The 71,225-nt window shown below is 48.5% G+C and overlaps 1 protein-coding gene and 2 long non-coding RNA genes across 3 annotated transcripts; 2 read left to right on the top strand and 1 right to left on the bottom strand.

The window, feature by feature from the left end:
- Nucleotides 1-18,425: 18,425 nt before the first annotated feature.
- On the bottom strand, nt 18,426-24,531 carry LOC119149026. The gene is made up of 3 exons (XR_005104557.1): nt 24,326-24,531; nt 23,798-23,891; nt 18,426-18,547 (listed from the first exon to the last, which is right to left on the bottom strand). It is a non-coding gene; the product is annotated as an uncharacterized LOC119149026 (long non-coding RNA).
- An 818-nt stretch (nt 24,532-25,349) lies between these two features.
- HAND2 (heart and neural crest derivatives expressed 2) lies at nt 25,350-27,641 on the top strand. Its single transcript, XM_037389841.1, has 2 exons — nt 25,350-25,924; nt 26,944-27,641. Exons 1-2 carry the CDS (start codon nt 25,370-25,372, stop codon nt 27,040-27,042), a joined length of 654 nt encoding a protein of 217 aa, XP_037245738.1. The 5' UTR covers nt 25,350-25,369; the 3' UTR covers nt 27,043-27,641.
- A 6,262-nt stretch (nt 27,642-33,903) lies between these two features.
- LOC119149014 lies at nt 33,904-54,424 on the top strand. The gene is made up of 3 exons (XR_005104554.1): nt 33,904-34,291; nt 41,872-42,096; nt 53,825-54,424. It is a non-coding gene; the product is annotated as an uncharacterized LOC119149014 (long non-coding RNA).
- Nucleotides 54,425-71,225: the final 16,801 nt, after the last annotated feature.

The following is a 71,225-nucleotide window of genomic DNA, read 5'->3' as shown; positions in this document are numbered from 1 at the left end:
GAACTGGGAGATTACTTTTGCAAAAAGTGAGTTCATTGCCATCTCCGACAAACTGGAAGCTTCAGTATCTTTCTTTTAGACACAGAATCATATCTTGTACCCATATTTAAGTTAAACTTCTATTTTTCATTTCTTTTCCTGTGCCCATTACCCTATGTATGTTCTTGATATAAACATATACTCTGGTTCTTAATGAATCTCTCAGTGGATCCTGAAGCATATACAAAGGTCCCTCTCCAAACTTCCACAAAAGGCCCCTTCTGGGTATTACATGTATAAATTCATTCCTGGTCATCAAGAGGGATCCTGCAGTCAAACACTGGAGGAGGACATGTTACTTTTTACAGCAATCCTTTCTGTGCCACTTCCTACCAAGCTGACATGCCTTCATCCAGCTGGTCAGATGAACTGTCCAGATTTCAACAGAATTGCCTATTTGTTTCTGCAAACATTTTTCTGTCTTAAACAATTATTAACATAGATGAAGAATTCTTAAGTGGTACTGATATCCGTCAGAATGACAGGTTCAAAGACATTGAAGAACCTCAGTACATTTGACCTGTAATAGGAAAACAGTGGTTCCAGGAAAAATCGTCCCATCTCTTGCCAGTAGGACTGTTTGTCACAGATTTATTACGGCCCGTACCAAATTTACATTGCATTTCACAGATATATGAAGAAAGGCAGTTAATGTTCCAAGACTGTTCCAACTGGAGAGAAGTGGAGAAGTATCCTTTGTTGGGGAAGAAGAAAAGAAACTGACCCAGGCCCAAGGACTGTGTAATGAAAGACACAAAAGTGGCAACAGATTGAGCAATGGATTAGCAAATCCCAAACTAAGATTAATGGTGGAAAACAGACTAAGAAGAGATTCCTTTGAGGACATTAAGGACCTCAGCAACATCTATGGTAAACAAGAATAATTCAGACAGTGAGTAAAGCTCAGGAAAAGAAAATAACAAATGTTGATCTAGTTGATTTATGCTGGCATTGGATCTTCATCATTAGGTGCACAAGAGGTGAAGGAGAGAGGAGAGCAGTCAAGCTCATAACTAGCCTAGAAGAAGTAAGCATATGCATTTACATATGTCCTTGTGTACTCAGCTCTCAACACACACCTGGAATACTATCCATATATTTTGGATATTATGGAACACACGGGAGATCTGTATAGACACAAAATCATCACATTTCTAAAAGCTGGAGAAGGCTTTTTCCTCAGGCTTCATGAAAAAGGCAGTGCAGGTTCTCCAAGACCTTAAAGTATTTTGAAGGAAAGTCTTCCCCTCTACAATCTAAGTAGCATTCGTATCTCATTCAACGAAGGGATGGTAGGTCAGCTTGCCCAGGAATAGACTAATCCTGTATAGATCTAGATGCCTTTTTCTTCCTCCCTGGATGCTGTTGTTTTTCCAGCAGAAAGGTGCTGGTTGTTCTGGCACTACCAAGCTTTCAGATTGCTTTCTGCCTTGCTTTGCATGCTCCCCTCTTGAGGAACCAGTAGCCAGGGCAGCAGAAAAGCAGGGCAGGTCCCCAGCTTTCATCAAAGCAAAGGGAAACCAGCCTTGAATTTCCATGGGACCCTCTTTAAAAGGCTTGGTGCATGTTACCTTCTGGTTATCAGTGGCTGTTGGAGCAGGTTCACAATGCCTAAAAAATTGAGGTGAAAGGCTATGACGCTTTGTATTCTTTTGCTTTGGGCAAACAGAATCCTACTTCTACAAATCTAATCTAGAACATCTTTTACAGAAAAATATAAAAGTAAAGAAGTCTTATTACAAATGATGTTTCTTCCCACATTAAAATCAGCCTTCATATTAACAAATTAGTTTTTGCTTCACTGAAATTTTCCTTTTTAAACTGTTGTTTCCCACATCATTTATTGTGTTCTTTGATCTTGGGCTGTAACTTTAAATCTATGTGATCTTCCTTGGGCTGTTTAGATAAACATAGCCTAATAACTTCGCAGTTTCATCTTTAGTAACACAGATAACTATCACACATTCAGTTTGCTGTTCAGTTGTGAACAACCACAAGGCACTACTTTTAAAACTTCATAAAAGCCCTGCAAATAGCTGAAAGCACTTAAAGGAAAAAACTAGTGGCTGTCACTATGATTGTAAAAAAGGCCTATAAACTAATGTGAGGCATCTTTTATGTTTTATTATTTCAAAAACAGATATCAAAGAAAATAGCATTAATTCATAAGGTTTCAGCTATTAAATAATTCTGCATTTCTTGTGTGTTCAAATCTCAGATTTTATTAGTCAGACTTTTAGTGACAAGTTAGGTCCCTCCAGTATTTATATATATTCCTTCTAAAAACATTTTGACTTGTAAATCTCTTTATAGACAGGAACAGAAATCTGAGCAGAAGAACTAATATACAGCAAGGTAATTTTAAAATAATGAAGTATTAAGTAGACTTGAAAACTTTACTTTATAGAAACCAAGTCAGAGAGGTTATGAGTGAACTACTGAGTGAAGATGAAGCACCAGTAGACTTACTACTACAGACTTCTAAAGAGACAGGATTTCACACAGAGAGGAAATGTTGGTGGCCTTACTACCTAAGGTTTTCTGACATTAACGCACTTCATGAATGCCTAAGAATTCAAAAAGAAAGATGAATCAAACTTTAGGTGCTAAATTATAGGTTGGAATATTTTGCTCAATGTGGTTTCCACACGTTCAATGCCTTACACTAACAATTTATATTGAATAAGCTCTTCCATATATTTCAAAAACACTCCATGGCACACAGAAAAAACATTTATTATTTTATCAATTAGAATCTTTTGTTCTGAACTTTTTCAAAATAGCTGCTGTGAATGAATGGATTCAGTTAGTTCCAATTAAACACTATTAAGCTCATATTTTCCCTCATCATTAACCATTCTTCCTATTGCAAGTGACCAAAAATACAGTGTGAATAGTTAGAGATCATCTCTTCCAGTAATTCTTTCTTTTAATAGGGCCAAATATACTAATTCTGATATAGATTATCTCAGGTGACACCTTAGTTTGGGGAATATATCTACTGTGTAAAATTACAATATGCTTCTAGGGTGTGAGCGATGCCTACACTAACTAGACGTAGGCGTCTTCTCTGACAGCACTAGTGAAGACTCAGTGGTCTCTTTTATAATATCTGATCCTCCACAAAGTAACAACCAGCCAACCGAGCTGGGAATCACTCACTGCTTCCTTTCACAGTGAAGGAAATATTCTGCTGCAATAAATTATCTTGCTACTAGCAGCACGGCAGTATAAAATGTAAACATATATACAACACTTCCAACACTTTTGAGTTGCTCATTTTCTTATGTTGTAAGCTGTACATGAGCTGGTATGATGGAAATGGACACCTTTGTTTGCCTCAGTTCCAATCTTCATCCGACAAACAAAGATAATGGTGTTCCCTGGTACCCTCTAAGTAGTTACACTACAGGTTCTGAGTGAGAGTAAACTGGTCAGACCAGCAGCTGAGTAATTGGTAAATGCACAAAGCAGGTGGAAGACACAGGAAAAAATATCTCAAATTAGCTTAGCCTGGTCAATGTATTCAAGCTCAACCAGTAAAGCTTACCCGTGATCATTCAGAAATGAATGGGAGAAAGCATCATACAGACAGTCAGCACTACTGATAAACGTCAGTGAGTCCAGCAGAAGGCCACCAAGACTATTTCTTAAATAGAAACATGGGATGTTCTGGATATTGTGGAAAAAAAGATCATATGAAGACAGTTAAGCACCGGGACATGTGCAAAGAGGCTGTGCAGTCTCTGCTCTCGAGAGTTTTCAGGACCCAACTGGACAAAGCCCTGAGCATCCTGTTCTGGCCCCAAACTTCACTCAGCTTTGAGACAGAGACTGGGCTAGAGACCTCCCAAAGTTTCCTCAGCCTTGACTATTCAGTGATTGCAGATGACTCCAGGTAGTAACAGTCAGTGGCATCTCAGATTCACAGTGATTATGAAGAAATTTCAAGCTGGTTCAGACAATTTTGGAATTAAGAATATGGGCCATTCACTTCTGTGGAAAGCTCTGAGACAGATCAGCTGTTTCACAGATTTTCCATCTCATGCCAGCAGCTCACTTGTATGCACAGGAAGAGACTATAAAGCTCTGAAAAAAATTGGCCTCACAAGTATCTGTCTTTTTGTCTCTGTTGGCTTACTATGACTCATTGCTCTACAATTTGTTTACCTTTCACACCATGGCAGGACACTGAAGTTCCCATTTTTAAACTATAAACTGTAGGCTGGCTTTGTAGGAGTGTTGTTTGATTTTGGAGTGGAGAATAAGCAAGGGATAAGAGAAGACCCTTTAGCAATTTGTTTTTTAGTGTTGCTATCAATAAATATTTGGCTGTAAAAGTGCGTACCTTGTGATGAAAAAATCTCGGAGAAGGTAAAATTATTTGGATCTGTCAGTCTGTAGTGAAGTGGCTGTTTCTCGGTTCTTTTAGCCTCAGCTTTATGTTTGACATTGTTTCATGCTATTTCCATGTACAAGACTGTATCAAAACTATTGGTATTTTTTGCATATCAATGAGGGAAAAAATAAGCAAATCAAAATATTTATTTAGTTAATCAAATGTGGATTTTAAATTTTGCTCAGCCTTCACTGAGATCAAGGAATGCTGCTTGACCATCTTTCGAAGAAGCTCACTTAAAAAAGATATAGCAATGGAAATGTAACATAATAAACACGTATACGGACCCATCATTTTCCACTCACACACACGCGCATGCACACACACACTATCCATCATTTTATCATAATCTTGATTATTTCCCTGTGTCTTACTTAAGCCATGTTTGTGGTGATAAAAGGTGAAATCATTGTATGAGACACAGATAAGACCCTCAGTTATGGTTTGCACAACAAAAAAGCAGAGTTTTCAAAAAGCCCTTATTAAGTCAGAAATCTAGTCTAACCTGGGAGTCCATGGATCTTGGATGCCTGGCACACTTAGGATCTTCTGATAACTTCACTCTACCTGTGATTAGATGTGCAGAAAGACAACAGCTAAAACTACCCTCTTGTCTTTTAATTTTTCTATTGCACCTAAATCTGTACCTAGGGATTTTTACATACACATACTCACACCTACATGTAGAAATTAATTAAAGTATATATTTGAATAGACTCATTTGCTTCATGCACATTGAAATACCACTGCGATTATTTGACAGCTTTCAGCAAAGCCACATATATCTGGTGTCCACGTACCAATTAATATACTTATCATTCCTTCCAGTGTTACTGATTGTTCCTTGGGCTTAACCTTAGACAGTGACTTAGTTAAATGCTATATTGAATTTCACCATTTCTATTTGAACTACCTTTCTGGTAGTTCACTGAAGGGTTTATAGTTATCACGAGTGACCAGAGTACTTGGATGTGTGTACTTAGGTCAGTGTATAGGCCTATACATGTGGGATGGGGGTGAAATCTTTTAAAATAAAACAGCTGCAGAAGAAATGGTCAAGCCATTGAAGGCAATATGATAGCTGCTATTAAATCCCACTTTGAGAAGCTTCCTTTAGCTTTGATGATTTTTTTTCATCTCAAAAGTTGCTATCAATTTTTTACTGACCTCAGCTCAACCTCACAAAAACAACCTAACTTCTAGTCTGCTCACATTTTCTTGTGTGGGGACAAAAAAAGCAAAATAAAAATAGTGAATTGCATTGAAACTGAAAGTGATCAAAAGTCAGGACAGTTTTGGTTTTAAAAATTCCATTAATTTTGTTCCGCTCTTGCAAAGACAATATCCTGAGGTGGCTCACATCAGGATCTCTTTTTGTCTGAAGTTCAGGGAGGTATGACTAAGTAGTTTGAGACTTCGTCTTTAATTGTAACCAAATGCCCTCTTACAAGGGTTCGAGGATTACCGTAAAGGTGTTCTCAGCTTTTCAGGGGTTGTTGCTGTTCTTGGAATAAAAATAATTTACACAGTGCCTGCTCAATATAAAGTCTGAATGACCCATTATCTTTATTTATGTTAATAGCATCTTTATTAGGCATCCTTGTTATCATGAACTCATATATTTCATTCCTATTCAGATGGGAAATGAAGGCATAGATGGACTAATGCCACAGAGCAACATGAGCTCTGCATTGCCTGGAGTTGCGATGCCTACCTGATAGTAGAACCTGGTGGCATGAGTCAGGCACTGAGTATCTTTTCCTCAGTGCTTATGAGGCACTTTGCAATGAGGTCAGCAGAATCACTGTGCCGAGCAGCAAATTCCTTGTGGCCTCATGCTGAACACATCTTAAAATATTGTTCCTCCTCAAGACTTAAGTGTTTGGCCAGTTGTAAGCTCCCATATTTCAGCCTGGGAAATCTGTGCAGCGTATGTGCACTCCACTCCACACTTCAGGAAGCAACACGTCCTGCTGCACATGCAACATTTCATTGCTCTGCATATTTACAGTAAATCTGACTTATAGAGCCTTTACTGTGCATGTTCCCAGTGACTGGGCAGCACATGGGCAGTAGGTCATTTAGACAATCCCCAGAAGTGTAAGCCTTACTGTGCAGGCATGCGGTGACTTTGTCACATGTGCACAATAAACATGATGCTCTCTAAAATTGTTGGCCTGACTATGAGGGTTCATGCAGGCTTGTGGTTACCGCCAGGCTGTGTACAACCTGCTCGTGGAGAAGCCTGGACAGAGCATCTGACCTGCCACAGCTCCCAGGCAGCTTGAAATCCTAACAAATGTATACATTTCTCAACAGCTGCCCAAACAATGCTTCTGGGCTGAAAAAGAGAATGTGTTCAGGAAATCCAGCTGTTTGGTAGCCTGAAGCCTACAAAGTGTAAGTTTATAGAGGTGTCCCTGAAGCTCATGGTCTTCTTTTGAGCGCTGGCACCTGCATCTTTTTCCTCACTCTCTGGGATAAGTGACCCTCTGCCTCCAACTGCATGGTCCAAACTGCACCTCAGGTAGTGAAGGAGCTTGTTTCTTTGCTAGCCTGGGTGACATTTCTGAAAAATACGTCATTTTATAAAGTCAGTGGAGGTATTGGCAACTGTTACATTCAAAGCAATATTTACAGCACTTATTCAGGGCTCTGAATAATGATTCCCAGGCTGATAAATACTGCCTTGAGGATTTAGGCACCTGCATTTTGGCTTGCCCAAAACGACACGCCTTGCCCAAAAGGACAGAGAATCTCTGGAGCGGAACTGAGGTCTCCCAAGCTACTAATTTTGTTGTCCCATCATGGATGCAACAGGTGACGCGTGATTTTCTAGCCAAGCCTATCAAAACAGGCAGAATGACAGGGACATTCTCAGGAACACTCTGTTTTCCAGCCTGCTCTTTTCTTTACAGATGCACACAGCCCTCAGCACCATGTGCAGCAGCATACAGCATAGAAGGATAGAAGGATGGGATAGCCAGTGACTTAGTGTCTTTCTCACTCTGTCTCCCATGCGCATTAAACTGTTTGATAGGAGTTTTTTTAATGCTATTTTTGTATCTAAATGTACATGTAGTAGGGGGTTATATATGAAGGAGAAAACAGGAAGAAAATTTCATATGTTGGAGCTGGTGGATCCACCTTTCTGATGACTGTTAGTAACTGTGGGATGTCACCCCACTCTTCTTAATAAACCCCAGGAAAACTCTATCTCCTCCATGAACTAACTTTCTCTTGGTGACAGAAATTAGCATCCCAGGTGAAGAATTGGACTTGCCAGGCAGACTGCCTGTTCTGAAGTTACAGCTGGTGTTTTTATCTGCAGTGTCCAGAGGCCGTTGAGCATCTGGATGAGACCTTGTGCCATTCCACAGAAAGCCAGCAAAGACTGTGCAGGACAGTAGAAGGTACTACTCCTTGGTGGGGAGACCTGCTACAGTCCTCTGCTGCCAGTCTGAAGCTCCTCACACACTCACATTTCCCTGCTCAACTGTGCAGTATTGTTCTACTTCATACGGAAGATAGCAAAGATGTGTGTAATAGAAGTGCACTGTCCACCAAGATGAGGCAGCCACAAGAAATGTTAGATGCTGTTATACACTGTTACAGTGATATGAAAGTGTCAAGGAAAAGACAGGACAATTGTTAGCACATCTTCATGTTTTATTTTATTTCATTTCATTTCATTTTACTTTTATTTTTTATTAATTTTTGTATCAATTCTTGAACAAAATCTCCCAGAAATGTGTAGTCTCTGATTTTATCACAACACTGTGAATTTTGTGTTACATGCAAGTTCTTGGCAAATTTTCTTGTGTAACTCTATATAATATACCTTTTTTCAAAATCTCCAGCAGAGATCAGAAGAAGCGAGCTAATGTGGGGTCATGTTCTGTTCTCAAATACACTCTGGCTCCCTCTGACTTTGGTGGGATTTAAGAATGTGACATGAGAGCAAAACAAAATGTTTAAGAGCAAGCTTACTGATTAGCCATATTAGTTTACGAGACACTGGCAAGCCTCCAGTGAGTGTCATTCCAATTTTTATGACAAATTTTTCACTGAAGGTCTTCAGCATGAAGACATCTTATATGAGCATTTTATTTTAATGCCTCTCTGAGCCAGCAGCAGCAGCAGCTGTGGTGCTGGTCTATCTAAGGACTGGGGAGCTGCACCATTGGGACTGTAAAGGTAGATTACATAAGGGGTAGCAGTGGTGACTGTGATTTCATCACTGATTCTATCCATGATGAACTGAACTGATGTTCAGTTCCAGAATATCATCAAAAACCCAAAGCCAGACTGTGCACATGTGGTTCTCAAGTTGGGAATGATCTTTGGTGTCCACAGAGGGTCGTAGGTGACCTTATTAAAGCAGCCATAGGACTGATTTAGCTTATGGCAAGGGCCAGCCAGACTTTGTACAGGGAGTGCTTCAAAGTATCTGCCACTCAGCTAGAACACCAGTAATCATGTGGAGTACATGGAATAGGGTCTCAGTGCCCTGTGGCATGCACGGACACAAGCAGGCTTGCCCTGTACACTCATACCGGGCACCTCCCATAACAGCTGTTTGAGCCTTACCTTTCAGCTCTTCAGTCACTTCCCCTCCTTCTTCCAGCTTTTATACTATGTCCTCCTCTCATGTTCCAGATCTTATCTCTTTTTTTTTCCCTATAGTACTTTTACATGTACTTTCTTCAGTCTGTTCTTCTTTCTTTGCTCTTGTGTCTCTCTCTTATTTCCCATTCTTTTTTTTTTACTGTTTCTTTCTCTGACTCTCTCTTCAAAGTCTGCAATCTCACTCTCACTCAGCAATATTTTTTTCTGCTCTTTTTAGGTTATTTTTTCATTACAGGTTTGGTTTTCACCAAAATCCTTAATTTCTCTCTTCTACATCTTCAGCTCATATTCCTTTAAATTCTAAATCATCACACTCTGGCTAGTTCCAAATGTAACCTTCTTCTCTACTGTCATGGTATCTGTCCATCTGATGCTGTCTCACTCACAACCTGCTCTGCTTCTCCATCCCCTCAGTTCTTAAAGTAAAGGAAATAGCATACCATGATAAATGTCCATGCAAAACTTCAAAGTTGCTACCCAGTTCTCTGCAGTTTTCTTCTTAACCCACTCCATCAGGAAAAATTTATCTGTTGTCTACATCTTCTCACCAGCTGGTAGGCAAGAACTCTTATTACTCAAGAAGGCTAAGACAAAGGCAATTTTGATTCTTGGAATTCATTAGGAGTCCTATCCATTCTCTATCTACAATGGAAGGCTTTTGCTTATCCCCGGTATTCCCCATTAGAAATTTATTCATCCTGAAATAATAATTCTGTTGCAGCATCAAATCTAGTTATGGAACAGGGAAATATCAATATTGTTCTGACCAGATTATATAAACCTGGGAAAACACAACTCTGGAAAACAAATCTGCTTGCAAGAAATGATCAATGAACATATTCCAAGTCTGCAGCTTTTCAACTGTATATATTTCTACTGAGAAGCAGATAACTCCTGTTTTGGAATCCATCCCTCAAAGAAGTCATATAAAGTATTGATTACACTTTAGTATATCTGCCAGTAACAATGTGGTATGAATCCATGGAAATGTTGCAAGAACCCAAGTAGCTGACCCCATCCTAATAGTTTCTTGATCGCAATCCTTACTTTTTAAAAAAAAAATCAGCAGATCAGGTATAGCTGACTGTCTCTCACAAAACCCTTTAAGAACAAGTTTCACCATGTCTTACAAGTGAAAATTATCTACCTATATCACTCTTACCCACAAAACCTTTCCCTTTCTATGCTACTTCTCTTCTGAAATCAAGGCATCACCCTGAACTGCCATACACTTCCTCTAAGACTAGCAATAAGGACACAAATTACTCATCTTTCCTAGACTTCTTGCAATCTGACCAGAAATTCTTAGATGTGAAAGGAAGCCCTTGCTCTTTGCACAACTACCAGTTGATCCTTTTTCTGTGAGAGAGCACCCCAGCAGAAGGTAATCTCTGTACTTCTCTCAGATCAAAGTCTGATGAAGAATTAAAATCCACAGTTCTTTTTGCAAAGAAATACGCCAATTTTTTGCACCCAGACTGCTTGTTATACACACAAGGAGAAGCTTTGACCAGCTAGAAAATACACCTGCTTACAGAGGGATGTCAATTTGATGCTTATTTATGCTACCTAAAAATGTGAAGATCAGCAATGTAAGCATGCATGAATAATGTTTTTCTTCCTCTACTATACAGAAGGTCAAAGTGTAAGCTATATAGGAGGTTAAAGTGTAACTGGATAACGAATCCATGGTGACCATAAGGATGACCTAAGACATGTTTTGGATCTACAGATGGATGTCGTGAATAACTGCAGAAGCTGCTTCCAGTATGAGGATTAAGTAAATGCTAGGCTATCAAGGAGGTGGTTGCCTATTTGCAAAGCAAAAATTGGTCTTGAGTTACAAATAACAATTCTCCACTTTAAAGCATCTATCTTCTCTTTCTTTTCCATGCAAAGGCAGACAGATAGTGCATAGAGAATAACAAGACTGTGAAATTTGGAGAGAATGGGGAGAGGCTAGTATTAGCTTGGGATCCATACCTGGGTCTCCTGCTCTTTGCCAGCCAGATTTCTCAGGACAGGTCCTCCAGCAGAAAGGAAGACTGGATTCATTGTCACAGGCTTGCTTTCCTGCTGAAGAAGCCTGTACACATGCCGTTACAGTGAATCCACCAAACAGACTTGAGATAAGTTGGTAGGGACTTGAACTAGCAACACAGGAATGAAAGGCTTCATTCTCTATTCATGGTCTCATAAGCTATTAACTCCCACATGAATTGCTCCATTAGGTTCCCACTATAAGGTCTTCAGCTTCCTTTTGGTCTTTTTTCCTCACTTTATCCTGTTGTTTGTGCAGGATACCATTTTAGACATTTTAGTATCTAAAATACATTAGTATTTTAAGCTGAAGGGTCTTTTCCATTGGAAATTTAAATAGATTGGACTGCTTGAAAATATCCCACAGCATGCATGTGTTGCATGCTACAAGGGAGTGCAGTTTCTGTCTGACTCCAAGCTATTAATAATCATTTGTATGGAGACTAAGTAACAGAAAAAATATTTAGGAAGAGATTTCTTAGTTCTTATAAGATTGATTCTTTGGTAGACGACTTTCTTAGTTTATGAAGTAGTTTAGAAAGTGCTGTATTGTAAATTACAAAGTACAGTACATAGCACTTGGGCTAAGGGCAGTTTTGTTATTACGACTGCCTGAGATCTGATAAACTATTATATCTGTCTTTATAAACACTTTATTAAATATCACACTATCACAAACCCAAGAATCTTGTATAAAAGCAACGTGAGAAATTCAACATCCACTTTTTGTCACAAAAAAAGAAATATTCTCTTGATTAGTTTCTATGAAGCATAATATCTGTAAAATAAACAAGATAATCCTTGTGTAAACAGCACAGGGTACGTGGAGCACAGAAATGGATAGATGCACAAAGAACATTCCTGGCTTTAAAACCTGAAAGCAAGTTTACGCTTCATTTAATCTTGTTTAATAATAGTTTTAATTGCAGTATTTTTAAGGCACTGAAAAAAAAAAACCAACTTTTCTAATTTCAGCGCCCCACCCTACATCCTCCTAGGTAGCATCCCCTGAACTGTAACAAACCTTTGTGTTCCTGTGTCACTTCAGACCTATCTCTAGATCTCAACAGTGAAGCTCTGCCTGGCAGCTATCATTCTGTTCTTTATATACCAAGGAAAAAAAAATGTGATTTGCCTGTCCTTAGGGTCAGCGTCTAACCCACAGTCCATCAGCAACACTCTACGCCATGCAAGAAAAGCAACTAGTGTTTCATAGCCATAATCATAAGAAATACAGATTTGTCTCATAATCAGCTGTTTCCTTTCTATAAGCATTTCCTTCAAGTCAGATGTAATTAATGGATTTTACTTTCTTTTTCTCATTATTTTAATCCCCAGTTCTGAAGGCACAAATAGTTTACATTTCTATAGTGACTGACAGTTGATGCACTCCATGCGAACGTTATTTAGTGAAACTCCATGTGGCCAGCTGGAATAAAGACACCTGTCTCCACAAAGACCATGATCCATGAGAATCCCAAGGAAGCTGAATCAGACATTTTTCAAGAGCTGGATAGCTCTCAAATATTACTAATCCTGCCAGATCCTAATGTCTCTTTTGAACTAGAACACTGGTTAACATGGTTAAGATGTAAATACTGAAGGGAAATTACTAAATCGTGCTTTCCCCACATTCCTATATATATGTATATGTGTATGTGCGTATCTGTGTTTATCAACTTATATAGGATATAAACAATATTAAAATTTGAGTCCTGGTTCTATCTTACTTAAAACTTCATAACATTTACCCTACAAATAGCAGATTTCTTGTTGGCAGCAGCTGTGGGAAGGTGCCATGGTAATCAGTATTGAAAATGGCCTGGAGGTCTTCCAGACCACTGCAAGAGAACCTGTCTCCAAACTCCTTTACCTACAATCCAAAGGACCAATTCTTCCCAATATAGAATAATATCTGAACATACTGTACTCTTTTCTAAAAGATAGATAGCCATCAAAGTATTTTTTTTTACTTAGTTTACCCTAATGCCACATTTTGTCTAAGTTTCCATTTATACATCATTTCTGAAACCCCCAGATTTACCCAGTGGCAGATTTATAAGGAGTTGGAGTAGGAAAAGGACTCTAACTTCCATTATTTATTTCTGGGTGGTAGCACTGTACACACTCCTATGTCACATAATGCTTTCTTAGTCCTGTACTACCTCCATGTAGTTTAGGGTAATGTCCTCCCATGGATTATCTTCCATTTTTCTTTATTCCCATTTTAATTAATTTTAATTTAATCCCATTCCCCGATAATTCCCATTTGCAACAGGGGTTTTTTCTATTTAGAGTCAGCCTGATGGGCAGAAGCAACGAAATGGCCCTTGGACATACCGCAGTATTCAGTGCAACTCCACCTGTGACATTGATTACACTGATGTCACTAGCACAGCAATCAATGTGTTGTGCGGTAGCCGATACACGTAATTACTCGTTCTTAAACAGGCATACACAGCTTGGCTTCAATATAAGAGAAGCTAACACAAGCACCGAAGTTCTTCCCAACGATTTTTAAGCGGCACACAAAAGGGAGGAGGTTTCTCCCCCCTGACTTTGCCGAGGAGTTTATAGCCCACGGTGCCTTTAATGGGGATTAGATGGTAGTATCTGAAAGGCAGGCAGCTGGGGCTCCATTCACCGCTCTCCCCACTTGCAGAGCTGTGTCGGTGAGCTGATAACAGACATTTAAAAGCCTATCAGAGACACAAACTCATCCCTTTGGGAGCTGTCTTGGCGAGGTGAGGGTGAGCCCTTAGCCAATGTGCAGGGCCTGATGGTCAGAGAGCAGCACAATAGGAATCCCATTACCTACAGAGGTATTAGAAAAGTGTTCCCAGCTGAAAGCCTTTATCCAATTCCAATTGTTCATTGAATAACAGCAACATTAAGGGTAGCATTGTCCCATTTGCTACTGTGTCAAACAATGCAATGACTGTTTAGAATCACATTTTGTTTCCCGGGTAGCTGAATTTACTGTGGGAGTAGAGAGGCATTTACATCCAGAAAATCTGCATTCCTTATAGCAGATGTTTCTAATTTTAATAACATCAGCCTATAGAAATGAATATCTGAAATATTCTGATTGCTGTGTGCATGTTGCTGTTTAGGAGTAACACTCCATCTTGGTGTGTTTACAGAAAAATTCAGGAGCCACCAGGAGAAATAAGCTGCTACTAACTGTGCTACCAAAGATAATGCTGTGGTGTTTTTTCCTTCGAAAACAGCTTAAAAATGCCCTCCTGTGCAGAAGAATGTCATTTTCTGTTCTGTAGATATGCCGCATTATAGACCCATAGACCCGTACTTGGAAAATTGCACATGTAAAACGGTTTGCGGTGTGTGCCTTTACTTTTCCACACATGCAGCCCAGATGTGTGCATACACATATCATACAAAACAGGCATGTACTGCTTTTACAAGCTAGGACATATCTTTATGAATAGTACACAAATAGAGTCAGGGGAAGCCCTTCATGGGCTCCAGGGTATGCAGGGCAGAGCCCCTGACCTCCAGGTAAGCAAAGATGTATGTATGTACAGTACTCACATTTCCCACTACTTTGCCTGTTGCAGACTGCAGTCTAGTGTAGAGGTCCTTAATGTGGCTGTAAAACAGTGTTTGCAGTGCTTTAGTGCAGTAGCATACAGCTCACCCAGTCCAGGCGACTTTGCTTAGTGAGAAACAGAGTAAAATCAGACTGCACTGCGCTCCGCCTTCCTACGCAAGGCTGGTAATGGTATATGAGCTAGTCCAAGTACATACGAGTTGTTTCCATTAACAGTAGGCACATGCATAACTTGAATTCATACAAATAAGTGCCACTCTGATGAGCAGTTGGCTTAAGTACCACAGCTCATACTCATGAGGTCTGTGTCTGGAGGTTTTGTGATCTTTTTCCCATGGGTAGGTTTTGTAGGTGTTGTTTCACACATGGTTAGGGTTGACATATCTGAACTGGTCATTCTACAACCTTTCTTAATAAAATCAGGGCCCTGCACTCAACTGCCTGTTCTGTTCAAAAAAAAAGCAATTGAAAAAAGGCAGTGTGACTTTCATTTAGCAATATAGATGAGAAATTTTTTAACAGAAAGGTCTTGATTTTGAAAGAATATGTTTGACTGCCTATGCTACCTCTGCTTTCTGCTTTCATAGCTGCTAGACTTCCCAGGGACCAGGCACTTAAAGAGCCATGCTGCACGCATGTGTGTGTGCTGAGGTAGGAAAAGCACTGCACTGTGAGATGATATGCGAAGCAGTTGTTTCAAGCACCGCAGTTCCAAGTGACTGTAGCCCAGCAGCAAACCACCAGACCTACCAGCTACTCCCGGCTCACTAGGTAACCTAGACCCGGATTTGGGTGCTCAGGATAAGCAATATCAGGACCTGAAAATAAGAAAGGACCAAAACAAGGCATGGAGATAAGTAACAAAACATGCCTAGCACCTTAGACACAGATATGTTTGCATTAAATAAAACAGTTTGAGGGCGTATATGAATGCTGGTTTACAGTGGAATATGACTCTGAAAAAATATATTTTCCATAAGGCAGATTTTTAAAAGTATCAAGATGCAGAAAGCTGTGTACTTTGGTTTCCAGAAGTATCCAGGCTTTAAATCCTCAAAGAGATTTATATGCTGAACCTGCACTTATTTCAAGGAACCTTAGACCCTTTGCCACTTCAAAATCATCCCTCTGAATTGTCCTATCTTTATTTTAGCACTCAAATCTAAAAAACTGTCACTGCAAAACTACAGCTGTAATTTAGCTCCACGCATGGATAGATGCTCTGAAACATTAATAGTCTTGGAGTAACTAGCAAGAAAATAACCCAATGTGCTCATTATGAGGTGGATGGTGGAGCTTTACTTCTGACTGAAAGTTCTGTATATCGGTAAACTATGACAGGGAAGTGGCAGTGGCACCATAAATAATCGAAGTGTGTCCCTGCAGTGGTCAGATGTGAACTCCTGTGCCAGCACTGCTCCCATGGAAGTCACAGGGAGTTCCATTGCTGAATTGGGGGGGACAGAGCTGGGTCTCCCCGACTCGGGGGGGGGTTGGGTGGAGAAGGAAGCTGGAACGGGGGGGTACTGGGTATTCTTTTCTATGTAGGTGTCTTTAGTTGTACCTGCAAAATAGTTGAGTCGTAAAACCGTTGAATCCTTGTGTTTTGCTGCTAGAGAGAATCCATAAAAAGAGATTTATTGTCATATTTCCCTTTTGTGTTGTACCGTTCCCCTCCACCATAAAATATTCTCGTCGGTTTATAGCAAAGCAAATATAGCAGCTTAGTTCATAAACGCCAGAGTTTCCCTCTGTTACACCCCTGCTTTCGGACATAATTGAATTAACTCCTGTTGTTGCTGATACTAGCGGGCGGATCGCTGCCCCGAGCAGCAGTAGCGGGGCTTATCGGGACGCGGCGTGTGCAGGGGGGTCATTCCGCAGGGACCGCGACGGACCCGCACCCGCCCGGCAGCCTGTCGGAACCCGTCCAAGCAGTTTTAACTTTTATTCTTCCTGCCGAAGATTTAAAGCGGCTTTGTACAACAGTCAAACAAGAATAAGCAGCTGTGGAAAATATAACAAATCATAGGAGCGGTTTAACAGAGAGGGGGGAGCGAAGCCCGCAAAGCCAACGGGCGGCCGGGCGCGCCCTGCGCGGGGCCGGGCGGGACGCCCGCCTGATCCCGGGGACCCGGGGGGGACCCGGGGGGGGCTGGAGGAAATCTCTCGTGCTGGGAAGCTCGTGGCCTCAGAGCAGCGTTGCGAAAACCTGGGGCAGCGTTTGGGCGGGGAGGGTCTGCTTGTACTTCGTTTTTTTTCTCTTGGCCCGAAGATTCCTTCGCCCGGTGGCTCCGCCGTGCCCCCGGCCCGGCCCCGGGAGAGGTGTCCGCGGGGCCGTGCGGGCGGGGCCGGGGGCGGCAGGGCGAGCTGGCCCGGGGGGCAGGTAGCCGCCAGCCAGGCCCTAATTACAAAGCAAACAAGGGTGAAATACTGGATCGGCCTCGCCCGTGACAAGATCTGCGCTTTTTGCCGCCAATTTGTTTGTGGAGCTCTATTTAAAGGCGCTTGATTGAGGAAACGTTGAAAATAGCAGTTAGGGTTTCCCTAATGAGACCTCTAGAGGAAAGCAGCGGCATTCAGGGGGCTCCGGGAGGAGGAGGGGAAGCGCTTAACCCTTTCCAAGCCGCCCCCAGCCCGGCGGGGTGCCTCCCGGGTGCGGGGCCGCCCTCCCCCGGGAGGCGCGGTGGGCAGCGGGGGCCAGCCCTCCTCCTCCCCTTCGGCCTTCGGCATTTCGACCCCCGGCCAGCGGCAGGGGTGGCGGCGGGCCCCGTCGGGGGCAGTGCCGGAGCAGGGCTGAGCATCCCCGGCCTCTCCCGGCGGGGGCGGCCGGTGCCCCCGGGCGTGCGCTCCGACGGGATCGCGGCGTCGGGGCCCTGCCGCCCACCGCCCCTTGATTTACCGGATCGGATCGTCGGGTGGCTACGGGCTAATGCTTCAGCCCAGCGGCTCAAGGGCGGGCTGGAAAAAAAGAAAAAAGGGAGCGGGGGGAGCTCAGAAATGCTGGAAAGACCGGGAATGTAGAGAACAAGTAACAAGATGTGTCACATCAGCACGCCCTGCGCTGGGGCCTTCTGACACCCTCTGCCATGTATCCACCGCTCCGTCCCCTCGTGCTGTGTCAGCCTGGCCCGGCACTCATTCTCGCAACCCCCCACGTGCTTACGTGCTCAATTAGCGCCTGTCTGAATCCCGTATTAAATACAAATGAGATCTTTGGTAAAACACATGTTGATAATATTTTGAAAGGTGCTAATGCCTGTAAGGGAGAATAGATCGCAGTCCTCTTCCAGGTTTCTTCCTCGGAGCGCTAATACTTGTACGCTAATGAAATTACACCACCACCACCACCACCTCTCGATTTTATAAATCAACTCGAGTTCCGAAAAACGGGGCTCGCTTTCGCCACGAGCTGCCCGCAGCCCGCGGGGCTCCGGGCTCCCCCCCGGCACGGCTGCTGGCCTCGCTCGCCGGCCACCGCTCCCGCCTCCGCGCCCGCCTCGCAGCCAGCCTCCCCCTTGAACCGTATGTGCCTGCCTATAAATATACATATACCTGGACGGAGATCAAAATAACCTTTTAGGGAATACCTAATAAAAAGGGAGCATTGTCTCTTCCTAGCGGGAAGAAAACATGAAAAGCAGAAAAACAAAGTGCTGACTTAGTAAAATATGTTCCGCGCAGTGGTGTAAAATATGGTTTTGGTGTTTTCTTTTTTGTTGGTTTTTGGTTTGGTTTTTTGGTTGTGTTGTTTTTGGGTTTTTTTGTCGCATTTACACCCAACGTTTTGGCCACGGCTCCGTTTCCCAGCAGGTCTGAGGAGATGTGTGACACTCAGGTCTCCGTTTTCCGGCTTTTCAGTTGCTTTCCTGAAAAGAAGAGCAAAGACGATTTTTTAATTATTATTTTAGTTTAGTTTTTGCCGGCTAAAGCGAAGCAAATAAACAGAAGGCAGAAGGCTTTACTAGAAATGCGCGGCCGGACTGTAATTTGTTCTTACAGATGATACAACCGATCCGTGGAAACGCGAAATGTTTATGTTATGCCATTTCTGTTTGTAATTATTTTTATTTTAATTTTATGTCATTTTTAACAGAAGCCAGACCGTTTTCCCCTCCGTGTTTTGTACACAATGCTCTCTTTCTCGATAAGATGTTCTTTCCTATCTTTTCGGGTTTTCTTTTAAAAATGTTTATAGTTCCCCACGAGCATTTCTCCAATATTTCTCTCTTGTATTTTAAGGACTTGTCCCTGTCTTGCTTTATTTGTTTGTGTGAAATTTAGTTTGAAAGGAGATCAGAGAGAGCAGGAGGGGTTTGTAATAAGAGAATGACCAAGTGACCTAAAGGCTGATTATATGTCATTAACTGGAGACTTGGTGTATCCAAATTACCAAAAAGACCTCACTCAGCCAGATCAATTACACCGAGATACGCATATAGGAATTGCGGTACAGGGCTGATGCTTCCAACAAGTGTGCAGCCGACATTTGCAGGAGTTGGCTGCTGGGTTTTAAGAGGAGCCCATGGGCTTCAGCCGGTCCCGGGCAAGCAGGAGCGGCGTGCCGTGCAGCAGGTAGACGGCGCCGGGGACACCGGCAGGACGACACCCACATTTCGGAGCGTGCAGTTAGGGTGAAATTGCAGTTAATCGTCACTGCTCCGGTGGGATGGTGGGATTTTTATTTTTTTTTGGAGCCAAGCGAGGTTACCTTTGATCTATGAATGCTGCTTAAACCCCAGTCTTGTTAAATGGAGACTTTCCATGAAGAATGGCAGTAGAACTGTTGATTTTTCTTACCCTAAACCCAAAACGATGCCAGCCTAACCTCTGCTTCCTCCAACGCCTGAACTTCAGATGCTGGAGGACAAAGTATTCATTAAAGAAGACGATTATATTCGTGAGTTATTTCATTAGCGCCGAGCTCAAGAGCGGCTTAAGATGCTCTTCCCCTGGAATGCAAACAACATTATGTGAAAAAAATGTTTGCTCATCTGTATACATGCATGAGCGTGTTTACACATGTCTATGTATAGGGATACATATATGACAAACCCAATAAAAAGACACACATCGCGAGTTCACTGCAGAATTTTATAAGGTCTTTATTATTGTTCTTCTGACAAAGAAGGGGTCTTGGATGGAGTTCGTTGTGGGTTTGTTGGGGTTTCTTTCTTTCTTTCTGTGACTCCTGTCTAGGGTCTAAACACAACTCTGGATCCTCGATCACAAATATAAGCAATCCTCGAATAATTGCTTACACATGCAGTGTTAAAACGCGTAGGGTCCCGTGCTTACCGCTGATCGTTGCGACGTACAAAATGGTCAGTGTCTTGGCGTTTTCTCGTCCCTGCTTTATATATATATATATATATATATATATATATATATATACACACACAACGGCTGCGAGATTATCATGCCTGAAATATGTAGGCGTTCATTACCGACAATAGTAACGTAAACCAGGGTTCCTCCACCTCCAATGGCAGCAATTAATGCGGGCCTGCTGGGCCCGATTCTGCCCTCTGCCCTGGACGCTGGAATGCAGGTTCTGCGAGCGCCAGGGAGGGTGTAAGTAGGCCTATTAGGCACAAGTCCTTTTCATTAACCCGCACTGACAGGTTGACCTGCAAATGATATTTCTCCGGTGTCGCTTTACAAAAATCCTTTTTCTGGCGGGTTTATGTTCTTTCACGAACTCCTAAGCGACGGCCCAGTGATAGGATGCGGCGCATCCCTGGGACACAGGCTGCTCGGCGTCCCCAGGTCCATCCAAGAACGATACCCCTTTCCGAGACGTTTGGTGCTGGGTCAATGACATCATGCACTCTATAAATTCAAACGCTTCTCGACTTCTCACGCCGTGCACCGGGTGGCTGAGCGCTGTGGTGGGCGGCCGGGCGGGAGGAGGAAGGAGAGGCACCCCGCAGTCGCTGCCCCCGGCCGCGCACCCCCGGGAGCTCAGGGGCTGCCGGCGAGGAAAGCCGTCGGGGTGACGGCCCCGCCGGGGCTGCGCCTCACACGCACACGGGGTGCCCTTCGGGTGCTTTTGCCAGTGTGGTTGTTTCTTTGCTTTAATGAAAACCCCGAAGGGAAGGGGGGACCCGGCGCTGCTGCACGGAGCGGGCCGTGGCGCTGAGCTCAGTACCGGGCACCGCAGAGCCCGGATCTGCCGCTCCCTCTGCTGCCCCCAAAATCGCTCCGGGGGTATCGGACTCTCTTCGGGGAAAAAAAAAAAAAAAAAAAAAAAAAAGTGCAGCGAAGGGGCAAACGAATGAGCGAGTCTCATGCCCCTGGCCTGCTCATTAAAAGGCCCGGTCGGGTGTGCCTGCAGTTCTCCCAGCCAGCCAGCCCGAGAGTCCCCGGCAGATGTGGCTTTCCGACCACCCAGCGTCGGCACCTCTTCCCCGCTTCCATACGGTTTCGACCGATTCGGAAAAATTAGCTTAATTTGCAATTTAGCTTAATTCACACAAGCCCTGGCTGGGGAGGGGGGCGGGAGCACAGCTCTATTGTTTTGTTATCCCCAATCCCACCCTACCCTTGGCCCGGAGGAGAGAAGTGGCCTGGCGATAAGCGGCCCGGCGGCGGCTGAGCGGCGGGGCAGGGCAGCGGGTGGCCCCGGTGGCGCGGCCGGAGCTGGCTCCGCGTGGCGGGCCCCTGCCCGCCGCCCCCCGGCGCCGCCCCGCTCCGGTGACTCCTGCCGCCCGCTCCCCGGGCGCCGCGGGGCACCCGCCGGGACAAGGGCAGCCCCCTCCTCCCTCTCAGCGCCGCGGAGGGCTGTCGTGCTGGAGAGGCGACAACTGCGGGGCGAAAGCAACGATACGGCCCCACGCATCCGACAAAATAAAATAAAATTTTAAAAAATAATAATTAAAAAAAAAAGAAAAGAAAAAGGCTGGGAGAGAGGAAAAGGGAAAACCTCGGCACAATCGCCACCAAAATTTCTTAAGTACAGCGAGCTAGAAAAATCCTGTCTGGCAGCAGAGCCCAGATGAATCGTCGCCTAACATGCAACCATTTTGGCAAGGAAATAACTGACATAAGGCTAGAGCTTTTTTCTTTTTTTCTTTTTCTTAAGCAAATTGTGCGAGGGGGGTGGGAATCTAATCAAATCAATAAATTGAAGATCGGCAAAACGCTGGCGCTTTTTAGCCCAGTCTTGGGAAAGGTAGTTTGGGCTGCAGAGGTTTCCAAAGCGTTGATCAAACAGAAAAGGCTATAACCCCTGATCGGGCGGTCTGAGCAGTTAAAAGTTGAGGGAGGACACAAGAGCTGCATTTGTTCTAAAACTCGCTTTATAAAACGCACATACAACTGCTGGGGGATAGAATGAAAAAAAAAACAACATATATATATCTTTTATATAAAAGATCCTGCTGGGTGCTTTATCTAGAGACCCTCTTTCTCCAAAGCTAATGAAGCAATAATGATGCTAGCTTTGGAGACTGGTGTTCTGATCGATATCTCCTGTATCTTTTATTACTTTTTCTATGCCTCATGTTTTCCGTTTCCTTCATCATTGGAGATGTTATCGGAGTGACCATAGCGGCTTGCCACAGAGTCTGTCACAGTTGCAGTCCAGCCTGCAGTATATTGGAAAGCTCCTACACAAATAAGGAGAGCACAAAGAAACACAACCCAGTTTGCAAGCCAATATACCTTCCCGGCCTTGACAATGCCCTCTTCTTCTTCGCATCAAGAAAAACATCGCAGCAGAATAAAACCGGAGAACCGCTGCAGAAACTGGGTGGATTTGCAGCCTGCGCCCTGCAGACATAGCACTCCGAGCGGCAGGGGCGCGCTGCCTGGCCACCCCAGGGCTCTGCCTGCAGCGTATGCCCATGGCCTCCCTTAAATTTAAAAATCCTCACCGGAGACGCGTTATTTCCTTAGGGAAATACAATATATACATGTGTGCGTGTGCATCTATATGTACAGATATCCACCAGTCATCTGAGTTATACGCTTGTATGTGTACATCTAGGATGAGTGTGTATATACATCAGTTCTACATCTGGACTAGTTTTTCACTTCGGTACTCAGTTTACACCCAGACGCACAGGCATATGTGTATATACTTATATCAGCGTACGCCTGCGTTTCTCTTCCCCGTGCACGTCCCCTCGCCGGGTGCAGCTCTGCACTCCTGCCCTGCCGGAACGCGGGGCCGGCGCCCAGCCTCGCCTGCGGCACCTCCCCGCCGGAGCCCGCCAGCTCCCCGGTACCACGTCGGGCTGCTCCTCGGCGGGCGGCCTCACCCGCGGGCTGCCACCTCCCCGCAGAGCTTTCCCCGCTGAGAGCCCGCAGACCCACCCGCAAAGCCCCCCCTCCCCCCTGTCCCCAGCAAGCCCCCACGCCCGGTGGCACCTCCGAGGGCGAGCCCGTCGACAGCCCTTCTCCGCACCGGGACCGCTCGGGCTCAGGTCGTCTCCTCTCCCCAGGCGTTGAGTTGGTTCCCCACAGAGAAGCTTTTTCTCCTTCTCCCATCCCCCCCCCCCCCTCCACCCCCCGCCCCAGCGCTTCCCCCCCAAGGCATCCCCACCGCCTTTGCAGCGGGGCCGGAGAGCGCGCTGAGCTGCTCCAGAAACTGGACTTGCAGTTCTTGCTGCCTCCTTTCACAGACTCCTCCATCTCTATCTTTCTCTTTCTTTAATTTATGACCTCTCAGCTCCTGTTGACACAGTTTTCCACACTGCCTATATTGTAGGATTGCATTGTAATATACGCCGAATCAGCCTAGCCGTCAGCCAACACACAGAAGGGTGGGTATTTGATATTTCGCAGCTATTTAGTAACGCTCGGTTCCGTTTGAAGATGACAACAATTCGCCTCGCCTCCAAGTTATCCATGAATTACAGCCTGAGATCCATTTTCCTTTTGTAGTGTTTTCAAGCTTACCAAAGCAAAACACCTCAATAGCTACGGGAGATTTCCTCCTGGCCTGGCCGTTAAACAAGCATTTAACTATTCCCTTTCGATAACTAAACCTGCTTTCCGCAGATGCTGGTCTTTTTTATTGCAGAAGCAGGAATGCGGCGAAATATTTATACATTTGTTAGTAAAAGCTAGAAAATTAGCTCTGAACATGCTGTAAAAAATATTCGGTTACTTACCCGATCAGGCCAATTAAACAAGCATGAAACTGATTTCAGGAGCATAAGTCATTCGGGTGCACCCTGGTCGAGATGCGTAGGCGCCGGCAGCAAGCTGAAAAAGAATCAGTTAAAGCCGGGTTTACCCTTAGTGTCTCAGAGCAATTCTTTCTGGAAGAAAATACCGTCCCCGGCCAACCCCCTGAGCTCTCCGCTCCCTCGGTAAGCCAGAAGCCGCGAAGCCGGAGCCAGCCTTCGCTAACTTGGGTCGCCAGCCGGGTGACAGACGAGGAGGCAGAGTGACTTCGGCTCCCCCCTCACGGGAACCACTGATCTCTTTGTGTATATGAACCAGCAATAAACGTATAAGCCGGCGCGTTGCTGGGGCAATGCCCGTCACGGCCGGGCCATCGAAAAAGTGCCTCTGAAGATGGTTTTGTCTGTTCCTCTACCGGACCGGCACAAAGTACTCGGTAAAGGCGACCTGGGAGCCTATCAAGCTCTCACACAGATTTTTTTGCCAAGAAGTTCCTCGGATCCATACTATACCTGGTTTGAGATTATCCGATATTTTTTATTTTGTCGGTTTTTTGCTTGTTGTTGTTTTGGTTTGGGTTTGGGGTGGCGGGTTGGGTTTTGGAATTTTTTTTTTTTTTTGATGCAGATTTTACAGTAAGGCATCTGCTAAACACTTGCATTAACCTCTGCCTCCATGATAATTTCCCCCCCTTGTTTTAATTACATTATGGATGCGGAGGGGCAGCCAATCCTAAAAGAGGAGCTCGGCAATTAGCAGAGCGAACATCAAAAAGTTTTATTGCGGAGGGCGGCGGGCCCCGCCCCCGCCGCCAGCCATTGGCGGCCGCCGCTTCTGACGACATATATTAACCCGAGCGGCCCTAAACATGTAGCTGTACATGGAGATCGTGCCGGGGAGCCCTGCCAGTGCCCCGCGCCGCGCCGAGCCCCGCCGCCGCCGCCCGCCGCCGCGCCCGGCCGAGCGGCGCGGATGCCCCAGAGGAGCGCCGGGGCGCTGACCCCCGCGGCGCGGCGGGCAGGGATGCCCGCGCCCGCCCGGCACTGACGGCCCGGCCGCCGCCGCGCAGGGCAGAGGGGAGCGCCGCCCGCCCGCCCGCCCCGAGCCGGGGGCGCATGGAGGGGGGCCGCGTGTAAGTACCACCCGGCCGGGCCGCGGCGAACTTGGCGAGAACGGAGGGAAGCAAGAGGCGAGGAAGATCCCGGGCTGGGAAGCCAAGCCATTTTGTTTTGGTCGACTTCTCTCCATAGCTTTTTTTTTTTTTCCTGTGCGCGCTTCCTCGAAGACCCGGCCCCGGGCGAGGAGGAGGAGGAGGAGGTGGAGGCACAACGCATGAGCGGCGGCGGCGGCGCCTGGGGAGGGGGGATCGCTTGGGCACCCGCGGGGACTCTGCAGCAGCGCCCTATGGAGAGGCAGCGGGCGGCGGGGCAGTGCTGAGGGGTGAGCGGCGGGGAGCATCTCCCGCCGGTGCGGCGGGGGGTGGGGGGCGGGTGGGGAGGGGAAATCTTTGTTTTGGGGCCCGGGGGGGGCGGGGTGGGGTGCGCTAGGGAGCGGGGATGAGTCTAGTGGGCGGCTTCCCCCACCACCCGGTGGTGCACCATGAGGGCTACCCTTTCGCCGCCGCTGCCGCCGCCGCCGCCGCCGCCGCCACCCGCTGCGGCCACGAGGAGAACCCCTACTTCCACGGCTGGCTCATCAGCAGCCACCCGGAGATGTCCCCCCCCGACTACAGTATGGCTCTGTCCTACAGCCCCGAGTACGCCAACGGGGCGCCGGGCATGGACCACTCCCATTACGGGGGGGTGCCTCCCGGGAACGGCCCGCCCGGGCTCGGGGGGCCCCGGCCGGTGAAGCGCAGGGGCACGGCGAACCGCAAGGAGCGGCGCAGGACTCAGAGCATCAACAGCGCCTTCGCGGAGCTGCGGGAGTGCATCCCCAACGTGCCCGCCGACACCAAGCTCTCCAAGATCAAAACCCTCCGCCTGGCCACCAGCTACATCGCCTACCTCATGGACCTGCTGGCGAAGGACGACCAGAACGGGGAGGCGGAGGCCTTCAAGGCAGAGATCAAGAAGACAGACGTGAAGGAGGAGAAGAGGAAGAAAGAGCTGGTCAGTGCTGCGGGACGGGACGGGACGGCACGGGGCGGGAGGGCCGCAGAGGGAAGGCTGCTCAGCCGCCCGCCGGCGTCCCATCACCACACTCGGCCGTGTCGGGTCGCCGGGTGATGTCCTTGGGGGACACCTCGGTCCCACCCGCCCCTGGGCCACACGTGGGGGCCGAGAGCGGGACAGGGCACAGCCCCGGGCGGCCGCCGGCTCTCGTAGGCCGCCCGGATCCGGCCCGGCGGCTGCGAACGGCCGCGGGGGAACAGCGGTCACGTTAGGGCCCCCCGGGGGGTCCGTTCCCGGGCTAAGGCTTTTCCCGGATCCCAAACCGCGATCCCGCCGGAGGCAAGCCTGCGCTCTCCTTAGCAGAAGGCTGCAGGCGCGATTACCTGCTGAGCCCAGCCCGGGTTTAAACCCTCGGCAAGCAGCAGGCTGGCGGCGCGGCGCTTTCCTGCCCCTGCACTCCGCACTTGAACCTTGCGGACTTCCAGCGGGAGAAGCGGCTCCGGCGGGGCAGCGCAAGCCCGGTTCCATGTAGGCCCCACGGCGCGCTCGGGCGACGTTCCCGCAGAGCTCGGTGGCCGCAGGCCTGATGGCTCGCCCCGGGCGGTGCCGGTGTCCGTGTCCCCCCCGAGGCCGGGAGGGGATGGCTTAGCGCGGACCTTACCGTAGTGCCCAGCTCCCCGCAGACGGCTGGCGCCGCGCCCCCCGCTCCCCGGGCCTCCGCGCCCCAGGCTCCGGGCTCCGGCCGCGGCGGGGCCGGCGCGGAGCGGGGCTGGGCCTCCGCCGGCAGCCGCGCACAACGTGGGGCCGCTCCCACGGGCGGCGGGACGCCGCTGCGGCCGCCCCGCTTTGACCCCTGCAGCCCGCAGGCCTCGGCGACGGCCCGGGTCTCCTCGTAGTTTTCCCTTTCAGGGCAGGGCAGAGGCGACCTAGGAAGGGGAGGAATACCTCTAACCTTTTTTTCTCCTCCCCCCCTTTCTGTTTCTCTCTCTCTCCCCCCTCGCATCCTGTCTCCCCAGAATGAAATCTTGAAAAGCACAGTTAGCAGCAACGATAAGAAAACCAAAGGGAGGACTGGCTGGCCGCAGCATGTCTGGGCTTTGGAGCTCAAGCAGTGAGCACGGCAGGACTGGAGGAGCCGTCCTCTTAGTCTCGGTAGTGAGCTCTCTCTCCTCTGAGGACTCTTTGTATTTGGAATCGTCCAGTTTATTTATGTGCAATTTCTCCCCCAACCCCCCCCAAATGTGGATATTTGAAGGAGAGGGAAAAAGCATTCCATATATGAAGAGGAAACTCCAGCTTGGTAAGGGGTAATGTCTCTAATAGTTTTCGTGAATGTTATTTGCTCTGTATAAAACACACGGGGAAAACAGAACCATAGAAAAGGATTTAAAAAAATAATAATAATCCCTCCCTGGCATTAGTGTGTATGTGAAGTGTATCTTTAATACTTGGCCTTTTGGATATAAATATTCATGGGATTATAAAGTTATATTTCAACAGAAGCAGTTGCACCAATGTTTCAGTTGACTCGGTATTTAGTGTTGTAATTTTGTTGTGGTCGTTCAGTATTTGAAGATGTTTTCAACAGTTATTGGTTATGTGCACTTCCGTCCGTAAGGGAAAAAGTGGAATCTAATTAATATTGAAGGTGTAAACGTTGTAAGTACTCAATAAACCACTGTGTGTGTTTTTTACAAAACAAAAAAAAAAAAAAGGGAAAAAAAGAAAATCCAAATCTTTTTATGTTTTATACCTCAAAATGTTTTGAATAACAGCGTTGTTTATGGCTTTTTTTCATAATATTTAAAATATTCGGAAGTAAACTAAATTATAAAGATGGCTCCTAAGTTTATTTTTAAACAAGTGACTGAGTGAAAGGAGGGGTCGAGGGAGGGATCTCGCCAGCCCCGTGAGTGTTGAACAGAAACCGGCAGTTCAGCTGAATAGGAATTCCTTGTGGTGGTGTTCTCCATGCAGGAGACCTACTGCTAACGGGAAGCGGACAAGGGTGCAAACCCTGGCGGATCAGGACTCGCAGAGATGCGCGGTTTTCTTGCCGCCGGAGCGCGGGCGGCGGCGGTGCCAGGCGCCGGCGGGAGCCGAGCCCGGAGCGGGGCCGGGCGGCGGGGGCGGCCCCGTGGGGGCGGCGGCCCCGGAGGGATGCCGGGGGCAGGCGAGGGAGCCGGAGGGCTCTGCTCGGAGTGATTGTGTAGCAGGTAATTTTACGTCAAGGAAGAAAGAGCAAACAAGGCAAAGGATTTGCGGGGGCTCGGGGTGGGGGGGGGTGGGGGGAATACATAAGATTTACAGTGAGCTACGGTGAACTTAATATTAACTTCGTGGTTCCCAAAACTCTCCCGGGTTGCATGCTTCCAGTCTGCCACAGCAAGCATTATTTTTAAAAAACTTTTTTTTTTTTTTCTGACTGCAAACTGCAGCAGTCTGCGCTCCCCTCTTTTTGTACGTTCATCTGCTTCGCCAGATTGATCTCTCCTCCCTTAGACCCGCGCAGTTACCTCTCGCCCCGTCCGCTGACGCTACCACCAGGTCCCGCTGCCAGGCCGGTGGCTTTTCTGCTCGCCGATTTCGGGACGAGCTGCGCCATTCAGCGCTGGGAAATGCCTGGCATCCCTCTGTACCGTAGACAGCAAGCAGAAAAATTAAGGCTTTTTACGTAAGGAAATTTTTCTAGGTATATCGGGCGATTCCCGCTTAAGCGCAAGGTTTTCCACCTTCTCCATGATAAAATTCGGGTTCGTTTTTTAAACCCTTCCTTAAATCACCTCAACTTAAACCAAGCTGGCTCTCTCTCCAGGTCCAGGGCTGCATACCTGCCGGCTTTCCCCTGCCGCCGCGCCTCAGGAAGTGGCTCCCGACGAGACCCGGCACTGAGCGTAGGTAGATGCGCAATTGCCCATAAAAAGATAAGGGAGCCCCTGCGCCGTTTCGCTGCCCCTGCTGACAGTGGGGAGGTTGCGGGGTTACAACAACCAGACAAAAGTGATGTGCCCTCCCTCCCGTCGGGTCAGGCAGCCCGGCTCTGCGCTCCGGCGTGGGTCTGTGTTTACAGACACTTGCCTTTGTTTATAACACTTGGAGAGAAGAATCTCCCGCCTTGTTTGCTTTTCCTTGCCTGTTAGTCGCCCAGCTGATAAACTGGAGCATCTCCTCTCCTGCCCGCTAGCCCCACTCCCCCCTTTTTTTTTTAATTACTGCACGCAAAAAAAAAAAAAAAAAGTGGGGGGAGCGGGGGGCAAGGGATGGCTGCGAGGGCTGCAGAACGGTACGTCCCGGGCAGCCTCACTGTAGATACTACATCTTCCCTTGACCGAGTCGCTGGGCTGCAGCTCGCCCGGGGGATGCGCGGCAGGGCCCGGGGGCAGCAGTCGGCCCTGTTGCCTGGAGAATCGCCTCTCCGGTATTTCTCCATCAATAATTATCCATTTTTGAAATTTCTCAGAACCGGGAGCTCCTCTGGATCCGCTCAGGACCATGTCTTTTAATTGCTCACTAATGAGGATGTTGCCATTTTCTCAGGAGCAGTCATTCCCGCAGCTAAATCGCGAGAGCCCTAGACAGGCCGGAGCCGACAAAAATGTAGGTTTTGACGTTAAAAGCTAAATGGCGAAGCAGAAGGTAAATTGATGGTAGATGGGGATATTAGTGCCCTGGCCCTAGCTCTCCGCCAGCGGAACCCAGGCCTGATAACGGCGGAGCGCTGCGCCCGCACTCGGGGGCATCGCCGCCCCGGTGGCCTGGCCAGTAACTCCTCGGGACCAAAGCATTTTTTGGGAGCTTTTTTTCAGAGGTGAAAGGCACATAGGAGGAGGGATGGCAGCCTTTCCCCCCCCACCTCACCCCCCCCGCATCATTTCTCTGCGCTGTGCGGGTGCGGGGAAAGAAAGGGAGGAGGGCAGGGGGCCGGAGGAGCGCAGCCGGGTGGGTGAAGCCCTGTCCCCGCAGGCGGGCTCACGGCCCCAGTTTACTCGTATTTTAGCCGGTCGCCTCGTTTCATGGCTGGAGGAATAAGGCTTTCTGCTCTGCAGTAAATAATAATAATAATAATAATAATAATAATAATTTTTCCCTCCCTTTGAAGAGAAACGGTAACGAAACCCGCCCGGTGGTGTCCCTGCCCTCCCAGGGGAAGCGCCCTCTCGGCTCACCGGGGTGCGGGCCGGGCTGCACGCCCGAAACGCCGCGGCCGCCCCCCGTCGGGAAGCGAGGACCTCCCGGGCGGCGGCGTGTTCCCGGCGCCCCGAGGGCGCCCGATGCAGGCAGATAGCAGCGGGGGCTTTTGAGGAGCTCGTCGGGGTTTTGGCGTGCGGGGAGGCAGGGAGGTGCCGGGCCGGACCCTGGCGGTGCTGGTTTGGGGGGGCTCTCTGCAACGTGCGGGCCCCCCAGCCCTGCCACTGCGTTCGGCGTTCTTTTACGTGCCCTCGTTGCTATCGGACGTGCATAGCATTCCTGCATGAAAGGCAGATAAACTGTAGTGGGACTTTTCGTCTTCGTTTTGCTTTTTGTTGTGGGTTTTATTTCACCCCCTCGTTCCCAGGAGTTCTTCTCTGCTTCAAAATATTATTGCAAATTAGTGCTAATTTGCTATCGTTGTCAAAGAGGTGTAACGGGGCCTCTCCGGCCAAGCCGCAGACACCCCTCGAACAAGCGCTGAGACATCCGCGGGCAACTGTGAGGATATAAACACGGCCAGGGGATGCCATGGAGACAACGTGAGCTTGAAAGGTGGGCGGGAAGGTGGGGGCGGGTTGGGGAGGTGGGGGAGAGAAGGTTAATAATAAAACTTCTAAGCAAAATATCCTCCTTTTGCGCTTGGAAACCTAACCTTAATCCTCCTTTTTCACACGTGCTCGCCCAGCGACTCGCAAATACACCCAGAAGAAACCTCCAAGTAGCGATGGGAAGGAAATGCATTCCGCACGCCTGCAGACATAATCCCCTCTGCTGTAACGAGGGGCTTATCAATGTTTTATATATTTTTAATTTGGGAATTATGAAATATGTGCCTTTGCAAACGAGCTCCGATCTTTTCTACTTCTAATTGGCCAATTACTGTTCGGCTGTTTCAGCTCGTCCCGTACAATGGAGATTAAAGCAGAGTTGTTATCTGAATTATATATTCACATAAATTTTAGCAAAGCCGGGTGATGCGCGGGGCCAGCGCCTCTCTGGGGATCCCTGTGCCTCCTTCTCCCCCTTCCAAACTAGCGTGGTGTGTGTCTCCCTCTTCCCCATCTCCTCTCCCCCTCCCCCGCCATTTTCCTCTAGAAATGTCGCTGCTTTGATGACCCGATTGTAGAGCATTGATTACAAATTTATTCTCAGACACTATATAAGTCTTTATATCTGCTATTAGAGACATCTGGGAATGATTAGAGCCCTCCCTCCCCCGGCTCTGCTCCCTCTATCTTGCAGCGAGGAGCTAGAGACATGTTGACGTCAGATCAGACGGCTAGGAGCCATCCTGCTCTCCACTTGGGTGTAATCACGGCGGCGCTTTCCAAGCTCCAGCCCCGGCCGCGGCCGCCAGCTGGGATGCGGGTGCAGCGGGACGCGGCGCTCCCGCCCCGGGGCTCTTCGGCACAGCTCGGGTTTGAGCCCCCGCCGGAGGCTCCGGCTCCTCTGGAGTTTGCCGCCGAGGTGGTTTGTTTATTTGTCTGTTTGGGACTTTGAGAAAGCTAAAGGGGTGCATTCCGCGGGCAGTGCCCCCCCGCCTCCCAGTCCCCGGCCCAGAGCTTGCTTTATCTCAGCCCAGTTTCTCCCGGCGCAGTCGCTCCCAGCGCTGCTTTCCAAAATAAACACCGAGCCAGGCACATTTCCACCTTATGTCTTGGCAGGGAGAAATTAGCCAAGCAAAGTGCAACGCTTGCGTGCGGGCAGTCGCAGGCGCGCTGACACCCCGCTATCCAAAGTGGTAGTCAGGTTTACAACCAGCCGGGAGAGCTGCAGGCTGCTGTAAAACAAGACGATTCTCTACCCAAACGGCAGTGCTGCTGGAGAGGAGATGGCTTTGCACCTGCTATTAAATCCTAATGAATCGCCGCTAATTGAGAGCTGGGGCTTGCTGACGGTAGCGCTGAACAGCCGGCACCGCAGCCCTGGCTCAGAGGGACCCGAGACCACGTTTGCCACGCCACGTTTACTTTCACCGAGTTTTTACTTGATGATTTTGTACGTTTTGTACCACTTTTTCTCCTTCTCTCCCGGCCCAGAAGATAACAAATAATAATTGAATAAATACCACTTGGGCCTCCGCCGGCTGTTTGCAAAGTCTTGGACGGCTGACGCTCGTCCAGCTGTACGTTACAATCGGTGCTGCTACCAGGAAAGAGGGGGACCCTGTGGATGAGAAAGCAGTTGATCTTGTCCCCAGAGGAAAGAGATAATGTTAGACTATTTGTCTGCAGGATTAAATTCTCGGGGTAAAATACGATAGACAGAGAAAAAGAAAGAAAGAAAAAAAAAAAGACCCCTGCGTGACCCTAAAAATAAATTGAAAAATACGCTTCTATTTCTTTATTCCAGCAGAATAAAATAAAATAAACCCTCTAAGATACCGCAACGCTCCACTGTGTTTATCTGTAATCTCAAAAGGGAAAGGAACATTTCCTTTCTGAATCAGTGCAAACGTTATGCTGTGAGGTCGGTTTCCCACCACAGCCACCAACCCCAGGGCTCGGGCAGGGGTGGGGGGGAAGAAAAAAAAAAGTGAAGAAAGAAAGTAAAAGTAAAAGTAAAAAAAAAAAAAAAAAAAAAAAAAAGCCCCGTGAAACAAACCCGAACCGAAAACCCCCAGCAAATCCCATCGGTGGGCTTTACGGGAGAGCTCTGACTGGTGACGGCTCCTTGTGGTGCTGAGGCTGCGGCCCCGGCCCCGCTGCCCGGGGAGCCCCTGGCCCTGCGGCTGCAGCCGCCTGGCGCGGGGGGGGGGGCGGTGCCGCGGGCCGTTGCGGGGGGGTGCCGGGCGGGGGGGCTAGGTACGGCCGGAGCCCGGAGCGGGGATCTGGGAACGGCAGCGATGTATTCGCGAAACAATGGGGGTCAGCGAGCCGCGTCTCGAAGCCGTTTATTTGCTAACCGTGAAGGCTGTTCAAAGCAGGGCCGAGCCCCTGCGCTGCCCAAAGTACTCGGGAGAAAAATGTAAAATTATATTTTAATGTGTAGCAGTACAGTCGTTTTCCCGGCCACGTATATTGAACAAACATGTGGGGATAATAGAGAGAACGATTCTCCTATAGGGGTCTCTATTTGCATGCCATATGTGGCTATAGGCTGAAACAGCTGCGTATAATGAACTTTCAAAAAAGCTAAATACGCATGCAAACCCATAGCAGTTTTCTAAAACTGGCCTAAAAGACAATGAAATGTCCTGCCAGAAAATACAGGAGGCGGAAGAGATTAAAAATAATAATAATGATAATATTAGCTCTCCCCACACCCCCAGCCAAGCCCCAAGCCTCCGCAGGTTTGCTGGGAGCCCTGCCCGAAGGAGGACCCCGGCAGCTGGAGCGGGGGACGGGGGAGCGGGGACGCCCGGGGGTCGGGCAGCGACCCTGGGGGGGGGATGGGGACACGGGGGACCGGGGCGGGCTGGCAGGGGAGAGCCGAGGTGCACGGCCCGGCCTTGACTGCCTCTCTCCCAAATCTGGTTTTCATAGAGAGGCGCAGTAATTACCTAAAGCCATAACTGTCTCCGAAATTATTCATTAAAGTCATTCTCGGGAGTCTCGCGGCGCTAGCGCTCACATTTATGGCCTCTGCGCCATCCGAGCCTGACATCGCCTCTCGCCCTGCTTCCTCGGCGGCCGCGTGCTTAACGTGGCGGAGGGAAGGGGGGAGGGGGGGGGGACAGCTCCCTCTCGCCTTGCCCTCGGTGTGTGTGTTTGCGGGGGTTCGGGTTGCTTTCCCCCTTTTGGCGAAGGAGCGCGGTGAGGCCGGCAGACACCTTGGGAGCGAGGAGGGTATTTTGGGGAGTTGCAGTGTTGTGCGGAAGATCATGTCTGTGCCCTGTGGTGCTGTCAGCGGTGACAGATCCCAGATGCAGCCGCTACTGTACGGCAGATTGAGTTTCTCAGCAGAAAACTCTCTCCCTCCCTCCCAAACGTCTTCAAAAAACATCTCCAGATACTGCGGGTCACTTCGGCTCAAACAGGGAGAGAAAGGGGGGAGAAAAAAAAAGGCTTTCCCTCTCCCCCTCCCTTTCACTTCCTCCCGCCGGATCTCTCTGGGGTGCGGCTGGGGAGGGGGGGGGGATGACCGGGCCCTTCCCCACCCGGGGATCCAGGTCTCCCCTCGCGCCCCTAGCCCGCCGCGAGCACACCGCCGAGCACGGGGAGCCTCGTCCAGGTAAAGCGGGGAGCGCGGCCGGCGGCCGGGGTGGTCCCCGGAGCTCGTCACCCCTCCCGCGGTCGCGTCTCGCTGTCTGGGGGGGGGGGGGGGGGGGGGTTGCGGGGGTTGGGCGGCGAAGGGGTCCCCCCCAGCCCCAGGCCGGGGGCGGGAGGCAGCAACCGAGAGCCGGGTCCGCCCAAAGGTCGGGGCTCGGGGTACCAGGGGTGGTAACAGGGCCGGGGTGGATTCGGGGGCGGCTTTAAGCGGAGAGCGGGGACGAGAGGGAGAGCGGGCGGAGGCGGGGAAGGGCGGCCGGGCGCGGGGTGCACACCCGGTCTGGTCGGGGCAGCGGGGAGCTGCGGACCCGGGGGCGCAGCTCCCATCACCAGCACCGGCAGCCGCCGCCCCGGGAAGCGGCGGAGCTCGGGAGCTCCCCCCACCGCCCCCTCCCCGGGCTTTTCTTTACCGCTACGCGTAAACGGCAAGAGGCACGGGGCTTAAGATCGCCGGGGAATTCATCCCGCTCTTGGAGACATACAACGTGTATCAACACTCCCGTCCTTCCCCCGCATCCCCCGGAAAACATTCGCGCCCCCCAAGCGCCGAAATCAGCGGCCGAGGGGCTCGGATGTCTCCTCCTGGAGCCCTTCGCCCCCCTCCGCGCGAGTGAGTGATGCTCAAGGGCCGGTTGTGGGCCGGGGCTGCGGTGCCCCCTCCTCCTCACCTCCGAGGAGCAATGCACATGCAGCGGCTGGTACCAGCGAGGCCTCCCGCCGGCGGGTGAGCCCCCAAAACACCCCGCACGGCCGCGGGGGAGGTCTGCTGCTCCCCACGGGCCATTCGGTGTGACAGCCCTGGGGTCGGGGTGCCGCCCCTGGGAGCGCCCGGACCTCACCCCTCATCACTTTCCCCTGGATGCGAACAACCTGATTTTGCTCATGCTTCTTGGAAATGGCTCCTACTAACCCCGCTCTCGGTCTTTCCTTCCCCAGATGAATTGAAAGGCTTTAATTCAACCGCTCGCCCAGCCCCCTCCCCTCTCTCCTTCTCTCTCTCTCTCTCTCTCTCTCTCTTTTAAAAAAGCTCTTGCCTTTAGCAGAAGTATAATTGTGACCCTGCCTGATCCACAGAGCCTCCTGTTGGGAGCAGTTAGCTGTGGTTGCATTAGGCCAAAGGACCTCCCAAGTGGCGGTGGCCTGGGTGTCATAGGAAGGGACTCTGCACATTGTCCATTCTTTCTCATCAAAGTCCCAGGCACCGTGGAGCCAACAGTTTGGTGGAGCAGGAAAATAGTAAACAAGCCTCCCCCACTCCCTTCCCAATCCGGCAGCCCCACGGTTTTCCTGGGACGCAAGAAGGGGAGCAAACTTTCATAACTTGGGCTCTACGGTGTGATTTACATTTCCGGCTGCTCTGTCGGAGTGGCAGTAATTTACAGCCTGATAAAAAACACTTCTACAACACCAGAGCATGTTCAAGTGGTATCTTACTATGCAAAAAGATTTTAAAAGAGGACACACGCAGGAAAAAAAAGTTCGTCTCTTTGCCTTTTCCTCACCATGGTTTTCTGGAGAGACAAATGGGTTGAGATTGTAGTGTAGGCAAAAGAAAAAAAGTAGGCTCAGGCTGAAGAAAACGAGAATGAAATCAATCCTGGGCTTTTGTTTATACGATGTATATTACATGTCCTATTTCTTCAAGGTTTTCACTTAATGGATACTTCTATTTTCTTTCGTGCTTTCGGGCCAAACCCTGCTTGTCTTGCCCTAGGGAATGCTTTCATTTGAGCATGGATCTATTGTGTTTAAACAATTTCTTTTCTTCAATAACTCATTTCTTCTCCGGAATCTACAATCGAGTAGGTCTGGTAGCGTTTATGAAAGGGGAAGCATATTTTATTCAGTTCTAATTTCTCTAATCTGATAGAGAAAGCTTTTACAAATACCGGGGTAATAGCGTTATCCCTTCTTGAGGAGCATCCACTTTGTTTCAGCCAGGCTTCTCCACCGAAGCAGGGCAGGACGGGTCTGGAAACTAATGTACAACATCCCTATCCTGGTAGAGACGGTAAAGTTTAGTAAATTACAAATATGTGAATTTGGCAAACAGTTAAGAATTAAAATGATCAAACGATTAAAAAAAAACAAAAGGAAAGAAAGCAAAAGCAATGAATAAACCACATGCAGCAGTTGCCACTTTCATGACTTTGGTAATTGTTTACACCTGAATCATAGTTTACTCCAGCCACGGTTTCAAGAGTAAACCTTTAAAGAATTTAATTATTTCCAGTTTTCGGCAATAGGGATGGAAAAAAAATTAAAATAAAAAGAAAGAGTAAGTTAGTGGGCAAATGCTGTCTCCCGAGCTCTCATAAAAGGCTTACGATGTATTTCCATCCCGGAGATACCAGCAGCCCCTCCGCGTCCCCCTCCTCCCCGACACACGGGCGCGCATCGTCATCTGTGCACGCATTTACGGCCTAATGAGGGTGCTGAGAGGGCTCGCATGGGGCCATCCTGCTGGGCGTATAAATACATATACACACACATACATATCTATATATCTATGCGCCTGTGTGGGTGTTCAGTCGAGGCACGATATTGAAGCATGTGTGAGTGGACTCCCTGGCTCCTTCCGTCAGCTCTGTAATAGCTCTGTTATTTTTACTAAACGATCAGGATGGCTCTACGTGACCCCTCGTCATTTAAAACCATTTTCTATCATTGCACGTGTGCCGCAGGGGGGGGGAAGGAATCGACAAGTCATTGAGAATAACCGGGAAAGCCTGTGATGTATAGCACGTTTTATCTTTATTTAGGCACCGTGTGGCTCGCAGGACGGCCTGGGCTCCCCTGCGCGGTAGGGGCGCGGAGCGCACCCCCCTCCGGGAGCGGCGCATACGGTCGGGCTACTCCTGCGGCGGGCGGGGGCAGGGCGCGCGCAGCCACGGGGAAACCTCTCCTTCCCCTGCTGCCATTTTCTGTGTGTGAATTCGACGCTTTCTGGGGAGAGAAAAAAAAAAAAAGAAAAAGCAAAAAAGCAAAAAAGCGGGTCGCCGCTGCCGCAGCTCCGCGGCCGCGCTGGGCGGAGGCAGCACTCCGGGGTCTGGGACCCCCCGTCCCCGCCGCAGCCCGCCGTGCCGTGGGCACTGCAGTGAGCTGCAAGCTGCGAGTACTTTCGGTATTTCATTGCTCCCTCTCCTTAAATCCGTCCCCGGCCCCCGCGTCGGGGCTACCTTGGCACCCTTTCCGCAGCCGCGCAGCATCCTCGTATGCGCTGTATCCCGGGGCCGGGCTGGGATTTAAAGGGCTCTGAAACAGGCGGTTTGCCTTCAGGAAAACGGCTCGGGCTTCACTGCGGTGGGGGTCCCGGGGAGGGGCGGAAGGGAGGAGAGACAAGCCGTGGTTTGGTTTGGAGCGCAGCCTTCCGCAGCGGGGGGCATGCACCCTCCCTGCGCGCCGCGGCTGGGCAGGGGGTACCGGGCTGCGCCCCTGCGGGAGCTCCGCGGGCACTCCGTGCATCCTCCGCCGGCGGGCGGCGGTGGCCGGGAACCGGGGTCCGCCCGCCTCGGACCCCCTTTCCTTTGCCCAGCCGCTGCCTGGCGCGGCGGGCGTCTGCTCTTCGACGAAAAGGAACAAATATCCTCAGACACATTTTTAAAACTTACTGGAGCTTCCCTGAATAGCCAGCAGCCTAAAATCACTAGACCTGCGAGGGCTTCATGCGCACCCCCGCTCCGTGACCCAGAGTAACACGCCGCTGGTGCGCCAGGCACTGGCTATGGGAATATTTGGATATAGGCATGTATGTGGGGGCATGGATAAAAGAGCTTTGCATCGCCTTGGGTTAAGGGCTCAGTCCTCAGGCTTTTTTGGTGGCTGGCTCCCACTTTGTAAAACATCTGTTAGAAATGATGTTCCCTGCCGGACAACGAGCTCGGAGTTTTTTTTTATTTCCCACTCCCGCTCACCTTAGCTGAGGGAAGGGAATATCACGCTGGATGCAGGGAGGGGAGGAGGCACATAAGCTAACTGCAACTCATTTTCTAGAAGTAAGTCACCTCAAGCATGTGCTTAGTCATACTTTTTTATTTTCGATGGCCGGTCGTCGTAATAAGTTTCAATACTGTTGTATTTATTACGTCATTTGCAATTCTGTTTCTTGCGCGTCTTTCTTATTTTTGGGGGGGGCAAGAAAGAAAAAAAGCTATTGTTGATCTGTCCAGTCCTAAGAAGACATACACTAACCTAAGATTAAAAGAATACGGCTTATTAAAGACGGGCAGCGACAGCTCCTACAGCAGCGTCTCCCTAAAAGCGGAAAAAAAGAGAAAGAGATTGAAACATGATACGGTTATATAATAGATTCTGACTGAGTCTAAGCTGCATAAGCATAGAAGGTGTTCAAAACTTAAACATTTCTCTGTTATTTCTTTTGCACACATATGGTTTAAAATAGACAAAGTGGTCATCTTATTTGATTGTACATATATAGGGACATACATGAATACACACACATATAAAGCTCCCCTCCGAAGAGAGCTCTGACACCTGTTGTAAGCTTCAAAACAGGAGATCACACTGTAAATGCTTTCTGCATTTTTCTAAACGATAAACACTCTTCTCAGACAAAATAGCTACAGGAGAACTTTACTAAGTGAACGTCCTACGAAAATATCCTCGAGGATGAATTAATCTTCCGTTGGGACGAAATACGTGTCGGATTCGCCCGGTATTTCCCAAGCCAGACACCTCCGAGGAGATACCTGGCAATCTTTTCGCTATTTGATTAAATTCTGTAGAGACTTGTTTACTGAATTTGCTTGGGTTTATTTTTACTTGCTGAGTAGCGGGACGAAAAGCAGGATAAAACTAAAAGGGCTTGCACGGAAAGTCGGGAAAAAATATCATTTTCTCCATCGCCGAAGCAAAGGCTATTTGGGGGCTCTTTCCCCGGGTTATCTGCATCCAGCCCACGAAGCTCCTGCCTGCTGCTCAGCGGAGCTGCCCGGCCGCCGGCAGCGCACCGGTGTGCCCGGTGCCTGCGGAGCCCCCGCACATCTCCCGAGCTCGGGGCCGGCGCCCCCCCCCCCCCCCTCCCCCAGCGCGTAATGGCGGGGGGGGACGGACACGGACGGACGGACACGGGTTCGGGGGGGGTGGGGTCGGGGTGGTGGTGGGATCGGGGGAAGCCGAGGTAATTGTTTTCCCTGCAGATGTTGTCCTGGTATTTAAAAGACGAAATCCCAACTTCCAGGCACACAGCTGGGGTATGTTGTGTCCTATCAGTTCATAACAAGGAGGCATTCTGGAAAGACTCGTAAGGATATTTATTTTAAAATGTGTGCTGAAAAGATATATGCCTGGGGGAGGGGGGACAGGGTTGGGCGTCTCAAGTTGTGTTTCTAAGCCAAAATGGCACAGTTCGAGTTGTGAACAAATGGTTTCCAGAGAATAGTTATTTTCCCTTTCTTTTCCCTGCAAAAAGATTGTTTGAAGTTCCCGGAGTTTAAAATGTTAAGTAATATTAATACCAAAAAGAATACTTCGGGGCTTCTTGTTTTAATTTTGAAGGGCTGGCATGTGTGGTTTTTCCTTCCCTTCCTTCCTTTCTTTCTTGCTTTCTCGCTTCCCACCCCCCTTCTTTCTTGCGTTTGGAAACTCCTTTCAAACGAACTGTGTTCGGGATATTGTTGTTGCGCGTAAAAGAAATAAATAACCCACTAAATAAAGCAGGCTCCTGTTATGACAAGTTCCAAGCCAGAGCAACATTTTACTAGTTAAAAAAGCCCTTGAGGGGAAAAAAAAAAAAAAAAAAAAAAAAAGCAAAAGGGTTTAATAGCAGAAACGCTGTCAGTTGCAGAGGTGTGGGGCAGCAGCGCAGGGCACACCTCTCCCAGCCCCACCGCGGCGGAGCTGCCAGTGCCCCGGGCGCCGCGGGGGACAGGGCGGGCGCCTCTCCCGGGAAGGGGGGCTTGCGGGATCAGCCCGCAGAATTTATCACTGGCAAAGCCTCTGCAGAGCCGGCAGCACCGGGGATGGGCAGCTCGGCAGGGCGCTGCCGTTCCCTCCCCGCCGCTTTTCCTTCTTTCATCGCCGCGAGCGTGTTAAAACTATTGCGAAAATAGCGAGGGATCGCGTCAGCGTTCTGTGAGGGCTGGGACCTCCCCGGCCACCTTCAACCGGGAGTTATCCCGGCGCCGGGGGATGCGCCCGCAGCTCCTGCCCGCTCGCCCCGTCGGGGCTGCCTTGGTGGGCAGCGGCGGGGGCCTCGACCGGTCTCTGCCGGGAGCCCTCGTTACCGCGGGCCGGCATCTCTAACCGTGCGGCCGGCGCGCAAACAACGCCATCCCGCTGTCTCTGGGCGGATTTTTCTCCAGATATCGAGAAGGGGGCGGGGGGGAACAACGTTGGTAGGGTCATTGTGGAGAGTCAAGGTTTGAAGACGGTTTGCTCCTCAGCAAATCCTGGGAGGGGTTTAACTCCGCCCGGGCGGGGGCGGGAGGGATCCTCAGCCGGGAGCGGAGCAGCGCTGCTTCCCCGGGGAGGCCCCGGGGGGCCCGGCCGCCGCTCCGGGGAACCGCGCTGGCAGCGGTGTCCTCCCCCCCGCCCCCGGCGGCGGGAGCCCGCGCTCCCTAATCGCTTGCATGTGCCTGCGCCCCGAGCGGCCCCGCTCCGAGCCGCGGCAATACCGTGACAATTCGCGTGTCGTAAATTACACAGACCTCACCCCGGCAGGGTAACGCCGGCGAGGTGTCCGGTGTGTCTGCAGCTCTGGAAGGCACGGGAGGAACCCGGGCTTGCTGCTGCCCTGATTGCCCTTTCCCCTGCCTCCCCCTCCGCCACCTCCTCCACGGAGGGTCATATCGCAATGACTCACCGACACGTTTCTGTGGAAAGGAACATTTTTGTCTCGCCACCTCCCCCCCCCCCCCCTTTATTTTTTTTTTTCTTTTAAAGCTGTTAACTCCCGTTTATGATAGAAAATGTTACTCAGTGCGTTTTGTTTCGTTCTGGTTGCCATTGGTTGGCCTGGGTTTAATCAGGGGGGAAAAATGCTCGCCACAACTGTAGCTATTGTCTGGCTAGAAACACCGGGACCGGAGGAGCAAAGAGGAGAGGACGGGAGACCGTGGGTGACAGTGACGGTGGGACCCGCCATCGCTCTCCAGGAGCCCTGGTCCTGCTCTCAGCGCCTCCCAAAACAGAGCTCCCTCTCTCCCCAAGCTGCCTGCAGCGGTGGTCAGGGGAGCCGGGGGCATGTTATCTCAGGAACATAATGCTAATAAATGTGCTCATATGTTGGACATTCCCCTTGCCTGTTTTATAGGGTTTCGCTGGTGGTGCTTAATGGGCTGGGTCACCGGGACTGATGCTAGAGAGGTTATTAGGATTAGGTAACCTAATGAATCGTATGGCCATTAGCGGGGCTTTGAAAGAAGGTAGTTTTCCCCGTAACCTGGTCTTCTGCCTCTTAACACGGGAAATGATTTTTAACTGTCCCTCAATCACAGGTCGGAGGGGGGGCTTTCCCCCCCCCCCCCCTTTCTTATTTGTTTAAAACCTCTCTCTGATGCTCAGAAATGGATTTCTTCACAGGAGAAGCCTGTCTTTTTATCTCGGGGTTCCTCGGAACCGCTGGCCGAGCCGGACACCGCGGCCGCTCCCGCCCTGCCCGGCTGATGGCAGCGCAGCCGCCGCCGGTGCCTTTCCTCGCCGCCGGCCACGGGGGCACCGCTCGGGGCGCGGCTCCGTGACGAGGAGGATTTCTATTAATTTTTCCCAGAAGAGGATTTTTCTCTTTGTGCCTTTTGCCCAAGCCAGGTAAGCGATGCGATGCTCGGTTCCCCTCCCCAGCAGCTCGCCCCGCACTGCTCCCTCCCGGGGAGCCCTTGGAGTCTCATTCCCGGAGGGCCCCGCTGGTAGGGGGCCCTGGCTTCCCCGCCCTGCCCCGCGGTACCGACACCGGGCCCCGCCGCGACCCGGCCCGGGGGCGGCTCAGGGCGGACGGGGCGGACGGGCAGGGGCACACCGGCGGCACCGGAGCCTGCGGCTTTGCCTCTCTCCCCGGGGCAGCCGTGCTGGGGGGGCGCAGGCTGGCAGGAGGCAGCCCTTGCACCATCCACCGTCTTCTCTGGCGGGGAGAAACCAAACCTACCTTTTTTTAATTTTCCTTTATTTATAGCCCCAAAGTTTAAGATTACGCCACGTAATATTTTTTTTTTTTGTCAAAACCTCGTTGTTTGGTGTCGTGTCGTGTCCGTGTCCCCCCCACCCCCTCCCGGTATACGGGAGCGTTTGAACGTGGACACAGGTTACAGCCCGTAATGCCCTCTCGGGGAAGCCGTGCCAGCGGCGCGAGTCTCTGCTGTAACCAGAACAAGTGTTAATGGCTGATTAAATTCGATCAGATTTGAAATATTTGTCCCGTGTTCATTTTTCGGACCGTTCACATTTGGGAAAAAAACCCCCACAAAACCCAAAACCAACCCCAAACCGGGTGTATTGGGGGAAAGAAAACTGCAAGAGGGTGTTGGGGGAGAAAAGACCGCAGGCTTTTGGCCGAGCGCCTCAGGGAGCTGCGGTGGCGGGGCTGGGGGGCGGTCCCCGGGAAGGACGCAGGGGTGTGGAGCCGCAGCGGCTGGAGGCAGAGCAAGGGCCAGCCTCCCCTCCCGGAGCAAAAGAAGCCGGGACCCCTTCAGCAGAGTTGTCACCCAGTGACATCTCCCGCGCCCGGCTACGTGGCGCTGGCAGAGGGACAGGGGCGAGCGGGCCGGTGGCAAACGCGATGCCGTGTTCTCCAGCTGTAAAAGCTTACGGTCACACAGCTAGAGGCCCCGCACCTGCCGTGCTGCGGGGCCGCGGCTGCCGGGAAGGGGCTGCTCCTCTGGGGGCCGGCGGCGGGAGCAGCGCAAGGTGTCCTCCTGCAGAGGGGAGGAAAGCTCCAGCCCGCCTGACTTGGAAAGAATCCACTTTCCCACAGCTTTTTCAATCCCCAATACTTTTCACACCCTGTTAGGAGTTAATACCGCCGAAACCGCTAAACGCTTCCATGCCTAAAGGTACGCCCCGCCGGGGGCTGCGCCTGTCGGCCCCCAGCCCCGGGGGCAGGCCGGGCCGCGGCGGCGGGGAGCCCCGCCAGCCCCGCGAAAGGGCTCGTTTCCCTGGTGGAAATTCCTAGGATGCCTCGTGCTTAGGCTGACACATCGGGCCTGCCTTCTCTGCAAGGGCTTCGGAGCGCAGGGGAGGGGAAGGAATCCCGGGATACCTTTCGGGAGAGAGTTGGGGGATGCTGCACCTCCGGGCGGCAGGGAAGGCTCCCGGGGGAGGGGGGATCACAAGCGGGCTTGATCTTGCCTGTCGCCGGCGGATTGATTTTTTTTCCTCTTTTTTTCGGGGGTGGGGGATGTTTTCAGCGTCTGTGGTAGCGCCTTGCACCCTTCAGCCGCCACCCGCCGCGGCCGCCGGCGGCCGGTACCGCTCCGCCCCGGCCCCGCCCCGGCCGCCGGTGTCCCTGCGGCGGGTCGGGGCCAGCAGCCGCTCCGCTCTGGCGTAGCGAAAATGCGGTAAGGCCGGGAGCTGACCTCACCTTCGATGTGTCCCCAGCCTCGGCACGGCAAGGCCAAGGGCAGGGAGAGGAGTGCCCACAGGGACGGCGTGGCAACTGATCCCACGCCGCAGGAACAGGCCGGTCGGGGGAGCGTTTCCCGTCCTCTTTTCCCATCAAAGTAATCGCTGGGAAACTCTGGGTGACATTTCTTGCCACTCCTTCCCAAATCTCCAAACACTGTTCCCAGCAAAACTGACCGACTGTGGTCTCCCTGGCTTGCAGCAAGATCACTCGTCTCTGAGAAGCACAAAATCCATCTAGAAGGCCTGATCCTGCCATGTCTGACGGCCAGGTCAGCTGTGCCCAGCCTTTCACAGGCAGCGGGGCTTATAGGTTGGCATTCAGAGCCTGAAGGGGTTTGTTTGTGGGTTTGGTCCCAAAAAACAAGGGACTTGTCCCCAGCACAAAGCAAGTGCAGCTCTGGAGCCCAGCTCTGCCGTGCTCCCCCCCAAACACAGGGATGCAGCTCTCCTTGCACCCCGCAGCTCACCAGCAGCCTTTCTTTTGCAGCAGCTCCGGGGAAGGCCGAAACACCAAGTCGGTGGTCACTGACTGTGCAGGCTGTACCTTGAGGTGCAACAACCCTGGCCCCTTGGTGACTGCTCATAGCGTTGTAAAGGTTGCAGCAACCCTCAGCTCTATGCTTGTTCTCTGTTCAAAACCCTTTAAAACCTTGTGGAGGGAAAGGGAAATCCATCAGTAATACACACTTGGCGGGACACTCTATTGCCCTGATTTGGCTTTTCCCATTGCTCTCGGGAAATGTGGTGCAGGCCAGCTGTGGTGTGTGCTGCACGGGGAGGAACCGTGGGTGCGGTGACCAGACAGTTCCCAAGCAAAAGGCTGCAGACACCTCTGAGAGAGGCTGGTTCTCAAGTGGGGGATGCGGAGATTTCCCTGGCTGCCCTGTTCCTGCCCCCTGCCTGAGGCATACACATTCCCCTTGGGCAGGCCCAGGTTGGCTGCAGCCTCTCCCTGCCCTGTTCCTGGCCTGGCCTCACCCAGGTTACATCCCATGGGCTGTGGTCTCCAAGGTGATGCGGGGATCTCTGTGTGTGACTGGGGAGGGGGACAGTTGGGTTGTGTCTGGGCATGAACGAAGTGACTTACCAACTTCTATAGCTTCCCACTGAATTTGCAAGCCCTCATGTTACTTTTCCCCAGCAGGAGCATCAGATAGAAAAGGGGGTCCTCTCCCCTCCCCACCCACCCAGTGGATGAAACACCCACAGCAGAGCCAACGACCTGGTGCAAACCCCCTCTGCAGCCCGAGGGTTCTGATCCCACAGCGGCTCAGCCCACCTCTCCTCATTTTCCCTGCCTGCACCGGGTGGCGGGCACCTTTTCCAGCAGCAGGACCACTGCAGGGATGCTCCTACCGCCCGCTGGTCCCCAGCCCCTGGTTCTTCCCCGTGCCTACCCAGGCCCCTGAAGCTGGTGGGGAGCCAGATAGGCCACACTAGGGCCTCTCATCCAGCCTGGAGGAGGGGACGCATGTACGGAGAGGGCCACCTTCTCCCTCACCCTCCCCAGGCCTCAGCAGGAGCCTAAGCCCCAGCCAAAGTGAGGGACCTTGCGGTGGGGGTGCTACATAAACCAGACAGATACCCTCGCTGCTCAGGTGTAACTATAGAGGGTCTCTTCTCCCACCCTGCTGCAGGCCGGAGCCCTGAGGGTAGGTGTGAACTGTACCCTGCCCAACACCAAGTGTGTTTTGGCTCGATGATAGCATTTATTCAAATAGCATATAGACTTTCAAGTCAAGAGCTAGAAGGATCTTCAGGAAAAGGATGCTCTCTCTCATCAGATGCCAGACAAGGGTGAGGGGATGAGGACCTGAGCATCAGAAGGTACCACAGCAGTAGACACCACAGCTGGGTGTAAGGGCCAGACCCATGGAGAGCTGTTACTCCTTACTGCCTGCAGCCCAAGCTCTCCGCCTTATGCAGGGCAGGTGGTGGGCAGCACCAGCAAGATGTTGGGACCTGCACACCTCAGTTCTGCAGTTCCCTCCACTGCTGGGCTGCCCCCTCACCGTGCTTCCCTTCCCTTCCCTTCCCTTCCCTTCCCTTCCCTTCCCTTCCCTTCCCTTCCCTTCCCTTCCCTTCCCTTCCCTTCCCTTCCCTTCCCTTCCCTTCCCTGCCCTGCCCTGCCCTGCCCTGCCCTGCCCTGCCCTGCCCTGCCCTGCCCTGCCCTTCTCCTTCCCCTTCTCCTTGCCCTTGCCCTTGCCCTCCCCTCCCCTCGAGCTCTGCAAAACCAGCAGAGAGAGGAAAACGTCAAAACGGCGCCGTGCCCAGCCGGGATTGCCGGTGGTGCGGGGGTGTTGGTGTGGGGGTTTTGTCTCGGTTTGGTTTGGTTTCGGGGTGTCGGTGTGCTGCCGCCCGTAGCGCCGCGCTGCGGCCGGCGTGGGAGAGGCGCTGCCCGAGGGGATGCTCCGGTTTAAAGCCCACCATCCCGCCCCCGCCCCAGGATCTGAGAGGCGGTGGGACCAGCAACCCCCCCTCCCCAACGCCCCCGCCCCAGGTGCTTCCGCGGGGCTTAGCGCCGTGGGAGGGGGCATTGCGCCGGGCTGGGGACCCCCCGTCCGGTCCACGCGCGGCGGGGCATGTGGGTGCGTGTGTGTGAGCGCGTCCGCCCAAGCATCGGCACATATCAGCGTATAAATACATGCACATGTACGGCTAACATACATTACATTAATGCAGTCGAATAGATACTATATTATTTCAGTTACCTTATTAAATAACAGTCAGTTGGTTCCATAGTTTCCCTTCATTTGTTTCATGCGCTTGGAAATCTGCAAGAAATGCAAACTGGGGAATATTTAAATATACATTTTACATACTAAATATATAAACTCATATACAAACACATTATACAATATATATGTAAACAAAATCAAGGTGCTTGCAGAAGTGCACGTGAATTTTACTGAAATGCTCCGATTTGATGATATGGTAGGATGGGACATGTGATGTGATACAATGCCGGCGTCCCTTTGGATGTGAGGCTCGCGGCGGGGTCTGCCGGGTTCTCCCACTCCCAGGGCTGGCAGCTGTGTCCCCCCCGCCCCCTTCATCCCTGTGGGCTCCGGCCCAATCGGGATGAGGCCCGTGGGAAAGGGCCGTGATGTCCCCACCGTTGCCGCCCCGGGCTGAGGCTCGGTGGGGCGGTGGGACCTGAGCGCCTCAAATGATAGAGTGGTGTCGGCTCCTGCGGGCAGAGATCAGTCTTATTTGTCAGAGGAGGCAAGGAGTGCCTGGAGTAAGTAGCAGATCTTTCACCCACCCGCCCTCTGCCCCGCCCCGCCCCCCCCCCCCCCAAAAAAAAAAAAAGGTGTTAGAAGGAGCTCGCTGCTGGCAGTAAGCGAACGGGATGAAGTGTCTCCCCAGTGCGCTGCGTGGAGGTGAGGCTGATTTTCCTTCGTGCTTCTTCCTGCAAGGCTTTCCTGAGGGCTTCAAAACTGCCGTTTGCAAAATTCGCGTGGCACAGAGCACAGCTTTAAAACACCTCTTCGGGAGAGAACAGGCATTTTCCCGACTATTTGTCTTTTTTTTTTTTTTTTTTTTTTTCTCCTATAACCGCAGGCTGCGGGGCACAAAAGACACGGATAAATGCATGAATCCATCCATCCATTCATGCATCCATCCATCCATTCAGCCCTCCTTTAATAATCTCCTCTAAAGTTGCCATGTGACATTTCAGAACAGTGATTTCAAACCTGAATCTGTCACTTTGCTAAAAAAAAAAGAAAATAAAAGAAAAAAAGAAACCACCTCGCCTGCCCCCACTACCAATAATAACAACCGTAAGGGAAAGGGAAAGGGAAAGGGAAGGGGGAAGGGGAACGGGAAGGGGAAAGGAGAAGGGAGAAGAGAAGAGAAGAGAAGAGAAGAGAAGAGAAGAGAAGAGAAGAGAAGAGAAGAGAAGAGAAGAGAAGAGAAGAGAAGAAAAAATAAAATAAAATATGAAAGAAATAAGAAAAGGAAAGAGAAATAAAATATGAATATAAAAGAAAAAAGAAATAAGAAAATAAAAGAAAAGGAAAGAAAAGAGAAGAAAAAAGAAAAAAGAGAAGAAGAGAGAAGAAAAGAGAAGAAAAGAAAAAAGAAAAGAAAAGGAAATAAAAGGAAAAAAAAGGAAAGAAAAGGAAAGAAAAGGAAATAAAAGAGAAACCCTCCCCCGTTTTGATTATTAGTATTTTCCCATGGGTTTCTTGGGCGAAGAGCCGAGAGCGGGCACGGAGCAAGGCAGAGGGAGCTGCCGGGTCCCCGGAGGCGGGGAGCCGCAGGAGGCTGAGGCAGCTCTTGCTGCCCGCGGGGCGGCGGTGGCAGGTGGGGGCCAGGCTGCTCCCCGCAGGGCACGGCTGCCGGGCCCCGGGCTGCGCCCAGCCGTCCCGCGGGAGCTTCAGCCCGCGCTTCACCCGGAGGGGGAAACACCCCGCTTGCAGCGAGGGACACAGAGAGCTCTTTCTTGGTTATTAGCGGGGGAAAGAAGAAAAATAAGAAAAAATAAAAAAAAAAAGAAAGAAAAAAGAAAGAAAAAAGTGAGAAAAGGGGTAAGAAAAAAAGGGAAAGAGGAAAAAAGGGGGAAAAAAAGATAAAACCAGCTTTGTGCGCTTGGGGCTGCAGGAGCAGCGCTGGCGGCAGGGCTAGGGCCTCACCCCAGGAGAGACGGTGCCAGCCGTCCCAGCGACTTGGTGCACGGGGCTGGCACCGTCCGTCCCGGCGTGAGGATCCGGCCTCGCTCCTTCCCACGAACCAATCCCGACATCAAAGGGCACGCAACAGGCAATGTGGAGCGCACATGGGAGGCTTGCAAAGCCTTTTCTGTCAAAACGTGTTTCCTGGCGTTTTTCTGCCCTACCAGACCTAGCCCCCCGGCACCCCCACAGGACTGCGGAGAAGCAGCAGGGACCTATGGACTGCTAGAGATAGGCTGTGCATACGTCCAGCTTCTTGCAGTGAGCCTGGGGAGCTGCTCGTTTCCTTTTTCCCTCCATGGGATGCAGTGACTCGCAGCAAATTAATAGCCATTGTCATCCAGGGGTGTTTTTAATTATCTTTTTGGGCCTCTGCAGATTTAACTCATCTTCTGCCACTTTGCTGTTTAAACTGGGCATCAATCCAACATCCACTTTCAAACTCAGTATCTCACCTGCTTCATGTCTAGTCCACCAGCCAACTCCTAGTTCAGCTGAACACACCAACTGTCTCCAAGTCCAAGGACTTGATGGATATCCCTTTACCGCTGCTTAGTGACTGCGTGTGGCCCACCCCATGATCTGCCAGGGTCTGGAGGCACAGCGGGATCCGAGATGGGTTGTAATGGGAAATGGAGGAGGATTTTAAGGCTCTGGACTGGTGGGGAGTGGAGAGGAGATGGGAAATAAAATTAAGACCATTTGGTTCTGCATGAGTATTCAAGAAAACAGATTTATAAACGTTTTAGGTAATAAATTAGAGGAAGTTCTGATTTAAGAGTGGAACAGGAATTTGTAGCACATTTTAATGATGAATTGTTTCTACATTTTTTGAAAGTTTTTCATTCATTCACACCATATTATTTTGAGAGGTTGCAAAAAAGAGCAATGGCTTTGTGTGCATCAACTAATATACTGCAGTATACTACAATAAATGCTACATATTTATATGTGTACTCATTTATTATTGCTGTTACAAATCTAGAGAAAAACTTAACCGTTTTGCAGTGATTCCAAGACACAGCATTTAGCAAGAGTCACTGCAATACTTTGTATGGTCTGCACCTAGAAAGCTCCTGTTACTTAACTGGGACACAAGTCCAGCTCACAAACATGTCAGCATTTGGGATTAGGCAGGAACCGGGTGTTTAAATGCAGACTACCTTTTTCATATTGTCCTGCCTTTACCAAGTAACTCCCTTGGCATTAGGGAAGTCTCTGAGATGTGTGAAGTCCTGCTCCACACATGCAGTGAAGCCTTTTGGTTTTGACAGGGCTAAGTGTGTATCTCGCACCTAATCCCATCCGGATTCTCAGACAAAGCATTCCTCCTCCCTGGAGGAGCTGGCTCTGGCAGTGCACGTGAAACACACTCACACGGGCAGGGTCTGCACAAAACGCGGTGGCACTGGAGCATGGTGGCAGAAGGCCAGCAGTGAGAACAGAGCCATCAGCCCCATTTTGTGGAGTAGGTTATTTGTCACGCAGGACTTGAGGGAGCTAGCGATGTCCATCTTCATCTCACTGCTTTAAGGAATTCACAGCCACATCTCCCATCACTGTGGTGTGTGGCTTATGTAATATCAGGCAGCTGAAGGACAGGGAGAAGAAACAGTCCCCTTTCCTTTGAAGCTGCTGCATGGCACAATTAATGCTTTGGTCCCTCTTCCCTTCTCCTTTCTCCTGTGCCAACACCAGAACGGCTTCTACTCAGACATCAGTACACTGCTACAGAGGGTGGGAAATGGAAGTTTAACTTCCCTGAGGAACTGAATGAGGTCCCTAGAGCCTCATTTTTATAAAGAATATTTTTCGGTTTGCGATTGAAAAGATTTATTTTCCACCACCACAATGCAGGAAGCCATTGAGCTGGGCAGTCAGGTCCCTGACAGATCTAGACAGTTCTGAGCCACTTGCAGGGAAATGATGGGAGATTTTGTTAACTTGGGAAAAAGGGTGGGAGAATTTTTAAGCTGCTGATACGTCAGTCTATCCTGAAGCAGTCAGTGAAGAAGCTTTGGAAACTGTCCAAACTGGACTGCGTGTAGTGGCGATGGGCTTTTGGATACCGGGTAAGGGCAGTGAGTAGCTGTGCCTGTGTGGCTGGAAGGCAGGAAACACACGTCCTCACAGGCACCAGCACTGGATGCCACTTATATGGGGCATTGCTGGCAGGAGCTCACTGCAACTGGAGTCCCCAGGGAGTCCACACACACCAGACTCCTGTCCTTCTTGAGGACAAATCCCGCAGGCTGTGTGCACCCACCCTCTCCACCACCCACTGATGCTGCCAGCCCCTCACTGTGGCTCCTCACCCTCCCTAGGTTTCTTGTCCAGAGCTCACATTGCCCTTAACATCCAGAAAATTAAGTCCTTGAAGCTGGGACCTGACCTCACATACAGCCTTTGTGGAGCCGGGCCAAACTCAGTACAGGTGAGGAGGCCTTTGAACATGCATCTGAATTGCTTAAAGTAAAAGAACTCAAAGGCCCACACCCATGCACCTATGAGTTGCTGAGGCTGCTTGAATAAGGAATAGAGCATAGGGTCCAAGAAGCTTACCTTTTGAAAGATCTGAACCAAGTGCTCCTTCTGCATACGTCAGTACAGCCTGTCAAAGAAATTTATTCCAAGAAACATTTTAAGAGCCCAGGGACGGTGCTGAAATGGAAAACGTAGCTCCTTACGCTGGCAGTCAAACCAACATTTCCTAGTATTCACACAGCTGATCAATAGGGGAGGTTTTAGGGAGGTGCAGTTTCTGGTACAGAAAGGAAGTGTGGAAGTATGGTTCATGTGCCCGAGGCCTTAATCTCCCCCTACCCCACCCCCATAAAATTAACCACATAATTTGTAATCATTCATAACAGTTGGAATTGTCTTGACTTTTAAAAGACTTTTCTCATTAGACAACCCTTTATTCCTTGTAAAGCATATTATTGATCTTAATATGCAGAAAATGCCATAGCTAGCAACTTAGAATGTTTGTGCCATTTTTTCTAAACAATGAGAATTGATGAGGTTTGGCAGGACATTAAAATATTTAACATTATAGCTTTGAGAAGGCTTTTATGTGTCTGTACTAATAGGAAAATCTTTTAACAGGAAAAATGTTTTTCTCTGCTCCACTAAAATCTCCAGTGAGGGCTGATTCCATTTGCATTAAACCCCATGGGAGGTTTGTTACTGACTTCAAAGTCAATTCCAAGAGGAATTCCAGTTTGGAAAATCATCACTAGAAAAAAATATCTCAGCCTTGCAGTCACATGACTAGCGCCTTTAAATTAGCCTTTCATTACATGCCCTGACACTTCAGAAAGCATCTGGGGCCAGGACATCTCTGACTTTGCCCAGAGAAATTGTATGTTCCCAACCTGAGCGTGATGAAGATGCCAACTCCTACACCACTATGTCATCTGAAGCATGTGAGATGGACCAGGTGCTGCTTCCAGAGGAGCCACAGGCCTGTACTGCATCCCTCTAAGAGTCTACTTTTCAGACACTTGGAAAAAAAAAATTAACTGCCCAGATCTCTGTTCTTGCTATCCACATCTGACTTTAGGGCTGAGCTCTGATACCTTGGCTGACTCTCTGTCTTTACAGCACTATGTGTAGGGTGCAGAGGTCGGGGGAAGTAGTACAGAAGGCAGCAGGGTGTTCAAAACCCATACCCTTGCTACGTAGAGTGTGACAAGACCTAAACAGGTAACTGTGACAGGGAACGCCTGTCTGGTTCAGTTCCTTGACTCGGGAAGGGGTATTTGCCAGCTGGCTAATTTGCCACACCCTGGTCCATTGTGTGCTGCTCAAGGGCAGTGGCAGAGCCCTGGCAAAATGGGGCCATAGTCACTTTAGGGCTGTGAGAGCATCTCCAGGCACTTCTCCACCCCATGAGCCTGAGTGCTGCCTCGGGCTGGTGCACGCCAGCACTGAGCCCTGCAATGTGTGTGTCCTCTGACTATGCATCTTTGCATTCAAGATGAAGGAGGAAAATTATTTAAGCAAACTAGGCAGCCTAAAAGAAGGTTGTCATGAAAGTTCATGCCTGTCTTTGTCTTTCAGTGTTGAGCTCATGTGAGGGTACGCGGATCCTCCAGACACTTGGAGCACAAAGGTCCTTCTGGACTGCGTTTCTCTTAAAATCTCTAAGGGCAGAGCTGCTCAGTGGCTTGTTGAGGCCTCTTGGACCTTTTCTAACACCAAAGGCTGGTACACTTCATTTTAACTGTGAAGCTCATTCCCAAGTTTTCCTGAGGTGGGCAATTTAATTAGGAACATCATGTTATTTGTGAAGATCAGATCTGCTTTATCATTTGCAGTCTTCCCTTTACTCCCAGCACAACACCTCTTATAAATGCTAGCAGGAAAAGAACAAAATGTAAAATTTGTGTCCTGTAATCATATGTATTCCTGTACACAACAAGCTCAAATGTTGGGATCTTTTAATAGCTTTTTCCATATTGGACTCTTTGTTTGGATGTGGTTTTCCTGATGTATCCTAGTAACATGTTTAGTTAATTTATATTGTGTGTATGTGTAGACAGATATACACACATCCATATGTATGCACGCACATAGTGCTCATTAAGTAAGTGTTAAACCTCCCACAGCAGAGTTGGGTTTGGAGGGCAAATAGGCTGAAAACGAGAAGTCTGTTCCATGTGCAGAGGGGTACTGCCGAGGCTGCTCCAAGGAGGCACACGCAGCCCCCCGCGGGGATCTGGAGCCCCCGCGCCTCTGGTGTGAAGGTTGCTCTGACATGTGCACCCCAGGCAGGACTGAAATCCCTATGTGTCACCAGCAGCAAAGCGCCATGCTCAAATGCCCTCCGGAGGGGGTGGGCTTGTCGCCTCCCCCACCCCTCACTGGCACGTGCGGAGGCTGGAGCGCTTGGCCAGTCCCTCGGTCGCGAGGCGTTGCCTGCATGTACGTTGGCAGTGTGAGGACTTGATCCTTAAACTGTTCAAGTATCTTGTCTGTTGCAAGACAAACTCCAACCCCAGAAACTTTTAGTGGATGATGAAGAAAGGAGTAATTCCACATATTGCATGGTAAAGCACAAATATGACCTACTCGTCTGGTGACAGATGACCCTCTCTTGAAAGACCCAATCCTGGCCATGTTTGTCTTTATTAAAATGAGGAAGAGCTGGCTCCAGGGCTACAATATGTACTCCTGGAAAAGCCACACACTCCTTATCCTCTTTTTCTTTCTTTTTTTTCTTTTTTTTTTTTACCTAGGCCCACAAGCACAAGTGGATTGAACGAGTCCTGCACTGCGGTATTTACTCTGTAGCAAAACTTCCTTTGAGGAGCATTCTGCAAACCTAAGGACTGAGGAGCCAGGACTGGGAGCTAGGGAAAGGACATGAACGATTTCCTTCATAGCTGGTTTAGAAAAAGCCGGCTGCTTTCTACAGTCACGCCAAAACTAAGAGGAGATGGTCTGAGGTTAAGAAACACGCGGGATAATTTTCATACCAAATGTGAAAAATGCAAAATTGCTTTAACATATAGTAACTTGCCATAAAAATGATATGTGTTCCCTTCCAGCTTTAAAAGGAGACTTTAAAAACTGTACTGTCTTTGATTTGTAGGGCAACTTCATATTTATTTTTTTAATTCACAAGTTTGTGAGAAAACATAATGAAACCCTTGATGTTTTTATGATCTTGATTAGTGCTTCATTGTATAAGTATTTGGTTATTGAAACACACACTAAATATTGCATTGTAAAATCTGTTGCAACTTATTCAATATCTTTTGGAATTAATAGAAAAAAATTGCAGGACTGCAAAAATGGTATTAATTTTAATTTTATTTCATTTAATAAAAAACTCACTTGACTGCACAGTCTTTTTCTTTATTTTCTCACTTATTGTGTGTATATTTGAAGAAAAATGTCTGTTGCATATCATCTATCTAACACGAAAAACTGATGCTGTTATTAATAAGTTACTGAGAAAAATAAACCAGTTTGCACTTCAATTTCTATCACTCCTGGTGAGTGATTCTTTTGGAATAAACATAGCTCTAACACATGTAAACAACACAGGAAATTAATAACAAAATTTTTTGGATTTATTTCAGATGCTGCATACTTTATGTAAATATATGTGGCTTTCAATTTCAATGATTTTCCAGTAAGTAATAAACTTTGCTCATTAACCTCCTCTTAAACTAAACATTTATTGCTTTATAAGTGTTATTTCAACTAAATCAAGTGGATGTTCTTGGTAAACTAATGCAACAGATCTGTTCAACCAGAGAAACAGGGTGGCTTCTTTTGAGTTGGGAAAACTCTGAGTTTCTACTTAAACTTCAGGGCAATGAGATGCAGTATACTATGTCGATTTTTAATGTGAAAAATGTTGATAATATCTTTTTAAAATTAATATACCTTTCCCTCATAAGCTCAGTGGTAAAACACGGGAAAAATCCCAGTAGTTGGATAAAGTAACATATATCTGCTCTATGAACCTTGGGTTAGTAGTTTTTCACAGAACTGGCTTAGTGGGTTTTTTTCACTACCAGCCATGATTAGTTAATGTTTTCCTGGAGCAATGAGTGGGGTATCTTTTCTGGAAACAGAGTTCTTTTAAGTGTATAGTTTTAAGAATATAAGGACAAATATATTTCACGTTTTCTATACCAACAGGAAAAAATACATATTAAGAAACATTCTGCTATCATGATTGTCATGATATATGTTTAACTTCTAAAATGTTGTTGGCATCGGCCTCTGTGGAGACTTTGGACCCTTGGAAAGCCCGCTCTCAGGGGTATGGGTGTGCGGCTCATGACGTGGAAAAAGCCCTGCCACTACATAAAGGGTGGTGTGGGCCTCAACAGCACCTTTGTTGCCCTTCTTTACATGAGACACCAGGAGCAAACCTCTGGGGGGTCAACCAGGGGGACTGTGGGAACCAGCCTGTTCTCAACACAGATGTCTCATGTTCAGGCTGGATTCAGAGAAGCTTCCTGTGCCTTTGCTGCATGCCCTTGTCTCACATGTGTGTTAGGCTGATGTTGGCTCCTTTTCCGTGCAAAAGCCAGGAGATGGGTGGTGGCATGGCATGGGCATCTCTGCCTTCCAAGGGTTGCTAGCCTACACAGGGGCCGCAGGCTCCAAGGCTCATAGGAGAGATTTTGTTGCTCTGACCACGTCAGATATCAGCATGCAGCTTAGTATTTAACATGAGTGCTAGGCTTCTGGATTTTATCTCTTAATGAGGCACAGGCTATCCTTGGGGGATGGTGAATCATGACATTTCTTGAGCACAAGCTCACAACCAGCAGCATTTATTTTAGGGACTGTGTTGGGCAGGAGTCTGCATGAGGCAACATTAGCTCTGATTACAGGAGTCAAACACTAAAATCTATTAACTCAGATATAACGGTTTTTGGTTTCTTTTTGTTTTATTTTGTTTGGTTCAATTGGATTTGCTTCAGACATGACTCATTGCTACTTCCTGCAACTCCACGATGGTTTCTGCAGGACCCTCGGCCGTGGAGCATGGCTTGCACCCACTTCAAACACAATACAAATTCTCATGTATAGTTTTCATACTGAGGCTTCATCTAAATTAAACGTGGCAGGCCAGAGGGTATGCAGTACACATCCTTGGTTCCCTTAGTAGACTGAAAAGAGAACTACAAAGAAAAAAAAAAAAAAGGAAAAAAAGAAAGAGAAAGAAAAAAAAGTCTGGATATATAAAGGAAGAAGTCAAATTCCAAAAGCTCACAGGAAGCCAAATTCTCCAGGCACAAGAAAAGTGACATTATCCAAACCAAACCTTAACACAGCATGGAAATGTGATGAAGAGTAGGCCTGGTATTTTCAGTGAGGCTATAGACATATATGTAAATACAATCAAATTGGGAACACATTCTCAGGATTAAAGAGATCTGCGTAGCACTAGAAGAAAGAAGCAGCAGATGTAACTGCTAACAACAAAAGAAGGGATTTCTGGCCAAAGTTCAAGATTTTCTTGCACCCAAGCCCATTGTTGCAAATGAATCTGGACACAGTAAATAATTTACAGTGACTTGTAGATCCAAATTCTTTTTGTTGTTGTTCATGAACTAGCTACCATTTACCAACATGCTGACTTTTATAAATGAGTTCCTTCAGAGCTGTTCAGCGAACACATAATGCAGACGTAATTCCATCTAGGCAGTGTCAAGGCTCTATTAAACCGAGTCACTACAATGGTTGTGAGATGGGCAATGACCGAAAAGCATTGTTGAGTGAAGATGACCAAAAAGTTCTGAGCCCTGATCAGCACATTTCCAGCAGCTGAGAGGCACGAACTCCCATGAAGCTGATCTTCAAGCTTCAAAGAGGTCCCAGGCACCATGGTTCACATAAGCCTCTCTTGATTAAAGAGGGGAGGTACCAGATGTGGAAGATGCCTCGGTGGAGCAATGGCCTGGGAAACAAGACCTGACAGGATAGTTCAACACCGATTTTAATTTCTTGGTGTCTGTAGCCAGAGCTCTCTTCTTAGCAGCAGGTATGAAACAAGCCATTAAAATTGGGATGCAGAATTAGAAAATCTTTCCAGGTCAAGGCAGGCATTAAAACAATGATAAATAAGTCATCTCAGCTTCCACACATAGTTGAGAGAATCCTGAACACAGGAGAAGAGTGCTCAGCCAAAATTAATCTGGAAATAAGACCCACCGTGACCAAGTCTCTTACTTTTACTGGTCATCTGAGAAATATTAACAGTATTTTCAGCATCATTAACTTAATGTTCCTGTCTGTATGTTGTGAAGACCAGAAGCCTGATGGGTTAAGGAAACACATAGAAATGTTGTATTCAGTGTCCACACATACTTCACAGGTTTCCACAGCAAATGTTGCAGTCTGACAGCTTAAAACTAGTCAAAACCAGGAACGACAATGCAGATCACAGTTCTCTGTCTTGCCGCCTGCAAGGGCATCTGTGTTTCATGTTATTCAGTGATCCTGAAGGACAGAAAGGGCTACCATATTGTCTCAGTGGGAGATGGAGAAACAAGTCCATCTGTCCATCATGATTTTTAAGGGACTGGCAGCAGCAGACCTTCTAGATCTGGGAGAAAAGGAGCTACGGGGTGGTAAGAAAGTGGAATTTCTCTGGTTCCCAAGATGGTTTTCCATGCTAACGCCATACCCAAGCAAGTCCCTGTGCAGGGCCTGCCCTGTGCTGGGCTGTCACTCTGACAGCCTGGCCATGCAGTGCTGCCCCAGTCCTAGGAGACCACCACCACAGAGACCTGGGTCCTGTGGCCGCTGTCCCACAGACCGAGGTAACCACCCTGTTCTCCCTCGCTCACTGCAAACCACTGTGACAGCTCAGACTGAGCCTAGACCACAACCCCAAGCTCTCATCTCCTTTGCACTGGGGATGACAGTTGATTAAACAATGAAAATGTAAGATTATTTGTTCTATTTTTTCCTCAGAATGAAAGTCCCACTTTGGCACACAATACTTGGATTTTTGTAAGATCCTGCTCTGCCAGATAAAAAAGGGGCAGATAAAGGAATCAATTTTATATATAGATTTACACTGCTCTTTTAAAGTCTTAAAGTCTACATTCAAGTTGCTATTAATGATCCAGCATGCTAAACAATTTTTAATATCTTATTACAAAAGCTTTTCAGCTTGCTTTTAACAAAAGGAAAAGCTGGTTTAATATATGAAGGCTGAAAAATTGCCAACTATAAAAGAACATCACCTTTTTTTTTTTTTTTTTAATTATTTGAAATGCTTCTGAATTCCCAACATAGTTACTGGCATCCAAGGTTATGATCTAAGAGAAAAGATATGTTCATTTAATTAAAGTAGCCTTTTACGTTTTTTAAAAAAGTTACTTTTGAAATGTTCATATTGCTGTTTATGAGCTTTGGGAGGACAAGAAACTCTGGGGATTGCTAATGACATACAGATAGCCATATGTTCCTCTCACCTCTGCTTTTTTTCCTGGGACTGATTCTTCAGTAATGGTGCCATGTATAAAGTAATAATAATCTATGTCTTTTCTATGGACCTTTCCAATCTTTGATTGCAAAGCACTTTATGTTGTGAATGGGAAATGGAGGCAACAGAAGATGAGCTGATTTGTCCCACAGGATCACACTGCAGATTAGTGGCAAAGCTCATCCCCCAGCAGTACCCTTGTAAGTGGCCCATGCTAGGTGTAAAATGCTATCATCCGAAATTGCTGACTCCTCCACAGCCCATTGTTACTGCAGATGCAAAGAATGGAGACATACGTCCATTGATTTCAGTGATTTACACCTCATTGAGAAAGTCAGCCCTAAAGCATCACCAGCATGATTAAAAAAGAGAAATAAGAGAACACAGTCTAACTGATACTTAATAAGAGATCGGTTTGGCAGTTTCATCTCGGCTTCAGAGCAAGGCTCTGGTCACTCTTGGGGAACCATATGTTGCAGCCACAGCATGCCAGCTGGCCACCCAGCCCCATCAGCACCCAGTGCTGTTATACAGAGTTCATTTTCTACCTACTACATTGTCAAAGTAAATGGAAAGCTGAATAAACAAGGCAAAGCTACACAACAACATGAATAAATTAATACAAAGGGATCTTTGGCTCTTACCACTCAAATGGTGAAACAGTTTGATTTTCTTCTCTTCTTCAAAACTCAAACCATGCTGACCTCCCTCAGAGCCACAGATGTACTTACGAGGTCTAGCTCCGTGCCTAATTACCAGAACACTGCCTAGGATGTAGCCTATTTTTAAATAACTTCCCTTCCATCTTTGAAATCAAAGAGAGAGTATGTGATGTAAAGAACAGCCTAGGTCCAGATAAAGATTTAAAACTGTAAGGGAGGAAGTAAAGGAAGAGAAGGATGGTCTAGTGGCCAAGATAAGGCTCATAAATTCCTTAGGTTTAAGGCTGGAAGAGTCGTTAGAGTGTCAACCCGGCGTGTACCATGGGCCACTAAATGTCACCCAGTAAGGCCTACAGTGAACTCAGACTGACTGCAGTGTAATTGGTATCGGCCTCTGCTTTGTGCTGCCATAGCCCCAGTGACAGACTAACCAAATCCTCACGGCAATGAAAGAAAACTTTCAGAGATGGGGGTGGAAATACAGTGAAAGTAAACAAACAAAGCTTTCATTGGAACCGTCTGGGATGAGAAGAATGCCAGCGTCAAAAGCTGGAGGATCAAAGATTGCGTCTGTAGTGTCTGGTTCTCTAGAGGCTTAGGCCAGCATTGCTGGTGACCCACAAGGTGGTGTGACCGCTGGAGCAATTGTATCTCCCCTACAAATGCAGGGAGATGGGCTCACCTTGCCCATGGGAGCAGCATGGATGCAAATGATGTGGACCTGTTGTGCAGGGGGACCGAAGTGGGGGCTGTGGGCAGCACACGCACAACTGCAGGCACCGAGCTGCCCATCCTCCTCCTGCTTGAATGGCACTGCCACCCAGGAGGTGTTGTCTCTCCAAAAGGGCTGGATGTGCAGCAGAAGAACCCGTGTTCATCCCCAAATGGTGCACCCCAAACGTCACATCTTCAAAAGGCAGGAGTTCCCTTTGTGTTTCCATGCCCTGGTAACATACAGCGCTGGGGAGAAGCAGAAAAAAACAAGGCAGAAGCTTCCCTAAACTCATAATTCCTCTCTTTGACTGGTCCCGTTGCAACAGTTTGCAGGAAAGAAGCATGGAACGTATCAGATGGAGACGAAACGGCAAGAGGAGACTGTAAAATAAGACACCTCTTGACTGTGAGCAGGTTTGCTTTCTCTCAACAGGCTCTCCTGTTCTAAATACAGCACCTGGTGCAAGCCTGGCGTGCAGATGGCCCTGCCGTGGTGCGCACAGCGCGCAGCCCTCTGGATCTGGCAGGCAGCTGTTTCAGTTTCTTTTTGCCAGGCTGCCAGCTCAGGATTGTTTTTACTTTTCTTTCCCTTTTTCTGCTCCCTCTGTACTCAGCCTTAACCTCCATGATGTAAATTGGAAGAGCAGATGTATAATCTGGGAAATTTTCCACATCCATCTTTTAAAGAGGAAGGTGGATAAGCTAACTCAGCTTTTTAAGGCCCCAGTTCGGAAAAAGCACTTTAAGCACATGCTTAAGTCCTGTTGATTTAGGAAAGGCAAAAAAGGCTGGTGATTTCATAGGTCTTAAACACATGCTTATGTGTCCTTCCTGAAGAGCAATATGTACCTGAACAGTGGCCCGATTATGCCAGTGCAGAAGGCACAAAAATGAGTGTTCGCTGCAAAATACACAAGCTGAGTAATGCCCTGGTTTAGCTCTTTACAGTGATCACAGTTTCATTGATTTTCAAGGTCAAAGAAATATGCTGACTTCAGAGCCTTGTTAGGATTGCGGCACTCAAAAACAAAAGCAAATATTTAAATCCTGGTTACCCCTGACTCCTCCAGGCTCTTCCTTTGTCAATAAAACTCTGCAGCCTTTATCCCTCAACAAAAACATTGACAGCATTGTCTGAACAGGCGCATTTGGATTTTAGGAAGGAGAAAATGAAAACAGTTAAGGGTTCTCACTAAGGACGTTTGCCACCAGATGTCAAGATGAACTGTTTTCCCCGGCAGCTGCAATACTGCAGGGAAATGTGGTACAGCGCAGGCAATTTTGCTAGTCAGTCAACCATACCTGGAAAAGAGCAGCTAACCAGCGTGACCTGCTTCCCGGGAGGACCAAGCGAGATACGTGTGACACGGTGCTTGTACACCTCACACATGGATTTTTTGCCTTTGTTTTCTTTCCCTCCCAGCACCTGCATATACAGCCTTGTCCTCTCTTTGTCCTTAACCCCCCCAGCAAGCCCTGTTGTTATTGCTCCTCTGCTGAGATGGAGAACATGGGACAGGGGGACCCCTTTGAGTCTCATTGCTCCAGAGGGCACCCCAAGGAGTGAGGCTGGCCTTTCTGTCTCCAGCTGTCTGTGGTCATGGCTTCTCATCTTGTCATCAATGACTAAAGACACTTTGTAGGCTTCCCTGTCTGGAAATGCCTTCCAGTGCCCCAATGTGAATGAAACGTGGGTAAACTGCCCCAACCCAAGGAGCTGCCATTGTTATTCCCACAGCCCCGCCACTGCCTGTCCCTCTGGTCCCCATATCTGTTGCCACCTGAGCTCCAAGACCCGGGATCCCCATGGCACAGCATGAACCTGGCATCTGCACCAGCTGCTTTTAATGAAACAGGCAGAAGTCTAATCTGGGTATCTTTTACATTGACACAGTCTTCCAAAATGCCTGACAAGCAAAGCAAACAAGTGAGACAAAGCCAGCTCCTGGGGCTAATGAGCAATCATCACAGCCATCTTCAGGGTCCTCTTCCCAGGGCAGAGGACTTCCAGCCTTTATGACTGTCACGCCACAGGTCAAGTGCAGAGATAGAAATACAAAGTTTTGGCTTTTGTCAGAAGGCTGCTGGCTCACGATTTCTGACAAGAGGTTGCTGTGAAGGTCTCTGTCTGACTTTGGATTTGCTTTATACTGTCTTTCAGGAAGATCTGAGATGAGTGGATGGCTGGAGGGCCCAGGCTTACCTCCACACTCCTGGTGCACTGAAGTTAGTTATCAACAGGCACAAGTCAGACTAAGGAAGGAGAAATGTGCTGGAGAAATTAATGACACGGTTTTACCTTGTCTTTTCCCTTAATTGTGGCTTGTGGCAGATTAACAGAGATCAGCTTTCATTGCAGCTGCCTATACTGTACTTGACCTATGCAGAAAGAAAGAATTTGGTCCCCAAGCCTGGAAGTCAGACAACCTCGCCTAGCTCTGATTTCTCTTAAATAATTTTAATTAAACAAGGAAACAAAAAAGTGAACTGACAGTTATGAATAATGACGTGGAAATGGGCTATGAATACAATAAGAACTAATTAAACAGTGAGGGCAAGACCATGTTGATTTATTTCCCCCCCTTTTTTTTTGTGTCAGACTTTTAAATGAAATACATGTGCATTAGGCCTAAGGAGGGATTTAAATCTGCTGCACACACTTTCCTTCAGAGCAGCAGAACGCATGACAGATGTTAGTCTCATCACTTAATGCATCCTGCACTAGGCTTCAGGCACCAGTGAACAGTGCAGGGTAGGAACCTGTATGGGAGGGCATAGGAGATGATGCTGAAGAAGTACGCTTTACTTTCTATTCTGGGTGTGCTCACACAAGTGTACACTGAACCTGTGGCACAGCAAGTACCGTAAAGCCACATCATTCCCAAATGCTAAGATGCTTCAGTCTGTTCTAATAAAAGTATCTGTACTTCCCTAGCATGTTACTACTGAAGATGTGCAAATAACAATAAAAATATATTGCATCACAACAAAAATGAAATCACTGGCAGGGGACCATCCCACAGACCACCTGCAGATTATATATCATTTCTTTTCAGAAAAACTGGAGCAGAGGGGAAAGGGAATTATTTTATTCCACAGAAACTGACGGCAGCAAGCTGTAAATGATACAGGCAATATTCATTCCTCACTCCCAAAGAGACGAGCAAGGGCCAGATACAGAAAATTAGAAGGCTTTACTGAAGACTTTCCCGCATTAATTTTTCCACAGGCCCCTTACTGCTGGTTTCAAGGCAAAGGACAGCAGGAGCACTGAAGAAGGTGACCTATCATACAGTAGCTGACCAAGTAGCCTCTGTCGCCCGTTGCCCGGCACTGTGAATCCTGTCCTTTCATTAGCACTCCTAGACCCCCACCCAGATGGACACGGGTGGCTGAGCATCCCCAAAATATTATTGAGAACTGGCTGCCTGCCTCTGAGCTTGAGACCGACTCCAGGCTTCCCAGGTTCTGCAAAACATCCCTCCAATTCCCTCGCCTCGCGTTCGCTGCTTGTCTGCACTGTCTTCGAGTTTATCATCTCTAGCAGAAAACGTCACTGAGCTGGAAGGTCTGTTAACACCCAAACAAACCATATTTTTCCAATTGTCTTATGGAGCGGATTGTGTGATGTGGTTGCTGTGGAGACTGTCATAGGCGCGGCAGTATATCTGAGGAAGGATCACTTCATACATTCCTGGCTTCTTACACATTTCCCTCAACGAGTGCCAGGGAGAGAGGAGGCAGAGATAAGTGGATCTTTGACCTGAGCCACCATGGCAAGAGCAGGGGGCTACACCTGGTGCCTGGGAAGCCCTTTTGAGCCTGCGCTCCAGTCTCCTTCCCCTACTCTTTGCTTAGAGGGACTCACGTCCATGTACAAACCTTTGAAAGCCCCTTGATAAACTGTGTTCAGAAAGCTGCAAACCAATTTGGCCCATCTACGCAAAAAAAGTGTTTTTCCTTGAAATGGAAGGGCTGTATTTTCCCTAGGCTCACTTGTGCACAGAAAGTCTCACTTATGAATCTACTACACGCAGCGAAAATGTGCCCTTTTTGTGAATAAAGCCCCAACTGTCTACTAACAGTGCTAACACACTGACATCATTCTGCAAACATTTTCACGTAATACAGTCTCTGACAAGCTTTGTTTCCACTTGGGTCAAATTACTTGGAAAAATCACACTTTTCCCATTAAAGAATAATTTTCTTATTAAGCAGTTTCCAAGGTACTCCACCCCACCAACTTCCAGTCGGAGCTGGCTCACTTTGACCAGGTCCGATGGCCAGAACATGGGCGGTCCTCAGTGCCAGGGCAGGTGGGAGCCAGGCAGATGCGCTCAGCACAAATATTAACTAAGACTACAATTGCTTAGGTACTTTCAGCTCTGACCACAGCCTCCAGCCAACAGAGGTTAGAAAGCTCTGCGCCTCGATGAACAAGTAATTTGTGGTGATTTACAAAGCAACACTTTGTACTCCCTACATTTATTCAGAGATTTAAATTCAGGTGAGCCCTGCACAGGGGTCATTTGAATAAGTAAAAGCATCCTAAGCTGCTGAGTAAGGTCCAGATTTGCTGATACACTCTGGATACTCGGTATTTTCTAGCAGCACAAACCGAGCTCACAGAGGCCAATTTGTGACACAAATAAAATGAGAGGAACAATTTTGCTTACAGAAAAGGGTGTCACAAACTTGAGTGGACTAGCAGTGAAGATTTAAAAGTGCTTTGAAGATGAAGATTGAAGTAATTGCTAACTGTTGTCATGATAATTATCCTTGGGCATATTTTCAGAAAGGGTGAAATCTTTCTTTTGTCGCTGGACTATGGGTTGGACTGCACATTAGGCTGCAAAATGGAGCTACCAGAACAAATATTTCTGCATACACCTACTTGACCGTAGTTGGAAATTCTTAGCTGGAAATCAAGACTCAATTTTCATTTTCACCAAGTCTGTGCAAATTTCAGGAGGGAAACTAAAACAAAAACAACACCCCCAAAAACCCCCTATGATAACAAATCAGCCCTTGTAGATTATCTTCTCCATAGGAAAAAAACTGGTTTCAAGAATTTTGCCTTGATTATTTTCAGTGTGGGTATTGACCTTAGTGTCACTTCCTTTATGAAATTTGTACTCTGACACCTTTGTACTTGATTCACTTCCTGAATTACTGAAAGATGCTGAAGTGTTTTGTAAGTGAAAAGGCAAAGTTCAAGCACCATCCATATGCAAACCTGTGGCTTCCAAAAAAGCTATAAATGTTGACTCTTCAGTCTCACCAAGATGCATTTTGCTCCTAGAAATGATTTGCTTCTATTAGCTATTATAATCTGAAAGATTGTTCTTTTGTTTAAACTCCAAAAAATCATACACAATGTTTTCATAGTGCTTTTTGCCAACTTAAAAAAATTAATTTAAATTATTTTTTTAGAAAGCAGGCAATTTTGTTATCCTTGTTCTGCAGGTGGGGAAAATACACCACAGAGTGAGGTGGTCATGCACTGGACTTGATGGCAAGGCAGGGAGCGCACCTATGGCTTCAGAGGTTCGGTACAGTGCTCCAACATAAACTGAGCAAAGCTATTATGCCCAGTATTTTTTAAAAGCTTTTTGGCAATGTGAAAAGAGATGAGGATCCCTCACTAAGTCATTTCTTTAGACCATGTGTCCTACAAAATGTGGAAGAAACGTCAGCTCAATATGGATTTCTTCAAACAAGAAAAATAGCACTGCAGTAACACTGTATGCGATTCAAATGATTTTTTTTTTGCTTTGCCTGCATTCCTTTCTGCACATTATTCGTGTTTGCATCCTTACTAGCGTATTGATCATCTAAATATCCTCCTGGGGAATAGGTATATACTTTCTCTCTTTCTTTTCATAATACCAGTATTTAGAAGTGTGAACGTTCATGTGCTTCTCTGTATAATAAATTATTATTCTAAGGTAGTTTCATTAACTAGGATAATAAAACTTGCTTCATTTCACTAAAAATTGCCTATAAGGATGGTTGCAATGGTTCCTGCATAAACACATAACATATAGACATTTTGTGTCCTGCTTGGCTTAAGGAAATCCAGAAGTTACACAGAAGGGATGAACAACATAGATACTGCATATAAGCACAGTCAGAAGAACCAGAACCATTTCTAATGAAAAAAATCAAGATTTTGTTCTAAATTATTTGAGTTACATAGGGGCAGGCAGGTGGGAAGAGGAGGAGAAAGGGAGGTGGGAGGGAAGAAAGGAGGAAGGTGTGAATGGAGAAAAAAAGAGGGAAGGAGGAAGGAAGGAAAAGGGAGGGAGGAAGGGAAAGAGGGAATAGTTAAAGGGTAGCCCATAAGTCTGATCCAAGGGCTGGCTTTCTAGGCACTGCAGCAGAGATCTAAAGAGGCCTGAGGAATGTGAATTTGCTGTGGTGTTAAATGGCTTCCAGAACTGACCCTTGTCCAGCAGCTCCAAGCATGGGCAGAGCAGGTGTGCAGCTCCCTGCACACGTCTACAGAAACGGGCCCTAAGAAGTCTATGTTTGAAATGAAAAGGCTAGGGAAAAGTACCTTTGGGCTATCTAGCTGTCTTGCTGTTGGTGATCATTCAGTCTTGCATTTTCAGTCTATATCCAGCCTTGCACTGTGCAATCCCATTGCTTTATAGACAATTGCAGATATTCACATGGAGCTTTGGTAGCACAGATTGGAAAAAGTCTTCAGCTAAAGTAGTCCTGTTCAGTCTGAGCAACCATTTCAGGCTTGAATTCTCTCAAGACTCCATACCCTCAGAGTTATGATAAGCATTTATGTTCAGCACAGCAGGCCAGGAAAAAAAAAAATATGTATAGACATAGGGTTACCAATTAAGAGTCCTTGTAAACCTTTTTGGAGGCAAATCCAGGTGATCCATTTTGTATGGCTGCTTTTGGGTGAAATTAATCACTCCTTAAAAGCACTTATTTCTTTCCAATTGCTCTAAAGGGACTCTAAAAGGGTAAGTGGGATTTAGAAATTTATGTTACAGATGTCTATAGCCGAATCACAGCCTTAACATAGGTACCAAAGGTTGTACTGATAATATCCTTTCTTGACTAAGCTGAGGAGATATTAGTGTCTTGAAGGTCTTGGCTCCTTAAGTTTAGCCTAGGCGTGCTTATCAGCCACTGACAGCGGTGAGTTTGGCTCAGAAACTACCAGGAGTGTTTGCAGCAGCTTGCTTTTTCCTAACATGGCTGTCAGAACACTTGGTCTGGAACTGGGTGATGCACTGCCTGGCCCGCCTGCAGCCTGAGAGGGCTGACCATCTTACATGGACCCCATACCTAAAACACCAGGCTAACGGGACCTTCCTGCCCAACTCTCAGCTGAAACTTGGCTGTTCTGCAGTTAGGGACACCAAACTCCTTCCCCAACTTGACAGGGGTATGCTGACATCAACAGTTTGGTGGTAACCAAGGGCAAATGGAGGAGTCCTTCTTCCTCAGTCAGGTGCCTATCTAACGTAAAATGAATGCATATACACTGTCACAGGTGGAAGGGATGGGTTCTCAACCTTCCTCAACACACAACTGAACTGCAAAATTAAGCTCAGATTTGTTTTTTCTCCCCCCTCCCCCCTGATGTGTTTGACATGCCTGGCTGCCCCACCTGGCTTTGGTTGAGCTCCTTGCCCACGAGCAGGGTGGGCATTTAGGGACACGTCCACACTGGCTAAGATAAGTCCCTCCTTGCTGCCCGCCCGAGCCCCACTGCAAGCCGAGCCCCATGGTGGGCTGAGCACCGGTGTCTAAAGCAGGAGTCCTAGCCTGGGCTGGTACCTAAGCAAAAAGGAAACAAACAAAATGATCCTCGTGGTGTGCATTTTTTTGTGCTGCCGAGGCGGTGCAGCTCCAGCAGCCACAACCTGCCCTCCGGCTGGCCTGGGTTGGCAGCAGCCCTGCGGGGCCACGCTTGCCAGTCCCAGTGCAAGTACCCCATCCACCCACAGAGGTGTTTGGTTAGCTCAGTATCCTGGCAACTTTCGCTTCCAAAGCCACCACCATCTTCCAGTGGTGGCAAGTACAGCACCCCTTCTGCTCTCACCCGACACACATATATGGGTGATCTTGTGTATCACACCCTTTCGTATCTGCTGTCCTGTGTTGTAGGTATCAAAAACCTGCTTTTGGTCCTGAGCAAAATCTGCTGGCAATGCTCATGGGCAGGCTAGTGCACTCATGCCATGGGCATTTTCTCATGTACATCGCTGCAGGGCATGCCAGAGGTCCTTTGGGGTTCATCAGGCTCAGGTGGTCCACTTCCAGTGGTGATACAACCCAAATTCACTCAGTTCAGTCAGTCCCAGATTGTGGCTTGATCAGGAATCTGAGCCTTGCCTGAGTTTGTCCTCAGTGGGCACCAGATCTTCCTTGGCAGTAAAGGCACCTCCTCAGCTCTCTGCTACAACCCTTCCACTGTTTTGAAAGGAAACAGAAATCCTTTCTCAATAAAGCGCCCCAAAGAGGTGTACAATGTGATGTGGGCCCATGTGAGCAGGGTAGGAAATACTGACATCTGAGCATTGCTCAAGAATTATTTAGCCTAATTTTCCTCCTAACATGTAATGTGAAGTTTTCCAGTTGTTATTACTTACAAATAAGTATCATGACTAATATGACAAATAACTCCAGACTTGAATACCTCTGCTGGAATCTTTATTTGAAGACTGCGTCATTCTGGACTAGCTGATGTGCAAAGCAAAGGAGAAACAACCTCTTTGGCAACAGACAGAAAGGAGCTCATAGTTCTAATTAAGGAATTAAATAGATTTCTTCTAAACCTGTGTCATGGTTTAACCCCAGCTGTCAATTAAGCACCACACAGCCACTTGCTCAACCCCTGCTCAGAAGGACAGGGAAGAGAACTGGAAAAGTGAGAAAAATTGTGGGCTGAGATAAAGACAGTTTAATAGGTAAACAAAAGCTGCGTGCACAAGCAAAGCAAAACAAGGAAACCATTCACCGCTTCCCATGGGCAGGCAGATGCTCAGCCATCCCCAGGAAAGCAGGGCTCCATCATGTGTTAATGGTTACTTGGGAAGTCAAATGCCATCACCCCAAACATCACCCCCTTCCTTCTTTTTTCTCCAGCTTTATATGCTGAGCACGATGCCGTATGGTATGGGATGTCTCTTGGGCCAGCTGTCCCGGCTGTGTCCCCCTCAGCTCCTTGTGCCCCCCAGCCTGCTCGCTGGTGGGTGGGTGAGAGGCAGGAGAGGCCTTGGCTCTGTGCCAGCGCTGCTCAGCAATAATTAAAGCATCCCTGCATTATCAACTCTGTTTCCAGCACAAATCCAAAGCATAACCCCATGCTCGCTGCTATGAAGAAAATTAACTCTACCCCAGCCAAAACCAGCACAACCTGTGGTCTCAAATTCAGTTATATATATGGATAAAATTTTGTCCCCACAGAGATCAGTAGAAATTCCAGTTGCCAATGTCAAAGGGCTAAGAATTAATCCAAGGTGAAAATTCTAAATTACCAGTGGTGCACAGCAAGCCTGAGATTTCTCTTTGAACAGAAAATTCTCTTAATTTTTATTTAACTATGTATATCAGTAATAAATATGATACTAGCAGTCTGGTCCCATGATACTGAATAAATTACTACCCACTGAATCATAAATCAAGTGTTTGCATAATTTGGCTATTTACAAATCAAACCTCAGTCGAGAAACTGCTTTTTCCCAATGCAGTCATTGGAGTTAAGCGAATACTTGGAAAACACACAAGATTTCATCTATTTATCAGTTTCTTTTAAAACAGCTGTTCATATCTGTAGTAAAAGGGAAGATGCAAAATGTTCTTGGGATGTATTCAAAATATGAAAATTATCATAGTAACAGTGGGAACAACATAGAACCTCATGGAGGGGATCCAACTTCCTCTTCATTGGCTCTCAGGACATGGATGCCAATGAAACAGAGCATCCCAGGAGGATGTTTGATAGCACCTTTTCCTGTCTGTGGGGCGGCTGCACATGGAGCAGCCAGAACATCTGATGGTTTGTGCCCAGCTCTGTCCTTACGTCCAAGAACAGTCCTGCAAGTTGGTCTTCCTTTCTGGAAGGACACTAGTAACTTGTGCTGCTTCCCTCAAAGGCTGCTCTAATGGAGGGATTTGCTGCTAGGAAGAAGTCCATGCTCAGGGACTTGCACTCCTACTATTATTCCCAAGGAAGGCTGGGCCAGCACTTACTCCAAAGTCAGTGCCAACCTGAGCTTATGCAAGTGTAGCCATCAGGGGACAGGGGTAACTCTAGAGAGTTTCCATTTTTCCTTACACACAGCACAGGTGTTTCCACCTGCTCAGATAAACGGTTACGGGCCAAAGTTTGCCTGAAGTTACTGTAGGACAACTCCTGCATCATGCAGCAGGCAGCTCATCCCATGTCTTGGAGAAATCCGGCTTGAAGGTCTGAGCCTGATGGTGCTCCAGCTGAACGCCATGCTCTGGGTCTGTCACCCACTGCACTGCTCTGCACGCCACGCCACGCCACGCCACGCCACGCCACGCCACGCCACGCCACGCCACTCCAATTAGAGGCAAGTGGGCATGCAACCCTAACCACAGTGTGGAAGCATGCAGCATTTCCACCCGTGTAAATGGCAGTGTAAGGATCAAACCAGAGTCAGCTCACTTGGAAGCCGTGCCTCCGACCTCATTCCAAACAGACATGTAGAACCATAATATTGTACTTAGAAATACATTTGAGTTTCCGTAGTCATTTTTAGATGCAATAAACTAATGAGAGGCATGAAAGTTGGAATCAGCCACCATTCACATTTCCAAGATAAACATCTTAGAATATATTATGATCAAAATAAAGTAGACAAAGTTACTAGTAAGGCTTCCAAGAGTAGGTGGCTTGAAGTTCTATTATGTTTTTCATTTTGTTTTTGTGCCAGCCCGTGGAGCAAAATATTCCAAGAGATAACGTAAAGGTACATACTCAAAGGAAGACTAAACCCATTATTCATCTATTGCAAGGCATTTGGCCACAATGAAGTAAGAGGGATGGGGAATGGAAAGTCATTGACGTGTCTGGAAGATGGAGATTATTTTGTGGAATGTAGCACAAATTTTAGCGCTATCTATAAAAAAAAAAAAAAAGAGAGAAAAGATTGCAGGGTTGTGGGAGAAGGAAACCAGCTACCTAGAAGACAGAGGAAGCCCCACAGTCACACCAACGTCATCCTGGGTAAACCCATCTGGGTTAATCACTATGCAACTGTGCAGTTGGGCAGGAGACACAAGATACTTCTCACA

This window comes from Falco rusticolus, chromosome 1, assembly GCF_015220075.1.
Source record: "Falco rusticolus isolate bFalRus1 chromosome 1, bFalRus1.pri, whole genome shotgun sequence".
NCBI lineage: Eukaryota > Metazoa > Chordata > Aves > Falconiformes > Falconidae > Falco > Falco rusticolus.
This window is presented reverse-complemented; position numbering and strand designations above follow the sequence as displayed.

Coding starts and splice junctions, on each gene's coding strand:
- HAND2 (XM_037389841.1), top strand. CDS start 25,370: ATGAGTCTAGTGGGCGGCTTCCCCCACCACCCGGTGGTGCACCATGAG. Junction 25,925..26,943: donor AGAAGAGGAAGAAAGAGCTG/GTCAGTGCTGCG, acceptor CTGTCTCCCCAG/AATGAAATCTTGAAAAGCAC.